Source organism: Phoenix dactylifera, chromosome 11 (assembly GCF_009389715.1).
Source record: "Phoenix dactylifera cultivar Barhee BC4 chromosome 11, palm_55x_up_171113_PBpolish2nd_filt_p, whole genome shotgun sequence".
In the NCBI taxonomy this organism is placed as follows: Eukaryota; Viridiplantae; Streptophyta; class Magnoliopsida; order Arecales; family Arecaceae; genus Phoenix; species Phoenix dactylifera.
This window is the reverse complement of record NC_052402.1, coordinates 14084444-14156053: the sequence shown is the minus strand read 5'-3', so window position 1 is coordinate 14156053 and position 71610 is coordinate 14084444. Positions and strand designations below refer to the sequence as shown.

Here is a 71610-nt window from a genome sequence, read left to right as displayed (position 1 = left end):
ATAACAACAGATGACAGCAATAAGCCAATAACAGCAAAATAATAACGTGATTTTATCTGGACATAACAAATAACAAACTCCAAAAATCAACAAAAAGAAGTGAATTAATTAATTAACTTTTGAGACTCTGACAATGCCATATAAGCTTTTATGGCCATTAAAGGTAGGGTCACTATATATCTTTGCGGCTAGGTTCTTCATTATTATTAGATCGTACTTTGTGAGCGTCATATATGTGCTTCCCGTTACCGAGAGAGGTCACTATCTTTTTATTTGATTCTTCTTCATCCCATCCTTAATTTTTCTGCTATCTTTTCATCTTCTTCGATATATTTCATTCCTTCCTCTCTTCAATCCATCGCGAACCCATTCACTTCTTCATCATAAAGCATGGCTTCAGATTCCTCTACATTTCTCTCATCTTTTTCCATGGCAAACATTACCAATCACATTTGTGTAGAACTCGATTCAAAAAACTATTTGCTGTGGTATATGTAATCGATTTAAACCTCTTCTCTTCAGCAATATGCATTATTTTATCTTTGGCTGCCTCTTTCCATTGGCCAATTAAATAACTAGATGTAAAGAACTCTTTCCTGCATGACACTTCCATAAAAGAGGTACATATGTCACAACCACCTAGTTTTAAAGATCACTCTGATGCTAATTAAATAGAGCAAGTGATTATATAATACATTAAATTACTTATGGAAACTCCTGGCGTTTTCAATATTATATGTAATATAGCAACCCTAGTTAGGATTTGCATCGACCATTCTAACATAGCCTCCGTTGTTTCAAAACTGATTTTGTACTTCAACTTTAGTAGTAGAATGTTATTAAAATTTCAGCTTGAACCATGGTTCAGCATCATCGATAAATAAAAAATTTTGCTGCTCAACCACGTCCTAGGTTATAGGCATAGCTAGGCTGAAGCCTCGTACGAAAAAACTTCATGATTTCAGCAAGGATTCTCCTTGCGTCCAACTACCTTTTATCATTTTGGCGTCAAACTTTTGGAAGCGCCCCTGACGTTAAAAAGTTCCGCAGGCTAAAAGGCTACTTCTAGGAGGGACTCTGGACCAAGCTCCAAAGCCTCCAATGGAAACGGAAAGAAGAGTGGGGTCGCCAAAATAATAAAAAGTTCTGCAAGATATAAAATTTTTTTTCCGAAAAAGATTAACTCCATCTCATCAAATATCCAACTCAATCTGATTGAATGGTAAGAATTTTAGCCACAAGGGATGATAAAATGCATCCTGAATTCGATTCAAATATATATAATTTTATATTTTTTTCAAAACTAAAAAATAATAATTTATATATATATAATTTTTTTTTATAATTTTATCCGATCTGATTTCTCCAATAAATTTTATTTAACTTTATTTATCCCATCCATTTCCGTCGTGTATTCCTTGAAGTATGGAACTAATACAGATGATAGCCTATTCCATCCATATCTGAATAGTTACCATCGGTACCTAGCATACAGATGATAGCCTATCCCATCCATACCTGAATAGTTACTATCCGTGCCTAGCAGTCGGCTTTCTTGCATTGACCCGTTGTTACTTGGTTTGGGAGCTACGCGTTTTGCATGGTTTCTTTGTTCTCTGCCGTTGCCCTGCCATGTCCCTGGAGGAAATAAATGTGGCTGGTGTATGATTCCGGTCTCATGGTGAATAGTGGAACCAATTGATGATTTGAGGGCTTTCTATCAATACTTTAAGTCACTTCACAGAACCTCTCATGATAGAATGATGGGCATGAAAGGAAACAAAGGGTTGCAAGCAATAAATTCAGAATATATTTAGCTGGTGCCAGGAATGAATTGAAATGAAAGTTATTCATTTTTATTTTTATTTTAGAGTCCAACTCTTTCTGGTCAAATGTGTCTTTAATGCATTTATATCCAATATCTGCTGGCTTACCTAGGAAGAATGCCATTTCATATTAAATGGAGCAAGTAATAACTCCCCTCTCTTCCCGTTGGAAAAGTTACCCCTCCACACTTCGGAGCTTCAACAGTCATATGGAGGTAGAGGTAAATAATGATTCAACTGTTTGTTTTGGTTGTTACTTCTTATTGGAGGATATGGCTGTGTGGCGGTCGAAGCCGCACGGTGAATCAAGCACACCGTATCAGGCAACGTCGTCCACGGTAAAGTAGACTGTCCAATGGGCGAGCATCAACGCTCGTAGAGCAACCCGCATATAAGCCGTCAAAATATTCACCCGTCCGTATATAAAATTCTATACGAACAGGACCCCTTTAGGCTCCCTATTATCCACTATTAGGGCTTTAGGGGGCATTTGGTATGAGATAATCATCTTAAGATCAAAAATAATATAGATGCAAGCGATGAAACCATCATTTTTAGTTACATCATAGTGATGATACATGATAGTGATTCCAAATTACTTCTACTCTTCAAATTACCGCTTAACCTAGTGATAGAAAATCCATCTTTAAAGTCGAGTATCCATGATAATCCTACGGTGGTGATTTGGGGATGAAATTTAGGAGCAAAAATGCCCCTCAATCCAATAAAAAAATAGTATATCAATATACTAATATATTATATCTACATTATATTATATTGATATCATATATATTATATATATATATGATATATTATTATAATGTTGTCATATTACTCGATTATAATTTTAAATTATAATAGAAAAATATTATTGTACTTTATATAATTTTATAATAATTATTATATAATAACATATTATTATACTGCATATAATTATTGTACATATTTATATTATGAAATTATTTAATATATTACTTATATTTCTCTTATTTTCTTAAATAAAATAAATATTAGTATTAAAATAATATCATATTATTATAAAATAAAAATATTAATTATATGATAATAACTAATGTAATTTTATACAATTAATAATTTATAAGATTAATAAATATATTTTTATGGAACATATTAATAACTATTTAATAATTTATTATAATATATTTTATATGATGAATAAATATATTTTTGTAAAATATATTATGGATAGTTTTGGTATTATATAGTCAGTGATTTTGGATTTTCATGAAATACTAAAAAGTTAACACATGAATACTCAAGAATCTTTAATCATTGAAAAATAGCATACTAAATACGGTGATCTTGGATCATCGAGAATCAGATTACCCCAAAATAAGGATCACCAGTGATCTAAGATCACTATGCTAATCACATTTAGGTTATCAAACGCCATCTTAAAGATCTTCCAAACATTCCTCGGCAATAAAAAGGATATCATCGTTCGCATGTATATTTTCTTATAAGTGGGTTTCGATTATGGCTCCTTAGGGATAGCGAAGTAAAGCATCTGCTAAATAGCAGCGAGTAGCGGATTCCATCTCCACTCGTCAGCACTGCCTAATCAGCTCACAGACCACCATGTAAAAAGAGCAATAGAGATCCATGAGGAAGACATGTGGACCTATTTGGACAATTCCACCTTAAAATGAGTAAACATCCATGCTAGAAAATTATCCTCTACCCTTAAAATCTATTTTTTGTTTTGGTAATAATCCTTAAAATCCATTTTGTTAATAATTACCCTCCCTTGAAACATTGACCGGCTTTGTACCTTTTTTTTAATATGAATATCCTCTTAAATATTCAAATTTGTGTTAATACCTTCCTAAAATTGATATTTATATTCATACACTCATAAAACAGTATTCTTACATGAATGCCCTTAACATAATGATTCTACGAATATCGTTAGCCAAAATCATATTTATTAAGTAAAAATTAATTAAAATTATGAAATTACTATCGTATCTCTAAAGCCCACAGAGTGTGTGGGCTGATGAGGAATAAGGATATGTTCTCTTGAACAACTATATCGACATGCTACATTCAGAATAGTTATGGGGAAGAAGCCCTTCTGTTGTTTAGGAAAATGCTTGACGCCACGCATCTTCAGCATCATGCAAGGTCCATGCTTGCACAGTTTGCAATAAAAAAGGTGTTGCAGGTGATATCAGAAAACACTTCCCCTTATATCATATTATTTGGTATTCGTGTTGAATTGGGACACAGCAAAACCATCATGACGTTGAAGGGGAACAAAAGTTTTTCATTTTCTAACAAAGTGAAAGGATGTTGGTAGGAGATTGCGGAAACAGCAATAGGAAGCAGAAGAGGAGGCCCAGCGATCAAAAGGTAATTTCATAATTCTAACGGTGTCCACGATCCATTATGCCCGGATGGTCATGCAAAAATATTTTCTTATAAGAATATGGCTATAAATATTAATTTTAGAAGAATATTCATGAACTTTGAACATTTAGAAAAATATCCGCACAAAAAACCAAAAAAAAAACATAGACTCACTAATACTATATTAACATAATCATATTCCAAACAAATTACTCCAAATCACAACCAAACATCATAATCATAACTGAAAAGTCTTAATAATATATTCAAACCGAGATTAAACGGACTAAAACGCACCAAAGCACAAGGATCGAAGAGGCCGCTCTATTCCGCGAATCTATTAATTCTCCCCGCCTCTACTCATTTCGCAACACACCACCAATAGCGCTCACCGAACGCATTCCATCCTTCACTCTCCAATGGCCACTCCTCCCCGCTTCCTCTTCCTCTTCCTCTTCCTCGTCCTCTTCCTCCTTACATTCTCCCTCGTGGCGAAGGCAGACAACTCCACGTCCGCCAAAACCGCCACCCCGAATCCGTTCACCGCCAAAGCCGCGCTCATCCGGTACTGGAACCGCAAAGTCCCCAACGGTCGCCCCCTCCCGGCCTTCCTCGTTTCCAAACTCTCCCCCCTCTCCGCCCTTGACACCGCCTCCTTCTCCTCCCTCGCCGCCTCCGGCGGCGGAGCCGCTCTCTCCCCCCGCCTCCCTGACCTCTGCGCCGCCGCCCGCCTCCTCTGCTCCCCCTCCCTCTCCTCGTCCAACGCTTCCCACCCCTCCGATTCCGCCTTCGCCGGTTACTCCAACTCCAACTTCTCCAACTACGGCGCCGACCGCGCCGGCGGCGCCGACTCCTTCAAGAACTATTCGGCCTCCGAGAACTCCCCCATCGACACCTTCCGCCGCTACAGCCGCGACTCCGTCGGCCACGACGACTCCTTCGCCCTCTACCAGCCCGACGGAAACATCGACACCGCGAATTTCACCAGCTACGCCACCGCCGCCACTGGTGGCGCAGGCGACTTCTCCTCCTACGCCCACGAAGGCAATGTCCCTGACTTAAAGTTCACCAACTACGAGGCCGACGCCAACGGCCGCGTCCAGAAGTTCTCTAGCTACTCCGACGACACGAACTCCGGCGGCCAGTCCTTCGCCGGCTACGGCAAGCACGGCAACGGCATCCCCCTCTCCTTCACCAGCTACGGCAGCAACTCCAATGTCATGAACTCCGATTTCAACAACTACGGCGAGGACGGCAATGGCGCCAACGATACCTTCACCAACTACGGCCAAAATGGCAACGTGCCGGAGAACAATTTCCGGTCGTACGGCGCCGCCGGCAACGCTGCATCGGAGAAATTCTCCAACTACCGCGACCAAGCCAATGTCGGCGACGACAGCTTCACCTCCTACGCCAAAGAGGACAACGCCGGCGCCGCCGATTTTAAGAACTACGGCAACTCCTTCAACCAAGGCACCGACTCCTTCAAAGGCTACGGCCAGGGGTCCATCAACTTCACGATCACGTTCGGATCCTACTACGGCGATAACACCACCTTCAAGGCCTACGCCAAGACCGGGATCATCGGCTTCAACGGCTACCGCAACTCCTCCACGTTCCCATCCTCCGCCGCAGCGGCGTTGAAGGCTCGGCGGAGGCCGACGAGCCGGTGGGTGGTGGAGCCGGGGAAGTTCTTCCGTGAAAGCGAACTCAAAAAGGGTACGGTGATGCCGATGCCGGACATCAGTGACAGGATGCCGGCGAGGTCGTTCCTCCCTCGGTCGATCGCCGGGCGAATCCCGTTCTCCGCCGCCGAGGTCCAACGGGTGTTCAATATGCCGGCGGACACGGCGCTGGGGAAGGCGGCGGCGGACACGGTGGCGGAGTGCGAGCGGCCGCCGAGCCGCGGCGAGACGAAGCGGTGCGCGACGTCGGCGGAGGACGTGATCGACTTCGCGGTGAGCGTTCTCGGGAACAACGTTGTGGTGCGGAGCACCGAGAACACCAATGGGTCCAAAGGAAGCATTCTCATAGGAGAGGTGAAGGGGGTGAACGGCGGCAGCGTTACCAAATCGGTGTCGTGCCACCAGAGCCTGTTCCCGTATCTAGTGTACTACTGCCACTCGGTGCCGAAGGTGAGGGTATACCAGGCGGAGATCCTGGCCGTCAAAACCAAGGAGAAGATCAATCACGGCGTTGCCATCTGTCACGTGGACACGTCTGATTGGAGTCCTGCACATGGGGCGTTTGTGGCACTGGGCCCCGGGCCAGGGAAGATAGAGGTGTGCCACTGGATCTTCCAGGGGGACATGACATGGACGGTCGCTGATTGATCCCACGCTGTCCGGGTGGGTCCCCGATTAGGTAGCGAAAGAGAATAAGGGGGACTTCGATTCTTTGGATGTTGAGTCGAGCGGAGTGAGTTGGAAATTGGGGCGCTGTTGGTTTTAAATGTAAATCCCGCCCAAAATAGTAGTTTCTTAGCCGTTGGTTATGAAAAGGTTTGTGACTTCTTATTCGTTATTATCCTTGACGTGCTCTAATACCGGACAGGAGTCTTGTAAGACCTTAATCTATTTATGATACAGTAATATTTCAACGCTTAGGTGAAGCATTAAACGACATTTAGTCACGTCTCACTAAACATGTGTCCCGGTCTTGAAGGCTGTGGTTTGTTTAGTGAGATCATATCTTTCGCATGTTGTGTCATACAAAGGTTGTCGGATTTATTACTTGCACGTATAATTAAGTTGAGGGCTTCGAGCTTGCATAATTTAGGGTGAAAGGGCAGGAGAGAAGTTTTTCTTTTGGTAAGAATTCAGAATTATTTTTATCAACGATCGTGACTTTTAATTGAGTTGGAAGGAGACAGGGGATGGGGATTGCCGGCGGTGGAGATCTCTCTGCACGCAGAATTGAATTGTAATATGAAGTACTTTCTTTTCTTTTCTCTCTCAATTGAAGAATTTTGGCCTAGTGTTTGGTCACACATTTGATTCCTAGTCAAAAATTTTACGTTGGAAATGCTATTATGACAACATGCAAATTCCAAGATCGCCATCATGCATGGCTCTCCACTCTTCTAACGAAACTTTCAGCTTATGGAATTAATGGCCCGTCATGCGAGGTTATGACTTTACGTCCTTTCATGGATCTGTCAACCTGTTTGAAGTCACTTTACCATTTTCTCGTGGATCTCTCACATTGTTCAGTGAGTAAATGTTGTTGTCCGCTGAGAGCTGGCTCAGTGGTTGGTAGAATGTCATTGTTCTGGGAAAGGATTTTAATTAAGGTGAAGGTGAGCCCATCCCAAAGATCATTATCTGAATCTAATGACAAAGTATGGGTCCATGATGATATGAGAGATGAGAAAACATCTTGAGGATGGGGACACGCCTTGTCCTCGAAACAGGGGGCTGGTGGTCCGTGGAGGAATAGTGTTAATTTAGCAGGGGTCTAAGTCTAGCAATTGAAACAACTAATCGTGCACCATTGCATGCGATTAGCTCCAAGCCATGCTCGGCCCAAATTAAACCAAGTTGGTACCTGATGCCAAGAACTTCGTTGGAATGGGTCTAGTGTAGTATTTCAAGCAAATAAGACCCACTTAGGGCTTAAATGCAACTTAAAAAGTGACCTGACCTGGTAGCCACCCCGACGGGCGAGTTTAGGGGTCAGTTGGGTGGATGAATTAGATATTGCTAGGAAAGCACCGCAATATTGAATGCAACTTTCAAAGAGAGGCCCACAAATGATGTTGCGAATAGTATCTGTAGGAAGGGAGACCTATAAACTCCTGGTTTGAAGGGCGAGCACTGAATTGGACAGTACAAAGGTGGATACGAAAAAGAAAATAGTTTGGTGGGCACCGAATTCATGACAGGCCTTTCAGACAGACCAGGTGCTCCCACCTTTTCAGGCAATCCAGGTGCATATAGCTGGCTCCCTCCTTCTCTGAATCTGAACACAGAGACTGGGGAGATCAAACTAACTCCTCATTCCAATATTTCATTCAAATCCGAGTCTATCGGAAAGAACTTACTTTGCATCTGTTTTTTTCACACACACACACACACGCAAAAATGGAAATGCAACCGAATGGCTCCCCTGGGATATGATCCCCGTCCATTCTAATGTAATGAAAGCCTCCACCATCGCTGCCGACCTCAAAGCAAAAGTAGTTTTGCCTCGTCATTGATGTTTTTTCAAAACATTCATGCATGGGAATAGCATGCATGTTCTTGATTGATTATAGGCTCTTTTGATGTATATAAACTCTTGCTGACAATATCACAGGCTTTGCTAGTCTAGTCTCATTCATCATATTTAAACCAGCTATCTTTAACTCAGCTTTAGCACTTTGTCTTTGAACTAAGCACTTTTTTCTCTGTTTCTTTTGCTTTCCATACCTTTCTTTTATGTCTTGGATTCCAGCAAGCGAATAAAATGTAGTCATGGATCTATACACTAGGCAAAAGTCATGACATACTAACCCTTTATCCCCATGCAAGAGCTTTATCCAAACATGCCCGATTGAAAGTTAAAGCATGTGGGATAATTCCTGCAGCGATGTGGGCAATCTTAAGATTCTCAAACTATCCTGACATTAACCAACCATGGGTAAGTTATGAGTATCTTGCATTCTTTTAGCAACTTATTTAGGAATTGGATTGCGAAACTTTACCCAGCTGCTACGTTCAGACAAGAATATTTACCTGCTTTGACGCAAAAAAGGCTGATATTCTACAATATTAAGTGTCATGCATTAAGAGAATAGGGCAGTAGGACCAATTCCACATGCTGCATGCGTTGTCTTGGAACAGTTGGTGAAACATCGAGTACTCCTCATGGCTCGGTGGACACACTGTGACAGCATGCGTACCGACCCACGCTAACAGGTGATCATTATGAACGTTAAAAAGGAAACAGTCTCTAATGCCCGAAAAGGTCATCGTCATCCTAATAATTTCATCGGAGAACATAGAGCGAGAAGCATGCAAAGGAAAAAAAAAAGGCCAGAGTGGAAGGCAGGATAAGTATGGAATGTACATGGGGTATCATCTCTCTCTCTCTCTCTCTCTAATTATTGGGAGAACATGTGCTAACTCGGACATTGAAAGATATACCCATAGGTAGCACGCAAGTTCATCACTCATTCAAGTATTTAACTGCACTGGTTGGTATTAGTTGAAGAGCATATTAGCTCCTTCCCTTTGGCTCATATAAAGCTGATCTTTGTGAGGAGTCAAGAGGGTAAAGAAAGAGATAAGGAAGTTCTTTCAAGATGCCATGCCTGATGGGAAAGAAAGACATTCCTTAGATGTCGAAACTTGCTTTCTTGAAGGGTATTTGAATGCAAGGTGGGTCATATACTAGGCTCACCACAAAGGACAAGAGTACAGAGGCTCCCCATGCTTTTTTCCGGACTTTAGTTGAAGACTGGAGTGGAGAGAAATCACTCTGGTGGTCATGATTGCTAAATTGTCGAATAATGAGTACACAAATGGATATTTGAAGTAATAGCAGATAATGGAGTACTTGATCGCAAGAAACCAGCATAACTATGGGTAAAGTAAGAACAGTTCGATAGAGATAATTATGGTCTGCTGCTGGAAGAAGCGTGGATGCAGCTTCTAGTTTTTATCCGTATCTTCGCAGAAGTTGAGGTGGCCAAGACTTGATCAAGTATTGATGTTGCATAGGAGAATGACAGCCCATGTTACCTCAAAGCAATTTGACATGACTATGACTTATCACCTCTACTCATAAAGTAATGGTACGTACCTTAAAATTCACGCTAACCAGCAAGCCTTGTCTCATATTATATAGAGTATGCTTCATGGATTCAAGCACCATACAAGAACATCCTCAGGTAGCCCGCGAGGGCCATATAAAACGATAAAGGGCATGTCAAAATTCGTGAGGAGGACGAAGGAAGGGGGTAGCAACAACTCAAACAGCGTAGCTCCATTAAGGAGTCCTAGTGAACTTATAAAGAGTTGACATACACAGAATAATGGTTCGCCTTGATGAATATATAAATGATATACAAAGAACAAACTTACAAGCTGCAGGGATGATAATATTAAATGACCAAGATGATCCAGGATATATTAATTTATGCTTCCGAGTCTAATGTTAAATAAGTGTGAGAGAGTGTCTTCTGGTAATAATAGCGTTTTGAGTTCTGTTTACTCAACTTATTAATATTTAGGTAATTTAGCTCTTTATGATTTGAAAAACAAGTTGCTAATTTTGATAGATGACCTTCAAGATGGATGGAAGGATTATAAGGAATTTTCCTGTGTCAATTGATTCATGAATTGTAGAATTTGGATTTGATTCGAAGTGTTGACTAATGTTTAAACCTAACACTTTTTAGGTTATTCAAGTTCAATTAAGGTTGGTCTTGGGTTTATTTACAATTTTACCCATTTAAACTAAAGAAACCCATGTTCACCATTAACTGATGGTCAATTGCGTTTGAGGTTCATAATGAGCCTTGATAGTTTATTGATTTCAGTCAATTTGGCTCAGCTAATACTTAATCGAATTAATCAGGCCATTTACGTATCAGTTTTACTTTTGTTATTTTTTGTCAACTTGTATTTGTTTGTAGTCTAATTCATTCATGTTAATCTCAGCTTAATTCATGAATGTTGGTAAGATATCCACCTATATTTCATTGTGTGCAATATGTTACACATACTGGAGCATGATAGGATTTCAATTCATTCATCTTACGTGCGACTATGAGTAGAAGTTACAAGAACAAAAACACATAAGCATGATCATATAGAGATAATGAAGATAAAGGCTTTCACAAGTTCAAAATTTACTGCAAGCAAATTAGAGATCTAGAAATGCCCCATGACAAAGTTAAAGAATGAAGACAATCAAAATTCAATAGATAGCATGTGTTTGAGATACAGTAATCATCTTCTAAACCGTTACAAGTATATGTTGAATATGTCAATTATGTTGAAAGTCCTACTCATGGCGGCATGGTCAATTTGGCAAAGCCTTGACTATTATTGTTGCGGGTCATTCAACTAGTGGATAACCAGGGACTCAACTAGCATTAAGAACTTTTGATACCAGTAGAGTATTTGCAGCTAGCTGGTATTGCCAAACCTGTACGCGCTGCCTCATGCATTGCTGACTTGATCACCTCCTGCCAGTAAATTTTCCTTGATCATACATACAATCTCGCCTTCCGTCCTAATCTAAAAGTTTGTCTAAGCATACCTAGTTATGGTTATGCAGATGCAAGTTCATGGGCAATAGAGATCCAAACACCACCATGATACAATCAAGAATACTCATGATTTGAAGGAACGAAGCAAACATGAAGCTGGCGGTTCTCCATGTGTTCTAGAAACTTAGCAAATTCATAAATCCAAGATTGCCATGTCATTTAGAACGTAGTTTAATTTATCCAATTTTGAAGTCAGCATGTATGGTTTATGGTTTAGCTAGCACAAAGGTTTCTCAGAACATGCATGAGAGAGAGAGAGAGAGAGAGATTTCTTGGGTATTGACATGGGCATTGGAATTAGAGGCTCCCTGGCCGGATCTCGTTCAAACCCGATTTTTTTTTTTTTTTAAAAAAAAAAAACGCTTGAACCGTTCAACCACACGGTTCGACCACGGTCCAACCGTCCAACCGGCCGAGTCGCTGCTTTTTTCAACCTCTGGTTTTCTGGACTGGTGAAAAGCGCTTATCCAGATGGCGGACGGTTCCTTTCTTGGTTCCATGTATAAACCCGCGCGGTCCCGAGCAAGAAAGAAAGCGAAGGAAAAACAGAAGGAAAAGCTAAGCAAAGCAAAGAAGCGCGCTTGCCACTAGAGTCCGTAGCAACGGAGTCCTCCCCTTCCTTCTCTCGGTCCTCTTCTTCTGCTTCTCCCATTATCAATCTCGACCAGCAACCGAGGCTCACCTTCACGCAGCCGGAGCAGCTCGAGGTGGAGGAGAAGGTAGCCGAGATCTACCGCGTTCTCAATGGCGTCTCCCCCCCACGCTCAATCGCTCATGCAAGTTCTCCTTATCATCGTAATAATCATAATTTTTGCTCCTTCTTAGCGCCTTCAAATCGTTTGTTGTTTTGCCAAGCTAAACAACACTGCCTCTGTGGTGGCCGATTACCATGGCCATCTCCTTCGGGAACCGGAATCATTTTTATGGTCTCTTTAACCAACCCTAAAGTCCATGAGAGTAGAAGACAATTTTTTTTTTGAAATTCTAAACAACCAAGAAAGTTGAGTTTTTTAGTATTTAAAAGCCCGGTTATGTTAGTAATCCTGCTCCTTATAGCAACAAAACAATCTTGTTGAACTCAAGGCAGTCGAATGTTATAGAGAGGTTCAGACTTTAACCCAAATGAGTAAAACGAGGACAACATATCCTCCATCTACTAGAAGATAGATTATGCTGGATTGCTGGTTGCATCGTTCTAGATGATAACATCCTAAATCAGAAGTAAACCCTATTTTTTTCTCTTTTTTTTTTGTATTGGTTTTTAATATTAGATGAAGATTGAAGGGTGAAATGGTGAATCCTTGACTTAAAAATGTTTGAGTACACATACTTCAAATTGGTTCTTTTATTTCTTTCATAATATTATTTCTTTTATCTCAATATGCTAAATTGTAAATCAAACTCTTAACAAGCCAAAATTTTGATCTTGGCATTTTAAAATAAATCAGATTAGGGGTTTGTTTTGAAGGTCAGAGCTATGACGTGATAAGCATGTTGAATTTCTCACAAGAGGACTCGAGCAACTTGGACCGAGCTTTCACGTGCTAGATGCTGAGTAAGATCGGATTTCATTGGTACTCTCTTTCCTAAACAAATCCTTTTTGATATCCATGTTCTCATTTAAATTCCATTTATAGCTGGAGTTTTTTTATTGTCCAATGTGGGTTGATTTCTTGAGTGCAGCCGACCTTGGCTATGCTACTGGATTCTTTTTCCTTTTTTTTGCTGAAGTGCTACTGGATTCTTCACTCATTTGTTTTGTTAGGAGAACCACTCGACCCTGAACTGGAGAACAATGTGGTCGATTTTTTATCCCATTGTGAGGTCTATAGTTTTACTCAAAACTTTCCTTATTGGTACATATAATTGGATTAGGTTGATATTTATTTTCTTGACTAATTTATATGTTATGTTGGCTTTGATCATAATGTTCTCGAAAATGTTATTAGCAAAATGGATACTTTGATTCCTTTAGTTAAATTTAGGATAAAGTATAAGTTTATCGCTATTCTATATAGAGATTACAAGAAAATCTTTTAAAAAAATCATGTTTTTAAAGGAGGAAAGGCCAATTTTATGCTAATTATTTGTGATAAGTGATGACAACATATACTTTTCAAATTGCTCCCTGTTGGGAAGATTACATTTTTCACCTCAAGCATTGGTGATATATTCTTTTGAGATAATTTATATAAATCATTTCTATACAAGATGTAGAATAAGTGGATTTTGATTTGATTATTAGGACCAAGGTGCTAGCAAGAGTTTATTAACTTTAGTAAAAGATTTTGTTTTATCTTCATAATATTGTTATTGGAAAAGGACAGGATTCATTGAAGATTCTCTTCATCCACTGAAAATAATTTTATGGAGAATAAAAATGTTTTAATGCACATTACTATCTTTAATGAGCGAAGTAATCCTTGACTCGAGTATTTCTTCTTGAATGGTCTAGAAGAAGGATTAGAGATTCATGAAGCTGATGGATGCGAGACTTTGAAAAGAACAAAATCTTAAAGCAAGCTCTGTTCTCTGTTCTCTGGAACACTGGCTTGCTTATTCATATGCAGAATTGCACCCTTTTTTTTTCCATTTGTTTTTCCTATGTTTCCTGCACCTGCTTGATTTAAGGAAAGTTTTTTTTTTTTTTTTTGTCTTTGTTCTCCTACTCCATGTCATCTAATTCTTGCTACCATGCTGATAAGAGGATGCCAATTTTATTATTTAATATCTATTGGATGTGGATTGATGATAATGAATTTTATGTAGGAGCTGAGTCAATTTATATTGGCTATTGATATAATGTATAATGCTTCCAGTTTAAAAATCATATTTGCAAATAGCTAAAGTCATCTTTCAGATGATTTCTTTCTATTTTTTCTTATGACTCTTTTTTCATGCTTTTCTTATGTATGATTTACTGGTATTAATGAACAGAAATTGCTGCATTTGAAATCTTACAGGACAAAGATGGTGGATATGGTGGTGGCAGATATGTAATCACTATTAAGTCAACCACAAAGGCTTCCTGATACTTTCACCGCCCCATCCTTCCCAACTCTCAATTCAATCTAGCTGCTGGAAATGCATAAAACTGAGCCCAGACACGTGAATCATTGTTTACTGCCGCATACGATCTCAGTGAGATTTTATAGTTAATTTTCATCCTTTCCAACCATAACTTAATTTTTACGTAGAGCTTCCCAGGATGGTACCGAAACCTTTTACCTATCAATCTTAGATGGTACCACCTCTTTTGAGCTTCGCATCCTTACCATCAATTTTGCCCGTATCATCCATGAGCTTTCTGGCGAACCTCTCTAATGTTCTCTGGATGGAGCACAACACTATTTACTGGATTAATAGCAAGCCCTAAATGCAGTCCGAACACAATTCAGGGTGCGTAGACCAGAACACAATCATGCTATATACTAAGGCTTCCATAAACCATATGATTTCAACTTGATTGCTGGCTGATACATACCTGCCAGAAACCACAATGTTTCATCCGGTCAGAAGAGCACTGCTAAAACCAAGACGCTTGATCAATTAAAACTCAATCGATGGCAGTCCTTAAATCATTTTTTATTTTTCATTCTGCGCAAGGTCAGGTCAAAACTTAAAACGAGGAACACCATGTTGATATGCTACCCATTAACATCTTAACATATTCCTTCTGGGTCTACAATATATGAGGTGGTAAACCATCTGCGGTGAACAAACCATACATGAACCGTCATCGGTTCTCAGATTACAAAACGTGCACCAAGGACAGAATAAAACTAGTCCTGGTAGTCTTCAAGGAGTGAAAAATGACCTAAGAAAACAAAATTTGTCAACAAAATGGCACCTGACCTAATAGTCCGTCCATTCCCTGATAAAACTTGCTGACAAGAGAACGAGCATGCACACCCAGGTATTCAAACACTCCAGCAAGCAAATAAACAAACACCTTTCAAAATTCTAATCTGGAAGCATCTGCTCATTGTCCGCATCTCCTTCTTCCTCCACCTTTGGTCTCGATGGGGTTGGGCCAGCTCCAGGAGCCTGCTTTTTCTTTATCCCACTCACAATATCATCAATCCTCAGAAGCATGCAAGCAGCCTCAATAGCTGTCTTAAATGTTTGTGCCTTAACATTGTAAGAGTCCCATATCTGAAAAAGAAAAAATAGGTTTGAGAGGGAGGTGAAAAGCTGGGGAAGAGTCGGAGGGGAAGTTTTGAAGCCCGTACCTTTCTCTCTCTCATATCAACAATGGCACCTGTGTTTCCATCAATGCCAACCCATGCATTTTCCTCGTTAGCATGCTGCAGCATAGAAACATAAAAGTAGTAATTAGGAGCACCACCTATCAAAAACTAGCATAATCATCCCATAGTAGCATCTCTCCTTGCAGGAGAGTGGGTGATGCATTCAAGTAACAGCAGTCTGCTGAGGTTTTGTGATATAGAACCACCTACAACTATGCCTGCCCGCTTACCTGCAGGCCTCACATACTTCTGTACACTGAGTGAGCATCGCACGATGGAGTCACAATGCATCCAATCTTAAATAGGATTTTTGCTTGTAGTAGTGTCTTGCTCGATGAAAAAAAAAATCAGGAAGTGTGGTGTGCCGCACATGGGATAGAATCAGACGGATAGACTAGTGATTAGATTGGAAAGCTGATCCTATTGGCACAGCTTAGTGCAGTTCCTGCACATTATGGTGTGGTTCAGACATCTTGTGTGTGGCACTGTTTGAGCGTGGTCTTTTACAGTTTGACTAATTATGTCCAATCTACAACTCGTAACTACTTTTACTAAGGGCCTATTTGGTTGGGGGTAATCCAGCATGAAAAAATAAATACCATGTTGGATTACCATGTATGGTACGAAAAGTGGACGAGAGAGAGTAAAATAAACGACGAGCCGCATATCTATTTTCTTAAGAGAGAAGGTAAAACAAATACCACCAAAAGGGTTGTATTTGTTTTTTCATGTTGGATTACCAAGTAGAAATAATCTAAAAATATCATTTTTTAACAAAAATGCCCTCACTTATATTATATTAATATTGTAATAATTATATTATATAATTATTATTAATTATATTAATATATTATAAATATATTCATAATAAATATTAATTATTAATAAATAATTAATAAATATTTATTAATTATCAATAAATCTAATATAGGATTTATTGATAATTAATATATTTATTTATATATCAAAACATACTAATATAATAAGAAATATATTTTTTAATATATGTATAATTAATTTAATATTTATTAACTCATGTAAATATATTTCAATATTCGAAATAGTTAATATTGACAACGTTTATGTAAGTAGGCCATAAATGGCTAACAAATGGACTGAGAAAAAAAATTGTTATTACTTAAATTGTTTATTCAATGGTATTATTGGAAATTTGGCAATATTCCCATGTAACATTACCTTTAACCAAACATATATAATTATTATTAATTATATTAATATATTATAAATATATTCATATATTGATTAATAATATTTAGAAATAATAATATATTTAGTATATTGATATATTTATTAATAAATATTAATTATTAATAAATAATTAATAAATATTTATTAATTATCAATAAATCTAATATAGGATTTATTGATAATTAATATATTTATTTATATATCAAAACATACTAATATAATAAGAAATATATTTTTTAATATATGTATAATTAATTTAAAAATATTTATTAACTCATGTAAATATATTTCAATATTCGAAATAGTTAATATTGACAACGTTTATGTAAGTAGGCCATAAATGGACTGAGAAAAAAAATGTTATTACTTGAATTGTTTATTCAATGGTATTATTGGAAATTTGGCAATATTCCCATGTAACATTACCTTTAACCAAACATATATAATTATTATTAATTATATTAATATATTGATAATCTTTCTTCGATACTATTTTTAATAGTAATTTTTCTACCGACCAAATATAGTAAAATTTATTTTCCCTCGCGATCATTTTTCTAGATAAATGATTCCCAGGGTAATCTAACATATCCCAATCAAACGAACCCTAAGCAAATGCAATATAAAATAAAAAAACGATTAGGTTTCGCCTTTACCTTTCCATGGAGAGCAGTCATTGTCCGAATAACGTTCACCCCACAATTTTGAGCCAAGGTTCGTGGGATAGCCTCAAAAGCTACAGCAGCAGCTTCATAGGGCCACTGTTACACAATTAGACAAATGTGAAGCACATTGTTGCACTAAGGACCACAAGTACATACACATAACCACACTCATTGAAGCTCAACCTAGGATAATGTATCAACTAATAAGCAAGAAAGCTTACCTTTTCAATACCTTCAACCGATGAACTCTTCTGTTTCAATGCTGCAGATACCGTTAACTCTGTGGCACCACCTCCAGGAAGAAGCTTGGGGTTTTTCAATATGTTCCGTGCTACTGACATGGCATCCTATAAGAGAAAAGTCAGCCATAGGCACATCAAGTCCATAGTTTAGATGAACATGTGCTAGCACAAAATCATACCTGCAAGTTTCTTTCGACCTCATTTAAAAGATCCTTACTCGCACCTCTTAAAAGAACAGTACATGCTTTTGGATCTCTGCAGTCCACAATAAATGCAAAAAACTCATCGCCAAATTTCTTGACCTCAAATAGCCCAGCTCCCGTTCCAACATCAGATTCTTGAAGTTCCTCTGGCCTATTTACAATTACTGCTCCACAAGCCTTAGCAATCCTATTGCTGTCTGTCTTTCTCAATCTCCGGATAGCACTGACTCCAGCCTTGCTTAAATAATGGCATGCGAGATCGCTAAGCCCTTTTTCCGTTATAACCAAGTCAGGTTTGAACTTCAGTATCTGCATACAGAGATTCTCTATATATTCCTCCTCCATCTTCAGCAAAACTTCCCTGACAAAAAGACACTTGTTAGTACCAAATATTAAGCAGAGAACTACAGATTAGTTCTGGAAACCAATTTCTTATAAGATGCTCAGATATCAATAAAGGATGTTTTTGATAATATGACAGCTTATTCAATGTCTTTGGCTTCATAAGAAATGTTAAACTATTAGTGGACAAGACTCAAATGCGTACTGATTAAGAACCTTTTACATAGATTACCTACAAAATATAAAAAAGTGAACCCATCAAGGTGGCAAGTAGAAAGTCCAGATTCTTTTTAAAAAAGATACTGATAAATTATTGAATAATTTACACCAAGTTATCTTTACAATTTATTCAAACATTTTGCGAACAACTCGGACATTAAAGTATCAGCTGATTTAGCCTTTAATTATCTCAAAGAGAGCAAAAATTATAGTTCTAGCAAAAGGTTTAGCTGATCATGACTGAACAAATACATTTGACACTTCTATAGATATAGTTTTAGTTGAACAGTTTCAATCAAATCCAACTACACCTACTCAAGTCTACGTGAGTCCCTAAGTGAACCTACAGATTAGTGTTACTAGAATGGACTTGACTACTTTGATTGAGTTAATAACTTGAAAGCAAAATTGTTTAGATACATCTCCAGAAAGCTTAAATGCACTTTATTCCAAATAATATTGGGTAAGTTAGTTAAAATTATGAAGCTATCAGTTGATGTTAACACATCACTGTAACAGCAATTACATGTTAATATAACATAATTTTTTATCCATACATAATTTTTTATCCAGATCTAGAAAAAGTTCAACTGGAACTTCTTATGCTACTTATTGTGTTCCAGAAAGGAGTGTTGTCTTGAAATTCCTTCATCTTCCAGACACTTCCTTGAGTTTGTGCCAAGCATATTGCCGCAGAAATGTCTATTATTGCTCCAATTAATTAATTATCTATGCCTTTTGAGTTCAAGAAACTACATTTCTGCTGTTTGAAAAGATTGAAGCTCACCAAAGAGCTTCTTAGACCTTCAGAACCCATTCAAGCAACTTATTGGAGCATTTTTATTCACCAAATAGTGTCAGTGACAACATTACTATTGGTTCTTCCAATATTTATAACATTTCCCTTCCAAAATAAATAGTGTAATGATAAACTTGTCTTCATAATTAGAGTTTGTGACAGCTGGATTCCCAAGATAAATCATTTGTAGACTCAGTTTATTTCCCAATTAAGTAAATAAGTAGCAAAAAGGAAAAAAATATTTGTACCAAAGACAGTCAAAAAATGCTCCTTGCCGTTTGCAACTTCTACAAAAGTATGCATATGGATGCACTAGCTTGTTTGTTATAAATAGATAACAGAAAAAAAACATAAAAGTTCGTACCAATCTTCTTCTTTTACCAACTCAGCATTAGTTTGATTTTCTCCTTTCTTATACTCAAGGGGGCAGTCAAGGAGAATGATACGCGGGTTCAATATCTTTCTTCTCATTTTTCCAGGGGCAACAACATCTTTGTTAATCATAACTCCTTTAAGAACCTTAGAGTCCTCCAACTGGCCGCCAGGAACCTTCTCAACTTTTATATACTTCTTGATGTCCACCTCACGCAAACCTTGGCCAAGGTCCACACCAACTGTTGTGGTAGCATCAATGGCAAGATCCTAGATATGAAAAGATGCAAGACTATTACACATCAATCTCAAAAGGGTTTAAAAAAATCATATATCACTCAGGGAAAATAATAATGGAGAAATCAAAGAGAAAGCAATAAGAATCACATTCAACAGTTTTTCAGAAACTCAAATCATCCAGTTGTTAATGCAATATAGCCAACATCAAATTTTATAAAGTACAATTTGTGCACTTATAAAAATATGAAAAATTCTGCATTATCTTTGCTACCTATAAACACCAGTTGGTGTCCCTGGATGGATAAATACCTGTAGAAAGAGACCAGCTCTTCATACAAAGTCCTTTATGCCACACAATGCAAATAGAGAAGCAAGCAGATATATATATCCTATATACGCACTGTTATCATAGAAACTTTCTTTTGACTGATACTAGTGCAAGGACCAACAACAAATTGTTTTGAGATTAAAACTTATAAGTAGGGTAATAGCTATGAATCAAAGAAGACCATTATCCATCTTCAGTGTGAAAACATACAGGTATCGATTGTTTACAGGCTTAAGAAACAGCTGGGTGAAAAGAAGACAAAATTTGTGGTCCATGGGAGCAATTTTTTCTGGAACTTAGTGCCTTTTACATGTTACAGAAGGGTTTTTTGAATCCACTAAGGACTGTAAACAAACAAGTCAGCTTGAATATGACTCATGAATTATCTTAAAGAGTCCTTATAATTGGAGTATGTTTGTAAATACTTTTATGTATGTGCATCCATATGTTATTCAAAAATGCGAAATAATCTGAACAAAAAACTAACACAACTGAAACCTTCACCAAAGAAAGAAAGAAAGAGAAGAGGTAATGGGCAATATAGAGGTCCAAAGTTAGGGTGTGAAACAGATGACAAAGACAACAAAAGCATTAAATATTTTTTGAGAACTGCAGCATTTAGTATTTTGTATTGCAAGTTTAAATCATTAGGTCTAATGAAGATATAACATACTCAAATTACAGAAATTACTAGAAACTTATTAGTAAGATAGAAAATGAATGCTTCCCCACAAAGCCTACACAGATGCATCATGAAACAGCAAAGAAGATGGATTAGAAGTGTTGATTGCCCATGCTTGTTGTCCATATAAAGCATGTGAAGACATCTTTAGAAGGAAAAGTGAAAACTTGTACTTATGAAGAAAATACTTACAGCAATTAGGTCCCCAAATTGTCCTGTAAATTTTGTACCTATACAACTTTTGACCAGACCCAGCATCGTGGCACCTACCATTGGAAATGAAATGGACAGAAGATAAAGAAACAAAGTTAGAAGAAGAAGAAGAAGAAGCTCGCATAGGTCATCATATTGTCATGAGCTCCAAGGTATCAAAACACCAACTGCACACTACTGAGATATAATACTTGTGTAGAACTTACGGTCATTCACGTCAATAGGCATCGCAATTTTGTCCAGAACAGCAATTGCATCCTCTAGAGCTTTATTATATGCTGTGAGGGGATATTAAACAGTGTTACAAGCAAGAATTTGAAGGTACAGATTATGAAAAAGGTCCGATCGGATGTACAGAAATTACCTCGACAGATAACTGTGGGATGATACTTTTTTTCAATGAAAGCTTCCGCAACATGAAGCATCTCACCAGCTTCAAAAAATTCACTCTCAAACAATCAGTAACATATTTTCTCTAGATTTAAAAAATGCATTCTTATCATCACAGATCAAAAAATAAGAGATAAATTTACACACACAAAAAAAAGAAGATATATATGTAAATGCCAAGCATATACTTCCTATCCAATCCTGTAAAGCAGAAAGCATCAGATAATCCAGATAGCAATTTTTCCTATATTGACTAAAAAATCTATGAAACATTGACTATAATAGTTCTCCACTAAATCCAAATAATCTAGTAATTAAGCTAGTGCACTGCTAGTGCAAGGTAAATGTCATCTCAGCACTTCACTGAGGAGATATAAACGATATGCACGGAACATACCAAGAACAATGACAGATGTTGTGCCATCTCCCACTTCTTCATCTTGCGTGCGGCTTAGTTCGATCATTGACTGTCAACTTGCAAAGAACACAGTAAGAACAACTGGGTATTCTTTAAGTAAAACAAAAGAACCTAGAGTAAAAGATCTTGCACAGATAAAAAAGCATGAGTTGTGAGAAGCAATGTATGACAGTAGACCCATGGCACACTAGCTATCAACGGAAGGCCAATAAGCATATGCAAATGACAAACTAGAATGGTAACGGACAAGGATAAGAGGCATAAGTTACCTTAGCAGCTGGATGGGCAAGATCCAACTCGCGTAGGATAGCATTTCCATCATTAGTAACAACAATTCCTGGTACCAACCAAAACAAGTTGAAGAAAAAAGAGAGTGAGGTTAGAAATGTAAAGAACATCAAAAGAAAGAATAAAAAAATTCTAAAGCATGAAAAAGTGTGACAACTCTTGGAATGTTGATCTGACCTAGTGCATAACCCATGCTAGTCAAGGTATCTTAGTGCACCAAAGAATGACATTTGCAAGAAAAGAAACAAAAAACCAACAAGATCTTCGAATACACAAGTACATTCATCATAGATACTTTCACTTGAAAGACAATTCTATATCACAAATATACAAAATCAAAATGTCAAGCATCCGTAATGCACCTCCTCCAGCATCAAGCAGCATCTTCAACATTGATCGAGGACCCAACGTAGTACGGATTATGTCAGCAACAGCCTGTGTAGTAAAATGCACCAAGTTAATCGAACGATACATCTTGAGAAAGAGATCACAAGAAAGACAATTCAAATTTAAATTTAGAAAAATAGTTCTCCAATCAAATATCATAAAACGATTACAAGCAAAAGACAAATTGTTACAAGTTTGATGCACCAAATTCCAAAAACAGTAACATTAAAAAGGTGATGATGATGTCTTCAAATAGTGAAATATCATTTTAATTGCTTATTAGCCAACTAATATAGGTTCACACATAAACTATATAGCACCCACTGTATAATTATACACCACTTCCATTACCAAAAGATCTTATCCAAACGCCAGCTTTGTCTAATTACCAATCTCTTAAAAAAACCATAATATCTGGATAGCAAGCAGTCCAAATCATGCTCATCGACTTTATTAAAATATTCATGTATTTCTTTCAACCTAGCTGACTTCTCACAAAGTTACACTGGGCCTTACTAAATGAACTCTACTCATATGCTTTGCTCAGTTCACATTTCAAATTAGTGTTGGAACCACGTGTCTGGTTGTGAAGCCTCTGACCAGCCATATCATATGATCCCTCCTTGCATGCATCAATTTAAATTTCTAAAGGTATTGTGTTCACTTTAGAATTATGTCCATACATATGAACATACATTCACGCATACATACATATATAAGTAGGATTTTTTCATCGTTCTACCCATTTGTATAGTAATAAAGCTAATGTACCGAGAATAGCTGAATCAAAATGCTTCAGGGGATAAAGAGGCTACAGGAAAGAAAGAATGATGAGACCCTTCTTGGTATTTTATGCTTCTAATTAGGCATTTCTATTTATTGCTTTCATTTTATTAGTGGTGCTAGTTAGCTTTCTTGAAGGTTTTTTTGACAAATCCCTACTAGAGAATGTGGCTGAACCTAACAAAGGATCAAAAGAGAAACAGAAACACAAAGGATTAATGAGTGAGAGTAAACGAAAGGAGAAAATGAAGAGAAAAGAAGGGGAAGAAAAAGAAAAAAACAAGAGTGGCATTATCTTTCAAAAAATTGGATATAGGGTCATATCCATATTATATTAGATATTTCTATGTGCAGGTGTGTATACATAATGAATAATTTATTGGACCAATTTCCTTGCTATTTGTTGAGTTCATAAAACATTTTCTTCATATTATGTCAGGCCTGAAAATATAAGTGTCAACAGTTAATAATTGTAATGATATCACGATTTGCTGATCTGAAGTGTCTGGGTAATGTTGGAGAAGAGGAAAAACTAGAGAAAAAAAAGGGAACAATAAACAAAGAAGAGGCAGAAAACAAGAGCAATAGAAAGAGGATACTTTTCAAAATCCCAAGAACACTTTCATCATAAAATTTATAAGGAACACAAATTTAATTCATGTACCTGTTTCTAAGACAACCCAAAAGCCTCAGAGATTGTTGTTGTAACACCCTTAAGAAGTGATATTTTAGAAATACCTACATATGATATTATTAAGCAAAAATGACCCCAAGAAACCTAATTCTATATAACTCATGAAATCACCAACATAGTTGTCATGGCAGCCAGGCAGTTCTCGAGCAGTAGGGACACCCCAATGCATAGTGTTTCCTAGATGACTGGCCAAACCACCTAAAAGCCTAGGTGATAGGTTTTTGAAAATGGAGAAAGAAGATCAGAAAATGGAAGAAAGGGTAGAACTTAAAGAAAGCACGCACAGTACTGATGGGTGGTTATGACAATGGAAAGATGATAATAGGTCTTATAAATGGAGCAAAAGGATGGTTAGTTGTGTGCATACAGAAGTCTCCTTCACCTCCATATATACACCCTTGTTCAGGGAAAGAAAGATGGCATATAGGTTTAACTATGATAAGAAACTGAAATCTTCTTTTCACAAATGCTACAATAAGACAGAAATAAGAGAGCAGTGCTATAATAAGAGAGAGGTGAATAATAACAAATTTTACTTGGTCATTAGTTAGTAGACAACCCAAGATGACATTATATTTATATGTAAAATTTAAATAAGTACATTAACTTAATTTATAGATGTCTTAAATTAAAACCCAGCTGCTTATGTTTGTCCCGGTCTATATTTTGCTTTAGAAAAATTTAAAAAAAAAATCAACTAAAGAGTAGAAAAAAACGATATCATCATATGAAAAGCATTTATAGAAACATCATAATGAAAACAAAATGATTTATTGTTTCTGAAAGTTAAAAATAAAAGTCATACAACATTGTAGAGAAGGCATGAAGCACATATTAGTCAATGGAATAAAGGCCAACTTTGTTCACCATCTATGGAAAGGAAAAATGTAACAAGTAATCAGAAAAACCAATCGATCTTGGACTGCAAACTAAAAAATCAACATTGGAATACACAAATCATTAATTGCACACTTCTCCATGCCCAGATGCAATGCCAAAGTCAAGCATCTAAGCATCCTACAATAAGGTAATGAAAAATATTGACCTCTCCCCTGACAACAAAAAACAGAAGGAGCAAAACATGCTCACCTTAGAAGCTTGGATGTTGGCATGGTGCACCTTACTTCCAGATTCCCGTTTTAAAGAATCTTCTGCTCAACAGAGTTAGCAGTAATTATCAGAGACACAATACAATAAAGGAAACTAGAGGCTTTCAAACAACTTGACAAGAACAGCACCCAACAATTTTAGAAACAAAAAGAATGGGTTAAAACCGTAACTTGGTGGCAGCTTAAGCTAACACTAAGACATTTACAAAATAGACACCCATTAAGTAGCAACAGAACATTACACCCAATATGACAACACAGATGTCATGCATGGCTAGCAAAGAAATCCAAGTTCAGTATTTTTCATATTATTTCTTTGTGCAACTTATTCAAGTAATAAGATTTATTTGCAATTAGAAAGGGAAAGAAACCAAACATAAGCATACTACATGGAAATTTCGTTGGATTGCTCTATCATCGCTAAGCCATGTGAGATGATTCTCTCATTTCTACCCTGCAAACCTTGCAGGCTTAGCTTTTTGTTTAGATTTTATGGTTGTTGAATACAATTGGTGATTAATTCTTCCTGGTAATTAGAATTCATGAGGGTTGTTAGTCAGCATCTATCATCAACCACTTACACAAATCTTTCAGAAAAATATGACCATAAAATATAACAAAAAAATCTTGTTTTTCTCATTTCCAACGAAGAGAAGAAATTTTTTGCGTGGCCAATCAGAGTTTTGCACGCGCAAACTCCTATCATCATCGGTGCATCCAAATCTTTCCCAGGAAATCAAGACAAAGAATATAGAATCAAGTTCAAAAACCTTATTATACTCATTCTAAACCCAAAGAAGAAAGTCATTTTTATGCAGCAGATCGGAGAGGTTCGAACACCCTGGTGCACGAAAACCTAGACACCAGTCTTCCTGATCATCCAAACCTAAACACCACTACTCGATCTCTCAAGAAGCATAATATCAAAAACCCTAGCTTTAGCAGGCCAAACTCGAAGCAGATAAGCGAGAAAGGATCCATCGAGAGAGAGAGGTTTGAGGATTGAGAGAGGCTTACTGAGAACGAGGACCGGGGCGTGCATGGCTGGAGAAAAAGAGAGAGATTCCGAGAATGGCGTTCGTTCTTCGAGCGGAGATGCCCAAAATTGTCCTTTTGTTCTCGGGTCGGCGAAGCCCGCGTGGTCTCGACGGTTCTTGGCGTTTCTCTGAGCAAAAACCCTTGCTCCCAACACTTCTCGGTTCTCCGCTTTGGAAAAACTAACGCGCCGGGCCAAACATCACGCACGAAGCGCGTGAGAAGATGGACCGCTTCTGGTTGTTTCGGGAAATTGGACGAATTGGACCGGAGACGGATGGATGGGCCGTTCTTGCGACGGATCAATTTCCGTTCATTTTAACCCAGCCAAGTCTCAGCCCTTGATATTTGTACCAGCAACAATCTAGTGCAATATATGTCGACGGATGATCCATGGAAGCCGAATCCAGAATTAAAATAAACAAATCGAAAATAAAACTAGAAAAAATATATTGAAAATTTTCATTTGGCATCACTTTTTATTTTCATATTAATAAAAATATAATTTTGAATATTTTATTTTTATTTCTAAAAAATTAAAAATATTTATACATCAGGTATAATAAATTATTTTTAAAATATAAATATAATGATAATAGTCGAGCCAGTAGTGATGGTGGCGAAAATAAAGAAGACGGAGATGGTAGTGGTGGCATTTGTAGTAAAGCAAGAAGTATTAGTAATATAGTGGCTGCATAAGAGTAATGACAACTACAATAACTATAGTGGAACTACCAACAACATAATAGTAGCGATAATAATGATGATGATGTTGTCGCAGAGGCTATAGTAGAGACGGCAATGTGGTAGATATAGTGATGATGGAGATGATGGTGTTGATATTGCTGTGTATAGTGGTGGTAGAAATGATGGTGACAGCAGCAGTAGTAGTATAGAAGTGGTGTTGATGATAGTTGTAGTGGTACAAAAATGAGTTTCTTATTTAAAAAAAATAGTGAAAGCAAGAATTTTTTATTTTAATTTTTTTTAAACACAATGAAAATAACTTAAAAAAAAAAAACAATAGCATCAAATGTAATTCTATTTTTAAAAAATAAAAATAAAAAAGTGGTGCCAAACAGGCTCTGCATAAAATATATTACAAAATAAAACGCACACTGATACTCATTTTTTAGAGAGAAGAGATACGACTGCAGGACTCATAAAGGCGAATTGATTTAATTTTGGTCTTCCCCGGCAAAACATCTAAAATGCCCGCCCTTTATATAAAGAATTCTTAATACCTTTGGTATTGAATCGATAAATAACTTTCATATTTTCACTAATAATTAATTCATTATAAAAACTTTGGATAGCTTTATAATCCTAGAAATGTATTTCCTGGCTCGATCCCTCTGCCTTTGAGATGCCTTTCCGGGCTGCTATTACAATCTATTGGGCCTTAGCCTCTTCCATTGTTTGCTTTATTATGATTCATGGGTTGGGCAGCATAAGGGTTAAAGAAGTGCAAAGGATTCTTATGGTGATGGAAACAAAGGCTGATGTCTAGCCAAATGTTGTCTTATAGCACCTTTATTGATGGCTGGTGCTGTGCTAGGGAGTCTCAAAAGGCAATGAAGATGTCTGAGAAATGGATATGAAGGGTTTAAGCCAAATTCTTTTAATTCCTTGTAACAGTATAACTATTCTTTTGTTCAAGGATGGAAAGGTCATGGAGGTAGAGAGTAGTGATGAAAATGGTGCACGCTTCTTCTTTTTGTCTTTTAGTAATGCATATACTTGTTTGATTTAATGGCTTTTACCAACTTGGTAATTTGTATGCAATGTGTCGGTTGGTTGGCGAAATGAAATCATGGCCAGGTGGGCAGCTCAAAGGCTTACGCATGATATGCTTCCTAATTACAAGGTATACTAAGGCAGTCAAAGGCAAGGAGGTGTTGGGTTGCAGAAAGTTCTTAGTGTCAATAACCCAGTTTATATTATTATTAAAGAGGATAAGTTTTTGTTATTAATCAGTAAGCTTATGTTTGGGACCAGTGCTTATATATATATATATATATATATATATATATATATATATATATATATATATATATATATATATATTAATGGCAGTCATACTTTATCTGTTATATTATCAAATATTTTGAGATTATCATGAGCTCATAAACCTATGATGGAAATTAAAATTTATTTTTATTTTTGCCCTTTAGGCTGTAACAATTGCATGGCCCCAGGGGCCGAGGATTCAAAGTTGGAACTGGAGGCGGACTGCCCCAGAATTCTTCAAAACTAAACTCTCCACGGAAAACAGGGTCTTCGATAGTGAGTTTGACCTTGTATCCTCCTTGTAGCTGGGTTCTCGTACCTCTTCTCCATCCCACATCTATAAAGTTGGTGTGTCCCTTCATAAATAGTTTTGTTCTCGGATGTGGTGGTTGTGAGAGGAGTGGCGAAGATGGCTGGGGAAGTACTGTCTGGGTTCCAGCTTCCCTTTCAATCGATGAAATCACTAACCATCTGGTTCTACTCAAGAAGCTCACTAACCAAGAGCGTTGTTAGAGCTCATTGAAGGATGTGCAGCCCAAGGAATGTGCTCGTGAAAGGAGGCGGCAATCTTGGCCAAAAAGGAGGCATGGGACTGTCTAGCTTCCATGAATGCTGCCTCGTTCCACCTCTCTCTGCAATGCCCAAGTTTGCATTCGCAGCATACAATATAAAAAGATAACGAGAGAAGAGACAACCTTGCTTCAAGCTAACAGTGCAGCCGATTGAATGGTCTCGTATGTTGCAAATCATATGCAGGTGCAATAATTTGAGAGTTCGTTGTATGTTCTCCCATGCTGATGTACTATTCAGGCAGCTCAGTAAAATTTATTAACTGTTTGTCTTAGCTAGTGGTATTTATGCAACATTCCGCATCACCAAATTCCATGTTATATACTGCTATTGCCAGATAAACAACCAGCTTGAAACTCTTTCATGGTTTCAGTTCCATAAAGACAAGCAGAAGTTCAAAATTTTTGCAATTTTTTTTTTTTTTTGTGCCAATGACTGATATCAAAACTATAATGAGGACGCACACATTGAAGAGATTGATGTTCTATAGTTAGGAAACAATAATATGTAGATATTACAATGTTTAATTAAAAAATCATATTACAAAGTTGAGGAATTATTGAATACATCAAAATAATTACTTAAAAGAAAGCTCATATCTGGGAACTGAAACAACTATTATGATAGCCTTATTAACGAAACGAATAGATTTCCTGATAACGGTCCTAAATTTTGAGTCCCTTTGCCTATGATGGTAATGCACAGCAATGTTAAACCTTTACAACACATATAAAAGCAGCACCTTTTCGATTTTCCTTTAAGTTGTGATATATACACAACATTGCAAAGATATTGTAAACTTTCACAAAAGTTTCTGAATCCAGAAAGATTTTCCCTTCACTGACAAGCTGATAGTTATGATGATCATAATGTTTACAGGGAACATTTTTTTGGAACATTTATTCTGGACAAGACACTGGAAGGGATTCAAGTTGGACTTGGTTTTATGAGTGCCCATCTGAGGATGATAGTGTTATTTTGATGATTAACAAGCAATAATCAAGAGTATGTTACAAGTTAATTCGATACTTCATTTATAAGTCTGTTACTCTCATTATATTCGTATAATAAGATAAAGATGCATTTCATTGTTTATATGGATGAATCTAACCTTGAGTTGCAGCAAAGTGTGGATTGAGTCGACCCCAAGGTTGATTGGGTCGACCCCGGCACATAAAGAAAGCATCTGGCACACTTCTGCAGAAATGGCACGGATGAACAATAGTTGGGTCGACCCAAGGAAAGCATGAGTCGACCCAAACCTCAAGCCTCTCAAGCCTCAAGAAACAGTTCTCTGGAAACACTGAGAGGGTCGACCCAAGAGGAAGTTGAGTCGACCCAAGCTTGAGTCGACCCAAACACTGAGAGGGTCGACCCAAAGGCAGTGACAGAATACATTGACAGAATAGGTTCTCTGGAAACCCTGAGAGGGTCGACCCAAGTGAAAGTTGAGTCGACCCAACTGAACCTTGAGTCGACCCAAAGAAATGTTGAGTCGACCCAAGTGAAGGAAGGCTGAATTACAAGTTTCTGTGGTTCTGAGAGGGTCGACCCAAGGAAAGGTTGAGTCGACCCAAGTGAAAGTTGGGTCGACCCAAGGAAAAGTTGAGTCGACCCAAGCACGGGCAGATGCATAACGGCTAGTTCTGCAGAAGTACTTTTTGTCCTTCCAACAGTGAGTAACGGCTAGTTTTTGAATTCTAACCATTGGGGCTTGTCCAATGGATGAAGGAAACTATTTAAAGTGGCACTATTCATCAGAGAGAACATCCTTTTGCAAAATATCAAAGAGTACACAAGAAAGACAAAGTGCCCTAATCTTCTTCATCCAAGTGCTTCATTCAAGAGTCAAAAGAAAGTGGTTGAGCAGATTTCAAGAGTCATTAAGAGCTCCATCCACCCTTGAAGAGTGAAGCATCCTTGACAAAGAAGAGAGAAGTCACATCAAGCGATAACTATTCTCTAAACTCTTTTTTGTAGATTATATTGTTATATTTGCTCATCTAGGAGCTTAATCTTCTTACTTTGTTTATTAAACTCATTGTAAAGGTTAGTTGGTAAGCCCGCAAAACCAACGGTATAGGTTGATTGGTGAACCCGTAAAACCAATTGTAAAGGTTCGTTGGTGAGCCCGGAAAACCAACATAGGTTCGTTGGTGAGCCCGTAAAACCAACATAGGTTTTTGGTGAACCCGGAAAACCAAAGTGTAAAGGTTTTTGGATTGTGAGCTCGGAAAACAATCCAACTGTAATCCGCGAGATTATAGTGAATTCCCAAGGGGTCGCTTGGGAAGTGGACGTAGGTGCTTAGGAGAGCATCGAACCTCTATACTTCTTGTTGTTTGTATTGTGATTTGTTTTAATTCCACTAACTCATCAATTAACATAAGTAAGATAGTTAAAATTAAGAGAAACCAATTCACCCCCCCCCCCCCCCCTCTTGGCTTGTCACCTTGGGCAACACCATCCGTGCTTTGAAGTGTTGGCCGAGGATGGTTTGATTTGAGAAAAATGAATGGGAGGTATTGGGTGAGCCCATGAAGTAAGGTATTAAAATTCTGCCTGAGCTTAATTTGATTTAACCAACTGAAGCAGCATGCAAGTTTCAGTCTTTGAGATCTAAAATTGCAGCAGCATTGCAATTAAATTCCCTCTTTTTTAACATCATGTCAGCTACATTTTGTAACTAATATATGAAACACGGAAGTGCAGGGAAGTTCAGAATGAGAGTTGAAGCTCAAGGGTATGATTATTTGTTCAGATATTAATAAGAAGTCTCTAGATTACATTCAAATTTATCTTTGGATTCCAGCTTTTATAATAATAAAGACGACCTTTTTCCTATTCAAAACAGAAAGAAAATTTAGAAAACTATATCCAGAGTGCTTCTGTATCTTATGTAGATACATAATTACAACATATGTTCCACTGGGCATGAAAAACTTCTTCTAACTGCTAAAAGAATAGGCATCTCTTCATCCTTCTCCGTTTCTTGACTGCCTTTATGGAGCGCTGTTCCTGTTTCTTGACTGCCTGCAGTAAGTTTGGGGTGTGCAAATATTAATTCAGTGATCTGTCTATGATACTGCAGAGTTCGATAATAAAAAGTTGCAAAACTTGTGGCAGTAGTAATATTTAATACCATAAACTTGTTCTTCAATGTCCATTCAATTTTAACTACACTGGGACAAGGAATTGGTAGAGACTATGAATTTCAGTGCATAAAAGAAAAAATATTTCAAATTTAGTTGGAAATGCATGTGTAGGTGAAAGGACCTAGACGACTCTTAGAGGGATGGTGGAACCACACATGTAGGGGAAAGGGCAGCTATGCATGCTGTGCTCTGTACAGCTTGTTGGTTGGTTCTAGGCCCCACGCCAGAAGTCACCAGGGCCTATGCACATCCGAGATTGGTGCAGAACACAGCGCAAATAAATGGTGTTCGTCTGCATGCCCATTTTGATTTGCACCATCTCAGGCAGAAAAGCATAAGACATGAGATCTAGGGGTGCTAGATATACCGGTTATAAAAGCCTAGCTCAGCAATAAAAAATGGTAGACATTTTCCATCACAAATTAATGTAAAATTCTTGAGAAATGAGTCTCACATGCATCAACTTTGCAAGAACACATTTAAAAAAATAATCTCAAATTGTTTAAGTTGAATTCTGTCAGGTAAGTTGCAGTGTTATTACATTATTACTTAGAGGCAATTAACAATAGATCAGGAAATAGCTCACATAAATTTTAACAATTATAGAATACAAAGAAGGTGTCATTATTAAAGGAAAACTGTGGCATCTAAAATAAGCATGGGAAAGAATACGAGCAAGCCGAAAGAAATTCGCAGAGCACAGGAAAAATATATGCAGTCATAATGGGGTACAGAAAATCGAATGCACTTAAGCTTTGTGAAATAGGAACTTGCTTAAACAAATATAGCTCAAGTACAAGTCTTAGTTTTCAGGAAAACCTTATGAGATAATTATCATACCCTCACAGTAAACAATCTCATGGTGAGCACAATAACATCGCGCAACCTGCAGAACCAGGAAAAGGATGAATATAAGAACTGAACTACAATCAAAATTTTGGGACAACTTTCTCTCATTAAAAAAGAAATTTGGCACAACCACTCACAAGATAGACAATATGAACAATAAAAGCTCATGCATATCTGTAATTGTTGTCTGAGGAGTAATATGCATAGCAACTAAATAAATGAAACATGGAATACCCAACAGATATACTAAAAAGATGAGATGGTGCTTACAAGCTACTTTCTGTCGCCAGAAAGAGAGATTCACTCCCTTCAGTACAATGTATTAAAAATCCACTAGAGTGCCCATTGGAAATTGTGATCTGCAACAACAGAAGATTATTTGCGACAAAGGTTACCTTGTTCAATGAAAAATGTACCATCTCATTATGTTTACCTAGATCATGCAAGCATACAGCCAAGCATCAGAAATGACAAATTGATTGATTAACAGACACAAAACTACTGGCAGAGACCTTAAATCAGTTTTCCTGGTCATGCTATAATGGAAATATATCAGTGTCAAACAAAAGTCCAAGAGCTAAGTTGGACGAGCACAAAAATAATGTGCTATATGATAGTGACTCATCTTCCGAGAAATATCTGTCAGCTAATCATGAAGGTTGTCAACATAAGCTCTCAACAGTATAATGAAAGCAGTGTAGCTATGCATTTCAGTGTTCATGAGCGAGTTTTATAAAATGAGAAGCATAATTTCACATAGATGTACAGAATGCTATTTGCAATAGTTATTGTTAGAGAAAGTAAGATAGCCGAAAGTTTCCCGTATGCATCATATGATAGATACGTATTTACTTTTCAGTTTATATGCATTTCTTTATTTAAGCTAGAATCTGTACATAAGTTCATACACTACATGCTGTACAGACTGGCCAGTCTAGCACCTGCTCCTCAAGGTCATGGTATGAAATAATGGTAACAAAATCATGCGCTATTTCTGAAAGCTTTAGTTGAATCTGGACCTTTTACATGACATTGCAGCATATGTGCAACAATACATTGGGTAAGAAAACCAAAATAACAAACTTATCATTTCAAATTAATGGACTATACAACAAGTTTGAGTAGCTTCCAATATTTGCTAGTAGCATATTGGAGATAGGTTTCCGATGGCAACTGTTATAACAAGAGTCCAACATGAATACCAATATTTATTATACAAAAAGCTCATTTCTGCAATTTTGCTTAAAAAATAGGAAATTAAGCTAGAAAAGTTTTGAAACCATACAGCTATGCTTGGTGAAAATTTCTCCTCGACAGAAATACGAGGCGACCTGTTATTCTTGATGGAAAAACCCTCCCTCTCAATCACTAACTTAACCGTAACCCAAGTATTGTTACATCCAACCTGTGGATTTCACAGATATTCCAGTTAGCTGATACATGATTAGTTCAACGAGTCTGTCATGGTCAAAAAGCTTAATACAAAAAAGCTATGCAAAAGATATACCGATAAGAAAACATCAAATGACGAATGCCCAATAAAAAAATTCCTCTCAATTTGCTCTTGCATTTCAGGATCTGCATCAGAACATAATTATAGTAAGCATGCATGCATTATCCACACACCACTAGGATAATTATAGTCAACAAGCTTTATTAGTGCACTAAAGATTATCCAGTGGTAAGTTAATGAAAAAAATACACACGTTCCTTATTTTTTAATTTCCAAGCACTCAATGATGGGGAAAAGTCATAATTGCAATGTACTAATATTATGGAGAATCTATTCCATGATACAGCATATATGACCCAGAATTATTGGATTGATCATCTCAATTCAATCTTCAATATGAATTGTATCCTTAGCTATGAAGGCTCAAATAAGTATCATGAAAACTGACTAAACTATCAACTATAACGCAAGAAACCATTATTGCTCTTAACATGCATTGTAAGGTTTCGAATACAATACTTAGTTTACTGGAAAGCATCACGAGGCTCTGAAGATGCTTGGCACAAGTTAAAAACACACACACAAAAAATAAAATAAAATAAAATAGAAGCATAAGCAAATATAACACGATCTAAGGATAAGCTTGAGGACAAATTCTTCTACAGGTGACATACATGATGAAACAAAATTTTCCATCTTATTGTTTGGAAATTCATCCAATTGAATAGAACGAAACTATAAACAATCCAACCTATTTATCCATTATTATAGCCAATTTATTATCCAATCAACATATCGGTGCAGCCCATCTAGCTTGAGCCACTAATTTCTCATCTCCACTATAGCTCAACATGTTATTCTATCTTTTTTCATAAAGTGTCCGAGTGCACGAGACTCCTGCCACTCTGGGTTCTAAGGAGAGTCAGATATATATAACTTTACCCCCGCCTGCAGAGAAGTTGTTTCTGTTTTTCGAATCCGTGACTGATCCAATTGGGGAGAAAAAAGAATTTTCACAACCCACTCAACTCGAATCCCTCAAATATTTAGCAACAGGTAGAAAGATGGCAAAGTCGGGTTTAGGTCCCCTTTTTTTCATTGATGATCCAAAAATCTAATATACATAGCCTCTATTTATAATAGTAAGGTCCGCTCTTGCATAAATTGAGTTGGATTCCTCTCCTAGTTTGAACTCGACGAGCTTTCCCAAAATAGACATTGCTAGTAGAAATAAACATGAAAAAACTAAAATCCTACAAAAACTAAATCTCAACTCCCGCATCGACTTCACCTTATGTCGCTCTACCGGGCTTATACCACTCAGTTCCAACCTCTTTGGGGCTGAAACCATTTTCCACACTTGAACCAGACTGGGCCGGTTCGGCATACCATGGATCAAAGTTTTTCTCAAAAAAAAAAAAAAAGGTTTGACAAGCTTGTTTCAGAGCCCAAACATTGGAATTTGGGCCTCATTGCTAGCTGCACAACCCTCCTTAGAGAGCAAAATCACGTCGTAGATTTCGAAAAGTTATCCAACTTGGAATAAAATAATTTTAATCGAATGTTGTATGATCAAGTTATGGCTTTTAAAAGTTCGGTATGTGATTCAGCTTCTTGATGTGATGGATCTCACTCTTGGACCCTATCCATCACTACCTATAGTGGCCAAAGTGGTCTACATCAAGTCTGGTGATTCTCCTGGATCAGTGACACCTAGGTCACAATGAAACAACTTTACTGTTGTGCCAAGACTCACCCGCCATTCTATCTTCTTTGAGGTTAACTTAAACATTTGTAGACATATGTACATCTTAGCTTTTTTCTAGCATAATACCATTTTAATTGCCTAAAACTTGAGAGATATAGCTAACTATGGAATGTCATTTAATATATCTATGTAAGCATATCATTTTATGTGCATCATAACTTTCACTATTTATTTATGGTAATTTGGGTCTCCTATGCATTGGACCTCTATATATCTAGTTATGTGAGAAGGTATTTCTTAATTCAATAGTTATACTTGCTCTCAGCCTTACATAAATAGAGTAAAAGAATTCTTCTAGTTTGATGGTGACTGAGTCCCTTGGGCTGCTGTGAATGTTTCTACATCATTTCACTTTAGCAATTCCTGGATTATTTTCTACACTAACCAGTTTCATTGAAGTATCAACAAGTTCGAACTACACTAATTTCTATCTGTTTGTCTTAATCACAAATCAAAACAATGACTTTTTGCAAACCAACTTCTTTCTCATTTTGACTTTATGAATGTTGATTTTATGAAATAGGAAACTACACATATAGAAAAAAAGACACATCTTAAAAAATAATAAAATAGGCAGCTTACCACATGATATTTTTCTATGTTCATTGGCAAAGATCCTAACAGGTTCACCCTGTGTTTGCAAAGAAAAAAATTAGAATGAAAAAGAGGAGGAAAATGGATCAACAAATCTTACAATAAATATAAACAATTAAGTAAACTTGGGATTAGATTTGTCACTTGTGCTACTGTAGTTATAGAAAGTTACTTCTAAGTCTTATGTCTGGCCAACTAGGCTAGTGTTCATAGTGGTTTCACTGTAACATGATGCTCAAAGACAATAACTATAAAAATAGAAGAATCATTCAGAATAGAAGAGCTCACTAGATTTGCCAACATTTTAACAATGGAAACATCTTTGGCATCAAATATAGCTGAAATTTGTGGCAAGAATGATCATTGTTTTGTTCTTTCGTTGTAGTGGATTTCTTATTGTACACATAAAGAATGTCTTTCTTCATACCTGATCTCCATAAGAAGAAATTATATAAGCCATACTCTTACAGACGCATCAGGAAAAGGAAGAAGGAGCAATTTGATCGACGAGGTTATGCTTCGAAGATCAACGCACAAATAGACGAAAACTAGGTTAAAGAATCCTTCACTTGGTGAAAGAAATTCTCTCTCAAAAAAATATTAATATCTCCAAGACTGTCCCTTACAATATATTACATGCTTATTTATTGGACATGATACCCTACCCTAATTCGGGCATTAAACCCAATGTAGAATTATATTCGAAATAAGACTCGATAATAAGAAAACATACTAGAATTATTCTATTACAAATATATAAACATGACCAAAATTTGACATTATCTCTAAATTTTTGCTTACTGCAGTCTTTGCCCATGAATCCGCTGGCTCCCTCGATGCTTGGCATGGTCTAGTTGGTCATAGTACCTATTGGCTACACCTTGTGCTGCATCACTTGCCTTTCAATCATATTTGCAATCCTCATCAAGCAACTTGTCAACTTAAAAAGTTTGCTTTATGTCAACAATATCATAATTGCTGATGATGATAATACGATTCTGCCCATTCAAGCAGCTTCTCCATTGGCAGTATAAAATGTAGCTTGGCCTCCTTCACAACTTTTTGAGATTCGAGATTTCTCTCTCAATGAAGGTTACTTAGTATTTCACTGATGGTGTTTGCCTTAGTAGTATTTTCAATTTTTATATATAGCTTCATATGAAGCTGCATCCCGTACCCAGAGGCAACAAGTATGACTTAACCTCACTAGCTTGTGTCTAGCCATTACGCATGCAGTTTCTAAGGTCGCCTAGCATCTCAGAGCTTCTCCTTCAGTTTTATTTATAGTTGTGCTCATATTCTTTGATAACTTTGAGGGGTTGTTGCTCGGAACCATTTTTCTGTTATGTCTCTACATTAAAGCTCTAAGCTCTCAATAATGTTAATTGGCCAGTGATCCTAATGATCAGAGGTCAGCATCTATTTTCGTTGTTTTCCTAGACCTCCCCTCATTTTATAAAAGTATGAAAAGCAACCCTTTCGCCATCTTTCCGTGCCTTATACTATCATAGAGGTTGTTTCACTCTCACCTTCACTTTGACAAGCGATATTACTTCTACACCTCTCTTATGATAATTGGCATAATGCAAATTGCAAACTCTTAGACTCTTAACAGGGGAATTAAGCATATTAAGGTCAAGTTCCAACACATTGAAAATATTTGACCTGCTATGTTTTCACTTCCTTGAATCCGAACCGTTAAAAGCAGCTTATAGACTATGAGAACTACTATCATATGCTTTAGTATATCAAGGGAAAACTCTATATGCCTAACTCACAGAGAATTTTATGAGTATTGATGATACTTGTACTTCATATAGATGTCTCTAAAAATTCCCAGATATGTATAGTACTCATACAATAAACAAGAAGGCAAATGCTTATTATAAATGTACATCTAGGATAATTTTCTCCATCATAGATTCTATGGCATAGTCGCAGTCCACCGAACTTCCTCAAGTTTCAAAAGCACCAAGTTCTGGGTTATTTTTCTGAAGTTCAAAATGGATCTGACATGATTTCATTAAACTTATAAATCTTGGGCAAGCTGAAATTTTGATAAACATATGCAGTGGTGAATTTATGCCAAATTATGTCATATTTGTTTGTTTGGAAGTATATGGAAGCATGAAACTGAGCATACATTGTATTTGACGACCAGTATAAATGTTGACATTGACATAACTACCACAGCACACTCCAACTCATTTTGGGACTATTTCAGGTTTACTCTTTCGCTTATAATTTTTGCCTTAAAGATGAACACAATTACCTAAAACGAACCCCGTTATCTTACCTCTATACGTTTAGAGGAGTTCCAGGGGTTGCTTCATAGTAGAATAAGCTAAAATTGCGATTGGTAAGGTAGGTCATCTGCCTAGTCATTAGGTTTCATAAATTCATAAAAATATGATTTCTACCTCAGAAATTACTTCTGAATTATATAATACGTACTATTAAATTTTTATAATTTTTGGTATTATTTAAATATTTTTAATTATTTTTGAATTTAAAAATATTGTTTAAATATTATTATTTCAAAAAATTAATTTCAGCTCAGATCTATATGGAAACCAATAATAGATGCTACATATATTTTTCTAGGTTCTCGTACATGCATCAAAGGCTATTTATTTTTTATTTTTTTTCAAATTTAAGCCTAGACCACTGCAGACATGATCGCATCAAAACTTGAATGAATGGACACCAAATTTTTATGGAGAGTAGCTTGCATGCCCCTAAATACGTTTCTAACTTTACAGTATTTTTATTTTTAATTTATTTTATTTATTTTATCTTTTACATAAAAATATATTTTAATTTTTAAAAATTATATATAATTCAAAAATTAAAATTTTTTATGTCAGCGCGTAGATCGTTCAAAGATCTACAATATATAAAAAAATCAAGCTTAAATCAAAAATTTTAGCATGAACTTTTCTCATTTTGTAATTTTTGAGCTATTTTTTAAAGCCTCTTAAAAAAGAAGAAAATGGGGTAGGGAGAGGACGCACACCTTATTTAGCTTTAAATTTTTTTTTTGATAGCCTGAATCAGTGTTGTTTGTGGAGTTTTTGGAAAGGGAGAAGGCGGTAGAGCCGCTTTTGAAAATTTTGTTAGGAAGGCCGCCTTCTCAACAAGTGCCCTGATACATTTTATGCAAAGTGCTACAAGTGCTGCAGTACTGCAGTGCCAGAATGTTTGGCACCGGGTTGACTCAGTGCGAATCGGCCGGTTCGCACCGCGTCTGCACCGAACCAACTGGTTCCAGCAGGTTCGGGCACTTACCAACCGATTCTGGTCGGTAAGTGACTGGTTTTGGCCGGTTCGCATCGAGTTTGCACCGAACCGACCGATTCCAGCCGGTTCGGGCACTTACCAGCCGATTCCGGTCGATTAGTGACCGGTTCCAGCCGGTTCGCATCGAGTTTGCACCGAACCGACCGGTTCCAGCCGGTTCGGGCACTTACTGGTTAGTTCCGGCCGGTACGGGGCCGGAACCGAATGTAACAGGCGAACCGACCTGGTTTCGTACCGGGTCGGTTCGGCACTATCCGAACCGGGTGGTTCGGCCCGGTTTGGCAGAATAGAACACTAATCCATTGGTGAGATCATATAAGGAAGCAAACTATTTTATATTTGTTTGCACCTGCCAACATGTTTAGATATGTTAAATAGATAAATAGCTCCATAAGAACATATATTTCATTAGTTAACAATAGTTCTATATTTTCATCATTTTTAATTAGATAAGTAGTGTTAACAATACATAACTATCATGTACTCGCAAGATTATTTGCATAAGAATCAAAGAGGAGAACTAAGGAAGAAAATATACCATCTGTTCACCATTCCCAACAGGTATGACTTCAATAGCTAGATATGAATCAACATCATCAGCAGTAACCAGATAAGTAGCTTTGTTTTCACCTATTGCAATAGAGAATTGTTAAAAAACTAAATCAAAATTTTAAATTGATCCTACCCAGTTTGATCTATTGTATCAACATGATCAGATGAGTATAGCAAAAATAGAAGAATAAAAATGATGCTTCTCGAAGAAATAAAGTATAATCCCATTGATGAGATGTAGGCTTCCAAATCCGCGTCCACAGTTGACTCCTAGCTGGAACTTTCAGGTGCTCAAATGTTAATAAATTAGGAATGACCTAACCTAGATGACCTTGATGAACAGTCTACCATTGGCTTCACAAAATTCAAGATTTTCTAAATTATAATGTACATTGATGCCTTCAGCTTCTTTCAAGTTCAATATATTGAAGCTTTAATTTTAGTAACTCCCCAATTTAAGTTTGTTTTTAAGTGGAAACTTTGTGGTGTGTAAACTTGTTCCTCTTCAAATATAAGATTATTTTGTCTCCTCTCTAGCATCACTTAAACCACTACAACAGTATGAAGCCAATTTATATTTCTTAAAAAAATATCATGGTGTACTTCACAAAATCTTGGAACTATGAAGTTCTTGCCTTTGTCTTTGGGGAAAAAATGGCATGACAAAATTGTCTGTATGGGACCCTGGATATAGGTCTTCGAAATCAGCCATCATAGATTACAATCTTACTATGATAGCAGCTAATCCAATTAAGATAATGAAAGTGTCTCAAAACACACATTGAACCAAGTACATTTAACATCTAACTCCAATCCTGGAGTTATTAAGTATCCTTGGGCCTGTTTGGATAATCCAGCAAGACTAGGCTCGATTTCTTGCTGGATTCCGGGATTGGGAAGTCCATTTGGGCATAACCCATATCAACCCACACCCCCAGCCCAATTCTTATGGGAGGAAGAAAACCTCCATGCATGGGTCTTTTTTCCTTCGACCAACAAGCCTACAGACCCTTAAAACCCACGGGTTGGGTGGGCCAACTAGCTCAATTCCTGTAGGAACACCCAAAGAAGCCCTTAGATTATATTATTCGCTGGCTGCTAAGACTTGTCCAGATCCATTTATTTTACATTTGTCTGCTGCCTAAGTGATTCCAGCTAAAATTGGTCGAGCATGTTTGACATAGGAAACCTCATCAAGCAACAGCTACATTCAAATAATCTGCTATTTTACCGTAAATGGCTAAAGGTGCAGGCAAAGGCTTCACAATCTTAAGTAAATCTTGAAGGGAAAAGACTAAAAAACATAAAACAGATCAATATATACAATATAGGAGCTTCAGACAGAAATTGTAAATGAGTTTTCTATCATGAATTCACAATATAAGCTTGTCTCCTTTCTCCTTCATACAGTCCTTTTCCTAGTGTGCAGGATATTATACAGTTACTATCCAAGTAAATAGGCATAGAAGTATATAACCAAAAAAATTCAGTTGTTTATCTTTTCTCAAATGGGACAGATATGTACTGAGGCAAGAGTCTCCCTTGAAAAATATCGCCTTGGCCATTGTATTTAGAACTAAGATAAAGAAGGATGAAGTTGGTTATGGTAATATCGTCAATTTATCCTTCGCATCCAAAAAAAAAAAAAAACCCATGAAAAGTAAAGTGCGAGGGGATTACCTTCTATGTAGCTGAAATTTCCACTTTCCGAGCAGCGTGCCCACTGAAAGGAAAATAAATGAAGATTGGAAAGAGATCAAGAATCAAATTTACCCCTAAATTCTATAAAGAAACACAAGAAATCGCACCCACCGCGAAATCACAACGAGTTGTTCCATTAATGGCCCAGCCGCAGACTTGGAGGAACCGCCCCGGGCGTGCCTCGCCGGAGATGCTGAGCCCCTCCACCGCCGGCACGGGATCCCCTTCCACCTCCGCCGCCGTGAGCTGCCGGTCGTCGAACGAATCCGACAACTCCGAGCCCTCCGCATCGCTGTCGCACGGATCCAGCTCGTCCATCTCTCCTCAGCCTCAGAGGGGAAACAGGAGACCCGGGAAAGAGTTATCTTGGGAAGTCGGTCGTCGGAAGTCCACCTGAACAAGCTTGTGGAAACCGAACTGCTTTCTGCGAATCAACAGGCGACAACTGGAGGTTCGTGTTGACGGGAATGTTGGTACAAGAAATGACTTCACGGCGAAAAGGGGCAAGAGGAGATTTTTCCTGGGCTCAGTGTTGAGATTCTTTGGTTTTCGCAAAAAAGAAAGGAAAATGGAGTGGACGGGAAGATGAAAAACTATTTTCTTAAAGTTTTAAGAGAAAAAATAAAATATTCTTTTTAATGAAAATAAAAAATTTATATTTTATAAGAAAAAATTATATAGAATACAGAAAAATCTAATTTTTTATTGGCTAAAAATTAGGATAATTTTTTTCTAAAAATATTTTCAAGGGATATAGAACTAAACAAAAGGGATATTGAGGATGAAAAAACAACCGCAGGTTTATTCTGGACGGATGTCTGCTTTTCGTGAAAAAAGACCAATTGAAGGGGAGGTTTTCTTTAAAGGATTTGGTGTCCCGCCCAAGAGAGAGACCCAAGTCCTAGTAACCCCGCTAAGTGGTGATTCAACATAGATTCTACATCTTGGAACCAAGCCAATAGAATGGAATACAATTATTTTTTATTAAGAGTATAATATGTATTTTATATAATTTTTAATAAATATATATACTTAATTAAATATAAGTCAAACTAAATGTACTATTTTTTTTTTGTCCAATCGAATATTCAAAAAAAAAAATTGAGACATCAATTTTTCAGAAAGAATGTTTGAGTGAGAATTTTTTTTTCCCACAAACTAAATGTGTCCTTCATATACCTTGTTTGATGGCGCAAGGAAGCTTCGGTGTGGTTTCAGTGGGTATATAATGACGAGGAGAACAAAAGCCTCGATAATCAAAGAACTTCTTTCGATATTTAATGCAAAGGTGTCCGGCTGTGGGATCTATGGTTAAATGTTTCTTTTTTACTTTATCTAAGTGACTAAAAGCTTTAAAAAGTACATTAATTGCTGGTTTTTGATCTACAGATTTTGATTGCGCTACCCAGTTACTGAATAAAATAAACTTTATCCAATGGTAATTCCATGGAGAAATATGTACTGCTAAAGGTGCTTTACAAGCCACATCATTATATCCAATGGTAATTCCATGGAGAAATATGGGGGATGAAGAGGTTGAATGTTATCAAAGCTGGAGCCGCAGAAGTTGCCACCCCCTTCAAATTGCTACCAATGGAATATACGTCGGCACTAGTTGTTGATGTATATACCTTTCACAGAAATATTATTAACTTATTCCATTAACTTCTTTCACAGAGAACAGAGATGTTATGCATTTAGAGAATCATAGCCATCCATAGATATAATATAGCCACCCATAGATATAATGAAAATATGACAATGGACAACTTTGTAGGAGTGTTAGTTCACAATCATGCTGAGAGGTGAAGGACTGTGCTCAAAAATTTAGTGGGTCGAAGTTTTCATGTAAGCGTTGTTCATTAGAATTGTATGAGATTGTTACATTTGTCATAATTTGCAACGATGAGAGAAGTTGGGACTCAAAAAAAATAATTTAGGATAATTGAACATAATTTTCTCAAGATCTCTCACCCTACAACTTTTGCATATCATCGTGCTTCGGAGCATTCACAATCAACTCTCAATAGAAGCTGGTTTTTCTGATGTTTGTTGATTTTAGAGACATCTCAAAGCCAACAAAGCATTACCAGCCATTGGCACGTCACCACCTGCAAGAAGTCGCTCTCCCTTGGAAACCCTCCAATGTATCCGTGAGTTGGAGTTACGTTAATTTGGCTAGGGCTATTAGGGTGTTCAGGTCTTTAGAGCAGATCATGACCTTTTGATAAAGACAATTTAGCGGGGGTTAGAGGTGAATTTGAGGTTATGCATAGCTTGGAGCAATTCTTGCTCAATTTAAACACAAATTGGAATTCCCTGTGTAATTAATTGGTCTATAACATGATTTAGCAGTATGTTATAACATCATAATGGTTTGAGTTTCCATCTCTCTGTTACATTATATATAACATATCATAGAAAAAAAAGATAATGGCTGTTATGATAGATTGTTTAGCACTATAATGGATCGTTGTAACACAATTAAAGACAGTTTATTAGGAATTTGCATTGTCTTGTTAATCAAATAATATTTTCAAAATTTATTTTTTTATAAAAAATGTCCTCCATAAAATGTCTGTACTACCATCACCTGTATTTTTTTATTAAATAAATAATTATCGGGATAACAATGTTGTTGCTTTTCCACTATCATCCATTATTTTTTGTTATAACACTATTTTAGTATTACATCACACAGAATGAGGCAAATAATAGCTTTTATAATTTGTATAACAGTTGATAAAGTTCCAATGCGTTGAAAAATTGTTTTATGAACTAAACTATAAAAATAAAGAGAAGACTTTCATATAATAGAGCATAATTAAACTATACTTTGACACTCTTTTCCGAAAAATTATAGCCATGCACCAGCATGGTAAGATGCATGCTTGATGAATAAATTTTATAAAAATCAACGGCCAATATTGGCTGCATGCACGGCTACATGGTGCATGCATTGCACACAACAATTTTTTGTTTTTTTGATGAAGACTGTACACAACAATTTCTTCTTTCTTAGACTGATGTTTCCTCCGAGACTAGGCTTCTCTATGCTGCTGTCATAAATATCTTCATGAATCAAGATATGATCCATCAAAGTTTTGATAAATTTCACATCAAGTATGAATCTCACGTTAATTCGATACAATTTAGTTCCAACTTTCTGGCCATGTAAACTTCAGTAGCATAGAAGAGGCTATCATGAATTATGGAGGACTTGTTGACAGGACGAGAAATCCACCTTATTTTTTCATGACTCAAGTTACTAGACAACATTAGGATCTTCCTAGACTTTAGTGGTAGGCTAAAAAATAGTCAAAATAAAATGAAATTGTAAAATGAACTACCAAAAGACTAAATTAATTGGACATCAGGCATAGAAAACCAAAAAGATAAAAAATAAATTAAAATAAACAGAAAAACTTTATCACACAAAAAAAGATACCAAGAGGAAGACAGACTAAAATAAGAAAATAGAAAATTGAAGTTACAAAGACAAAAAGTTTAAAATACAAAAAAAAAAAACTGAATTTGCAACACAAAATAAGCAAAAATTTCAAAGAAATACAAAAATATATTACAAGACAAATATTAAAGTCAATTGAAATAAACTTAAAATCTGAAAATAGATAATAAAAAGAGAGAACATAACCCTATTAGAATTACAAAACTGGATTTGCAAAGGGAAAATAAAGATGGAAAAGAAAAAAAAAATATAGAATACCAAAGAAAACAAGGAAATTCAAAACACATATAACAAAACAGATAGCTAAACTATATTACAAAACAGATATCAAAAAAAAAAAAAAAAAAACTGAGAAGTGATTAACATACCAAAGGATGATGAAACAGTTAAAAATTATGAAAAATTAAAAAACCGAATGGACGAAAGTAAATTCGCAAACGAGCAGCGATAACCTGACAAAATGAATAGGAAATAAATGAAAACTTGAAACACAAATCAAGATGAAATGAAAATACAAATAGTAATCAGAGAACAAAGAACGGATAAACAAAATAATAAACAAATAAAATATAAAAAGGAAGCAGATGTTGACAATGAAAATGAAAATGTGCCTTTTTTTGGTTGGGGGGAATTCTTTTTCTGGGTGGGCAGGCGGGGTTCTTGATTCTGCTTGGTCAGTTAGATGGTAGAAGAGAGCCTATTCCATAGGCCATGATTAGCATTGCCCTCAAAGAGCAGAGAACTAATAAAAGTAAAATTAAATTGATCAACAACCCAACAAATTACTCACACAAATTATGTGCACTATATAATCTGAATAATATGTCAACAGATTATAAGATCACATCCTTTGATGATATCATTTCTTCTTATTCAATCACATGGATCACAAGCTGAGTTCAAGTTTACAAAGCTAAACTTTCTGGAATAGTTATTTGTAAACTTTCCTTATTAAATGCTAAATTTTCCATTAAAAAAAGGTTTCTTTTCTGAAGTTTTAATATGTCTCCTTTTCCACAGAATATATTTAAAAAGCACAGTGCACAAGACTGTCTAATGAATATATTGAATATCCAGATAGCATTTGCAATAACATAAAGCAGGTAGGTACCCATATTTACAAAAAGAAAGATGACGCAACCTTATAATCAACCAATATATTAATAAAAATACTTCAAATATATACTAAAAAAGAGTCATGACATATTGGAAGTCCGCTTACAACATGCCACAAAGATATATAGATTCTGCAACATCAAGCACTGCTGGAGAAAATAAAACAAACAGCATACATCCTTCAGTTTCATTAAATAAAACTGTCACTGGTTCAAAAGCAAGACAGAAAGAGATTCCTATAGCAGCAAATTATCTATTTAAGTCCCCGTTTGCCATCTGCAGGCAGATATGCACATGAAAGACAGCCATTGAAAAAGAATGGATAAATCTTCTGATACCTATTTAGACACAGAACATACCAGCTTCTTAGACGAAAATAAACAGAATATAATGAAGCAACAAGCCCAATAAGAAAACCCCACTCATCCACTGTCTAGCGATTTAACAATACCACAAAACCACACCCAACAGCTCCAGTAAGCTATCCTAGTGACAGACCCCAATGCAAATAACAGATCTTTGCCTTAGACATCAACTAGAGATACCACATCAAACTATCCTACAAAACTTAACATGCATATCAAGCGAAAAAATAGACAATAGAAATTGCAATAAACAGCTGCATTCACATGCAAACTGGTTACAGCTGTGGAGGAATCATTGTGCAGCATAACTAGACAAGGATAAAGACATTTAAACATGAATCACAAATCTTTATTTCAATCAACACCAGAAATATGAAATCAAATTCTCATAAAAGATTTCAAAGAAGTATCAGCAAAAAAAGTAAAGCAGATAATGAACATTTCAAAAAACCCTTACAACAATAACAAAAAGAAATTCCCCTGTCAACAACATAACTTGGAACTCTGGCATGAATTGAATGATTGTAGGATTAATAATCCAATTCAGAAACATATTTTTGAACTCCAAATGCAACTCCAACTGAAATAACCAACAGAAGCTATATTAAGAACTCATCCCCATCATCAATCAATAGGGAAGAAAAGATTATCAAAACCCAAGTATCATAAGCTCAAAAATAAGTACCCTTTCAAGAGCATTAAAATTGTAACTCGAGCAGAAATCCAGATTCCTATATCACTAAGAATACAAAAGAAGATCAAAAAGAAAACAAAACTACTTCAGTCGCCAGAAGAATATCTGAAAGAGACTAGAATGTTTCCAATTCTAGTCCCTGCAGAACAGTTCTCCACCATTAAGTTAAAGAGGAACTCGATCTCTCCAAGAATTCAAAAACAATTTGACATGGAAACCATTCAATTAAAATAACCAAAAAATTGATAATAAAAACATATTATATCTCTGTCAACCTTAGACATTAAAGTCACCCTGTAATCAAAGTCCAACCCTGGTCCCTAGCCATATCTAATATACTGAACTTAGAATAAAAATGAAACTCTAAAACGCCAATAAATCACCAACACCTCCCAAACCTTTTGAATAAAACGCATTTAGAAAGAACCGGAGATCACAAAACTAGACCCCGACAAATCACAGCGAGGACACAGCATTACACGGAGATCACCATATATAATCAAGAACCAACCAAAACCAGACACCATCTCTCGAATCCATCTCCAAAGAAAAGGCAAGAAAACAAGAAACCAACAATCAACTAACCAAGAACCGTATGAAGTATCCGAAGGAAACCAAAACTGAATCAGAAATCAAGAATCATATATAAAATCCAAAGAACGCAGAAACCAGCCAAGAAATCGAGAACCGTCTCAAGAATCCGAAGAGAAAGCAAGAAAACAAGAAACAAGTAATCACGAAGCATATCAAGAATCCAAAGAAAAGGAAAAAAGATGAGAAATAGGAAAGGGGCACGGATCTCGCTTCCTCGCCGTCACTCACGTCTTCCGGCGGCGGTGGAGGTTGATAGCAGGATTACCGGCTTCGGGGACTCGAAGAAGAAGGCCGACGCCAGGCTCGTCCCCGCTCGTCTCGCCATCCACTCCAGCCTCTCGCACGAAAAAGGCCTCGACTCCGCTCGCCGGATTCGGATGCATCGTCGGGAGAGAAGGGGAAGAGAGAGTGGCGGGCGGCCTCCATGGCTCTATATATAGGCAGCACCGTCGGTCCGCTTCACCCTCACGCAAATGACAAATAAATTACTATTAAAATAATAGAGATACCAGGTAACAGCTGAACGTGGTTGTATCCTTCGCTCGAAAGAAGGATACGCCTTCCTTCGCGCCAGGTGACCGTTGGATCGTTCACTGCACAGATCACAAAGCCTCCGAACTCTGTATTGATCTCAAAGCGAGCACTCGACGATCCAACGGTCTCCGAAGGATACAACCACAATCCGGTAAAAGCTTGTGTAACGTTAGCAAGACCGTTGCGTAGATTTTTATGATGTATGGAGAGACCGCAACCTATTCGTTGTTTCTATTATAAAAACTTATGTACAGGTCTCCGAGTTTACCTTTAATTATTCATAGCTAGAATGTTCGCAATAAAAGTTATCACCAGGTTCTTTTTGATTAGAAAAATTATATACAGGTTCTTAACTGAGCTTTTAATGAATTACAGGTTCCTTGCTTTAAAGTTCCATATAGGATGCTGATCATTTGCAGCTTTTATATAAAGATAGTTAAAACAAAAACTCCATCCAAGTTTTAAGCTGGTCCCAAGCATATGATTCCCAATTTTCCATGAAGACTGCACCAAAATCTATATAGAAGTGGAAACAAAGAAAATGTATAGGTCTACGAAATCTGGTTTTTAATTATTTAAGATCCCCACAAAGGTACGAGTTCCAGACAAGTGTGCAAGACTGTTTGCAGTCCCTATGGAAAGAATGTAGAATCAAGTTATGTATACAAGTTTTTAATTTTTTTATAGAAAAAAAGAGGATCTGATGCACAAGATGCTTATCATTATAAGTTTTAGAAGAATTGGATGTAATCAACGCATTTAAAGAGACTATTTTTATATTTTGAACTCATGACATTGAAGTCATATTGGAGCAATCTAATCATTGCACCAAGGCTTGCGCTTTATCAAGCTCTACTTAAAAAATGATTGAATGATTCGCAAGCAACTTTCTCTCAAAATACAAGTCGGAATTATGTCAGATACTATATTCAATCACAGAATAACAATAGAATCTGGAGTATTCACTGATATTACATAGACCAAGTGAGAATGGTGCGAGTTTAGTTGCATCTGCAGCTATTAAACAATACTCAGTTTCACTTGACCTGCCAACCCTAGTTTGATTTTCCTTGTTCTGTTGCTCATAATTTATGATCAGATTCTTTTTTAAAAAAACAAAACTTTCTTCTAGATTATTTTTGGACAATTTGCCAGGTTTGCTTCTGAATTGCACAAAGGTCACTTCATTTGTTATTAAGAAGTTGGTTTATGTAGCCAAGTTCATAATATTGATAACTAACTTAAAATTGACATGCAAACAAATATTGAAGCATGCATATGAAATGCAGAGAGTCCACAATTTGGACCTTCTCACAGCAAGATTTTGTAGTATCCAGGAGTCCGGAATTATGTGCTGCTACCATCAATTTGGAGGCTGCTTAATTTTAAGATTTTTGACTGATACAGGTGTAAAATTAGCTTCTTGAAATTATCGGTATACATGTACCAAAAAAACAAAATTGTCGGTATATGCTCTAGTTTAGGCATCTGTGCATTTTATCCAAGTTGGCACATGGTCTTATTGATCTCTACATATGTAACATCTCTTGGGAGCCTGTTAAATTTAGATATTTTCACTGCTTTATTGATCTGTGCATATGTTATTAACCTCTATGCTCCTTTTTTTTAGACCGCTCAGTAAGGCTGCATTTGGAGGATTTTAATTTCTAAGTCACGAACTTATCTTTTTCTTATATTTAAATTTTTAAACATCAAAAATTAAGATTTTATACAAGGCATTTGGCTGTTAAAAAAAGAAGGTTCAAAAATGAGGGGAAAAAAGAGAAGATGATGAAGGAAGAAAATTCTGATCGCTTTGAGATCTGTGTAGTGGATGATCTAATGATGGATTTGCATGAAAGAAGGTGAATCTTTTCTCGCGCGAAGGATACAAACCGGATCCCATTGAGGTACCATGGCAGAGAGTAGTTCTAAGTAGTTCTTAAGTAATCATATCCAAGAATTCTGGATTATTGAGTGGAGCCCCCATAAAAGGCACAGATGAATCCTATTTTAATATTTAAACTACAAAATTAATGCCAAACAAGATTGGTATGGATTTAATCAATTTTCACATAATGTAGAGCTCTCAAACTTCCCTTTTGTCCTAACGAGCAATGCCAACATTTACTATAACTAGTCTTATTAATCTTGATACCAAAAATAATAATTTGGTCATTTTGGCACTACATACTCAATGTATGAAGTGCCAATCACAAGCAACAAAAATAAATAAATAAATAAATAAATTTAGTCACTAAAAAAATCAAGGCTGACTAAACTACGGTATACAATGACGATATCAAAGCAAATTGAAAATTCTCAACTAGGGTCAATATTGGTATTATTGCGTCAATAACATCATAGACCTTCTCTTCTCAAAATAACATTATAGGCTTAACAAGAAATTTTTACACGAGCTACAACATAGACTATTATGCAACATGTTCAATGATGATACCGTCATAGATATTGCCAAAAAAGGAATTCACTCAGGAAGTTACAAAAGAATCACGCGCTATCTTTTATGTGTAACATACAATGGGAATTATTCTTGAAAGAATTCTTGAATAGGGTAGGAGTACCAACTTTACAATCTCTCTTCTTATTCCACAAGTGTTGAAGAATTACTTGAGTTGTGGATCATTTCTTGGTGCTCTTCCATTCTGCTGTTTACAAAAAATTCTACAAAATAATAGACCTGCAAAAGATCCTCTCAATGAAGTCAGATGGGATCCCTCCCTTGCCCTCAAAATACGGAAAAAGAACCTGCAAACAAAGCACCAAAATTTGGAATAAAATTGTTACTGTTGGGCATGTCATTTTTTATTTACCAGGAATCTGATGGTGGCAAATATGAACAAAGAAAGAGTTAATTCCCCTTGCCAACCAACCTTGTTTGAGCTGGTTGGCACCCCTCTGCAGTTATGAGAGGCCCATGGTTCGAACTTTGGATGTGGAGATCCACTGTATTTCTCGATTTTTATCTAATTGGGTACCAAAGACCCTCATGCCTGATGGCCATTATTATTTTGAATAAATAGAGAATGATTGACCTCAATCAACATAAAAACCAAAACAAGATAAAACAACATATGCTTTCATACCTGAAGTGAACTTCCCTATTCCGACTGCCTGTTCTCATTGGAGAAACATTTGTGTTCAAACCTCTGGATCTTCAACTATGAAAACCAGCCAGTCTGCCAGGTGGAAAAAGACTCGAAACATATACAAATCAGATTTTTGTATCAAGGACAGGCTTTAACTCAAATCATCTTCTCCAATGGGCATACCAAATAGTAATCAGTCTCCTCATGGTTCAAGATGACAAAGAAGCTCTCATGTTTAAACAATGATATTCTAACTTGATAAGCTTGCATGAATTATTGCAGCAAACATTGTTACTGCTGAAGTTGAATCTGGTTCAATCTGTTAAGCCAAATTGAATGCAGAATCATGTGAAAAATGTCATACTTCAGTGGCTTGGCATGCCACAAGAAGTGCTTCTGCAACATCTTCACACCAGCAAGCATAGACATATATCTCCTGAGAGGAATTCCTAAAAGAATATTTTTCAAGTTAGGTATATCCTGCTCTGCTACAACAACTGAAAAAGCACTCCAATCTAACACTTCATCAAAAGGAAGCACAAAATTATCTGCTATGATCACTGGAACACACTCGTAATATATAGCCTCCACAATCCTTGGGCTGTTTACCTCATAGCCCATAGGACAGATGCAGAATTTGCTCGACTTCATGTGTTGGACATATGACATATTTTTGGATACCCTGTTTGGCAGGCGACGGTAGATTCTCATATCTTCATCATCACCCCAATACTTGTTCAGGATGGGTCTGACCCTCCCATGCATGTTCCCAGCATAGAATGCAAGAAAAGAACGCTTGGAAACAGGTTTTCCACCACCTACATTTCTGAGGGGGTTTTTTGGTGATCTGATGGTTGTTTCAGGGAGTGACACATCTTTCTCACGAACAAAAATTCCCTCCGAAACGTCTGCGTTGCATAAAGCTTTGATGGTGTTCTCACGCAGCTCTTCATGGGCTGTTGTTGTGTAAGGCCCCTGAAGAAAATCCAAGAAGAAGGATGCAACCAGAGTTGCCAGAGCACAAAACACAAAAGTGAACTAGAGCAAAAGAACCATACTTAAATAAAACACATACATTCTTTATAAAATTTATGGTATGCAGATCAAAACAACAAATTTTATGACACGGATTCTGACATATGAAATTTGAAAACTTTCCATATATTTATGCTCCAATAAAAAGAAAATTTACATACACACATATATTTACATGTCCCAAGAATATCTGTGTATACTTGGTCAATAAAATGATAAGGGAAAAATAGTTGCAGGCACATTTGCAAGCTAGTTGATGAGTTAAAATACTCATCAAAATAAGTTCTCTTAAAACACTTTTCAAGAAATCCCTTTAACAAGATTTTGTTAGGAATTTTAATTTCAAGATGTCTCATTTTAGCAATGTATTTTTCCTTCAAAAATTCTAAGAATTTCCAAATTTTTCAAACTTAAAAAGATGCGCAGATGGTTATAGAATCAAATTTTCTTTGAAAATGTATATGAGCCTCTATTAGATGCTAGCCAGTAACTGAGCATTCCAATCTATAAACAGGCAAGTCACTGCATGAATCTGGAAATGATAAAGAATTAAAAGATAGGGTCGAATGATATTACAACAATGATGAAATGCTAATTTCATAACACATTCCACAGACAAAAGAAACAAGATGAGTAATTGATATCATTCATCCTAGTCATATAGATTTGTTTTTTTAATGGAGAAAAATTGTGATGTCAAAGCAATCATCCCCAACTTTTAGATAAACAGGGACCTGCTATAAATGTGTTGTTTTGGACCACCCTCTGGTGTCAAAGAGGCAACTTTTTTTTGCATGAATGTCCAATACTGACAAAGAAACTCACTTGCTTTCATGCGTAACAAATGTAAGGTTGCTCAACTATCTGTACCTTTTTCTATTTTTGTTTTTTCAAGATAAAAATATAGCTTGTATTTACTTTGGAATAGTGTTTCATTTATTACACTCTTAAGCTCCACTGTAATGGCTATAGATCCATCATTGGTTTGCCAGAGCATGTTAAAACCAAAAGATGAACTTCTTCATCAGACTGATGTATATGAAGGCAAGAACTGCCGACCAGCTACAAGTAACATTATACTCACTTAAGGTGTGGAACTCAAGTGTGTTAGATGGCCCTCATCAAGAAGGGGACGATTTGTCATTTGCACGACATGTAGCAGCCGTGGCCTACCCAAGTATGTAGAGCATTTATGCCTCAAATAAAAATCTTGCTAAAAGCAAGGTTTGAAAACTCAGTTTAAGTTTTGACCAGGCCTCTGGAGTTCTGATTTCAGCAATTTCAGTTGTTTTGGAAGTGCTGCCCCAAGTTTTAAAGTTTCACAAACAAATAAAAAAAATAAAAATAGAAGAAAAACAAAGAATAATAATAACACAATATTTTAGAGTATTTTGTGTTATCTAGGTTCTTTATGTGTGTAGTCTCGCCTCTCAACACATTTAGACAGAAGTAAATATTGAATATAAGTGAGATTAAACATACTGGTAATTTGTAATACGAACATACACATATATTATTACTTCTTGAACTTCACTTCTCTAAAAAGTTGTTATATTTTACTTTTGGTGGAACTCACAAGTATATTGAAATTAGATATTTTTTCTTATATTTTTGAGATAAAGCTGCTATTTAATTAAACTCATGTAATTATAGAATGCTATTTCTACCTTATATGAAAGAATATGTTATTATATGAAATATCTTGTATCTAGTTGCTCATGTTAGTCTTTATAAAGTACTGTAATAACAGTTTTTTGGAGACCTTCGCCTAAGAAGGGTTAAATTTATCATCTATCACGTCTTTTAACTCAAGACAAGAAGGAAAAACTTTTGAAAATCGATAGTATATAGCTTAAGTACTTAAATAAATAAATATTTGTAAACCCCATCAAAAAGACATAATCTATTGCTTGTTCCAGTCAGTTTGACTGAAAGTGGCCGAAACCACCGAAATTGGATGAAATCAGTCAGTTTTACTAGAAACCGGCTGAAACTAATGAAAATGATTGAAACTCGAAACTAGGTGTCCGTTTTAGTTTGGTGTCAGCAAAAATTAATCTGTTTCTACCAAAACTTAAAACGTTGGTTATCAGCAATTATTGTGTATACAAGCATGATTAAAACTGTTGTTAGAATTTTTCAATATATTTAATAATTTTAATATGGTTATTTAGTAGAACAGTTACTTTTGATCTATTCTCTAAATTAAGCAATATTTACAATATCCAGAAAAAGTATATCGGATGTAGAATGCCAGATAGAGTATCTCACTTCTGATTATTGCCTTTCTGAGCAGCTCGATCTTCTTAAGAAAATTTATGTGCTCCAACCAATTACAATCTATCTCACTGTCATGTGGCTTAACATAATCAGATATTCGCTCCACAAAATGGGAAAAATCAGAATAGCTGAATATCTTTTTCTAGCAAATTCTGAGTTATCAGATATGCATTGACACTTGGAAAAGAAGAAAGATGAAAATAAAGGCAGGTGATAACACCAGCAGCAAAGACTATACATGAAGCCTATGATAATTGCAAGAATAGGAAGATATGTTCACATAATTTAGAAAACTAATATAATCTATATGGACAGTCAGGTAAACTTACCCAATCATGGCAAGCAACTAGAAAATGATCTGCTCCTCTAGTTCGATTCCAGAAAGGATATTTGGCAGCAATCATGTTCACATAGTCCCTCAAGAAGAGTGATAAGGGCCTCAAATTATGTGAATTACGCACGTAGAGAGTAAGTCCTAGCTGACGCGAACTATAGGGAAGGTAGAATAAGTGAGCTTTGCTTGGATTTGTCACCACAAATCGCCAGTTCTCTTCCATCAATTTCATGAACCATCCTTCAGATGCATAGATGCCTTGAAGCTCTGGAGTGTGGAAAATGGGTGCTGGCCCATCCTCATAGATATAAACTTTCAGAATTCTTTCCATCAGTTCATAGCTCCTGAACAAATAACAGCTTTAAGTAATTGCTTTAATTGTTCCTTAAGAAGATATCTGATCAGTGTAAGAATGTTAAGAGTTTGTCTAATACATAATGCACTTCAACTGTAATGGCTTACAAAAGAAAATGCTAATTGAATATTGTAGTTCTGAGTATCAAAACAAGTAAACTGGCACAAGATGCTGAAATATTGTTTTCAAGTAGGTACAACAGTGATGTGCTGATAAAAAATAAAATAATACTATTAAAAATAAAAGATAAAACATTGCCCAACTACTATATCAAAATCAATCCAGAACAAACAAATTAGACTGATACTTTCAGATTCTGATAGAAAGCTCAATTTTCAGAAATGAAATTGACCAAGTGTAAGACAACATTAGGGACGTGTCATATCTAACTCCGATGAAACCAAAACAAATGCAAAGAACTCTTACAAGTAGGGCTGTTAAGATTTTTTTCTGAAATTACTGCACCACTCATCTGCAAGGGAGAAAATAGCACAGACAGGCACAAGGCAAGCTCAATATTGAAAACCAAGCTGGTTAAGAATATAAGGGTGGACTCCAGGGACATAGGCTCCTTAGTCCTTAACCTTGGCATTTTTACATGGACTTTATTGCTGTCGGGTGGAGTCATACTACTAATTCTGACTTTGATCCATAGGTGAAAAACACAGGTCGAGCTTGAGTCTACAGGAATATTGTAAACCCATTTTGAGGTCAGTTAACCTATTAAAAGGAAGAAGCCTATCTAAAAGATAATCAAATAAAATATGTCATGTTGATTACTTTGGAAAACTAAAAGTATAAGATTAACTTAGATTCAAAAAGGATGACTTGTTGCCTCCACATTTTTTTAACCATGAAGTATGGACAACAATTAATAAGAAATAGGATTTCTGTCAGATTTCTTAAAAATTTCTCACTTGGATCTTTTTCTTTTTTCCACTTTTTCTTGCAGAGATGTCCGCTTTATTGTTCTTCCCTTTCTCCCACCTTAATTCTTTCTTGACAGCATGTTGTTTTATACACCATAGATAAGTGGATAGACAGACCAATAGGTTTCTTTTTATGCTATGCTTCTTACCGGATTCTTTGGATTTCTTATGTCTTCTTTTTTACATATGTATGACTATTGCTGATGAATCAAATTTATCTTGTTATATCTCAGATTTTCTTCTTTAAACTTTTGAGGGTATCCACAATTTATTTGGGAGTGCGAATATTTTTCTATTAATTTGGAGTGAGAAATCCTAAAAGGACCAGAAGAAGAAATTATAACTGATAAAGGAAATGAAGGAAAAAATATGAAATAAACAACTTGTAAAAATAGATAATTTAAATGTCCTCCAAAAGAAAAGTTATACTTAAATATGGATGTCAAAAGGATCCAGTTATAATTACACCATTTGTAAAAGATAGCAGAGAAAGATAACTTAAAAAGTGCTCTAATTACGTGGAAAAAAGGTAGGCTACATTAAATTATTTATTCATAACTGGATCCACATCTTGATTCAGGTACAAAATATTATAATATCATATCTTATTCCCCCCCACCAGCCTAAATTTTAGCATAGCTACCAGGACAATTATGTCCCTGCAAAATGAGCCTATATAGCTAGAGAATCACCCATTTCATTGATCAATGAAATGAGTGGCGATATCTCTCAAAAATATATATTGAGGGAAGCATCTGCGAATTTATATAAGTAGGCTAGTTTTCTAAGATAGTCCTCATGCAAACACTGATTTGCTTCCATAAACTAACCCCGGGTTGATAAGGTTTGTAGTAGTTTCACAAGGAATATTAACCACAACTGGCGAACAACTTCCCAAGATATTTGTATTATCCTTTTGCAGTAGTCATTGCCTGGCCACAACAGTATTAACCAGACTCGTTAATACATTATAAGTAACAAACAGGCAGCTTACTGTTTTATTACTCAATGAATCAAGTTTTCTCGTTTTTCTCTCTCTCTTCTTAGAGTTAGCTTACCTTGATGGTACTTAACAACCTAACATATATATTGGTAAAGTAAACAAGAAACAACTACAATCCAATTAATTAATCCCTACAAAGAAAACCATATCACCAAATTGAACAGACAAAAGTGAAATATTAAACAGCCTGATAGAAGGTAGCTGTAATGATTCCCACCTCTTGAAAACTGATACATTTCGAAACAAGGGGGCAAATAACTCAGGATCATCCACAACTAAAGGGGCATTCTCAATCTCCATCTTGGCATACCTGAGTTGCTCATCTGGTGACATCGACAAAAAAGATTCCTAAATATAAATTGAAGAAGCAATTAGTTTCTTCCCACGAAATTGAGTACAAAAATAAAATCTTTCCCAATTAAGAGAGGAAAAGGTGGGACCTTTGCATCACCCGCACCAGAATTTACGCCTGCGGAACCACGATTCCGGATTGGAGAAGGACGAGAGGCTGCTCGTTTAGGAATTGGGTGGCGACTAAGAGGAGGCGGAGGAGGGTTGACGGAGAGAAGGGATACCGAGGAATTGGCGTAGGCGGAGGAGGACGTAGGAAAGGTGGAGGGAGGGAAGAGGAAACTGATGGTGGGGGACAAGGGAACGACGCCGGTGAGGACGGCGGTGATGGCGGTAGCGAGCAGAGCGACGGCCAGGATCCGGCTCTTCCAGGTAGCCACGGGGGGTCGGCCGCGGCGGAGGCGGCGGGCGGCAGCCGCCTTTAGGTCGACGGCGGCGGTCTTGAGGGAGGCAGCCATGGCCGGTGGCGCAACCGCGGAATCAAGAATGCAAGGAAGAAGAAGAAAAAAAGAACAAAGGGAAGAGAGAGAGAGAGAGAGGTGGGGGAAGGGAAGAGAGAGAGAGAGGTCAAGGTCTCCATTTCCACCTGAAGCGCGAGGTTGAATGGAGGAAAAAAGAGCGGGGTGGCGACACGAACGGTTGCAATTTGGTTATTTCCTTTCTCTTCTGGAAAAATAAGGTCACTTACACGTTAATGGAGGCAAATAACTAATTATTTAGTTCCGAAATCAACCTCAAACAGTCAAACGTAAAATTTAAATAGGAAAAATAAATTTAATAAATTATTAAATTATATTCGGATATCAAAATTAATCTTAAAATATTATTAGATTGGATTTGGGTTGATTAATCTTAAATTATTATTAGATTGGATTTAGGTTGCTACAGATTCACACATAAAATCCAAAACCCGATCCAATGATCTGTATGCATACAAGCAGAAAAGTAAGAATATGTAATTAAGCTTGCCACGAATAAACTAGTACTCCATATAACCTCATGGGCCCTAAGTCTCACTAGTGATATGGTGAGTTGGATCTTTGATGTATTGAAAGTAATAGATCAGGTCAGATGTCTTATTCCTATTAGATATTCTATTTGAGATGCTAAAGTAGTAGAGAATGTGGGCACTTAAGGATTTGAACTTTGACCAATGATTTTGTAATGGGATGGTGTTTTATTGAGGAATACGTAGCAATCGTGGGGAGTACGTAAAAGGTAAGGAAGAGAGTGAGAAAAGATAAGCCACGATCTTCTTAGGATTTCCATCACTTTCTTTTATGACTTAAGTACTTTCACCTAATTGAAACTAGCTACATCGGACATAAACTCTTGATTAAATGTAAATCCGAAGGATGATGCATATAAAAGCCAACAAACTATAACTTGTTGGTATCCCTTTTCACGTTGGAGAGGTTTAAAGTTTGCACATATACTTATTTATAGATATAATTTATTATTGGATTATTATTTGATTTTGGTTTGGATGTGGGGCATGTATAAGCTTGATCAAATAAGCTTTCGATTATTGTATTATTAAGTTATCCAAAGTGAATTATTTTTTTTTTTTTAATTGTCAAAATATTATTATGGCTCTAATCTTAACTCCTTATTTTATGTTTTAGTAGAAATTTCCAAATCGATCTTCAGGGGTGAACTCAGCTTTCATCTATTGAACAACTAAAATATTGTTGCACGGTGGTGCGATAGTTTCGCCGGCCAGATTCAGGCTTTGGTCCGAAAGGTTGGGGGTTCAAATCCTACAGCTGTCAGGTTTAGTTTTTATTTTTCAAACAATATAAAATTTTTAAAAATAACTAAAAAAAAAGAAATTTTAACGTTTAAACAATTATATTATTTTTCTAAACAATTAATGATACATGGAACTTTACAATTTTAGGCTCTGGTCCGAAAGGGCGTGGGTTCAAATCTTACAGCTGTCAAGTTTAGTTTTAATGTTTCAAACAATATAAAATTTTTAAAAATAACTTAAAAAAAGAAATTTTAACTTTTAAACGATTATATTATTCTTCTAAACAAGTAATGATACATGGAACTTTATGCTTTTCTAATGAAGATTTTGAGACAGTGTGGTTCTTGTTAGTTGTTGTTACAGTGGTTTTATAAAAATCAAAAATTCAAAAATATTCTTAAAATATTTAACAAAAGAAATTAATTTTTATTTTTATAATATATGAATGGATTAAAGCTAGTCCAAAAAACCAATTTAAATTCTCACAATATATTATATTTTTTAAACAACTCACAATACAAAGTACGTATAAATCTTTGCTACGCGCTTTGTGAAATTTAGATGAGAGCAAGGGAACTCTCATTTTGCCTCCTGAATATCTTCTACAAGTTATTACTTATAATGTCAAACAAAGTGGGCAGCTCTTGTATTCATAAGCATCCTTCGCGTCCAAAGTGGATCGATTTTTTCAAAGCAGGTGTATGGCATGTAGCCAACGCTGGTTATAGTACAATAAAATAATTGATCCTAGTTAGATGGCGAGCTACAGCACATGAACACATGATTGTGAGGCTAGACCTACCCAACCTCAAATTGGAAGTAATTCAAACTAATAATTATGTATGGATAAAATCTTAAGATATAGGAAATATGAGATTGTTGGAGATATTTGAAGAATACCTAGGAGGTGTAAGCTTGTGGGAAATAGAGCCTGGAGTCATTGTTTTTGTCTCTTTTATATATCCTTAATTGGAGCATGCCTAGTATACAGGACGTAAGACTGTTTGAGTGGAGTATCATACACTACTTACAAGTTTGCATTTAAGAGTAGACATAAACACGTAGATGCACACACGTGAGAAAACATGGCACAACAGACTGATGTGATAAGAGTCAAACAGATTTGAGAGCACAAAAGACTAAGAAGAAGAAGTGCATTAAAGTAATATTTAAAGGAATTTTGAAAAATTAATAAAGTGAAGTTCAAGGAACCGGTACTGGGAAGAGTTTTGCTTCGGTATATTTTTTTTTTTTTTCCAAAAAGAAACTTTGAACTCAGCCTTCAAAATTGTTAAGCATAAAATGTATTTATGGGATTAACCGTTAAGCCGATTAGTGCTTTCAAAGATGTTGAAAGACTTGGTATGAGTGAGTCCAGCGATATCTCTCTACTTTATCTCATGCTTGCGCTCTCTAACAACCAGATCGCACAATCTCTTTTGAGAAGGAGAGAAATCATCCCTGAAGAACAACCGACTACAATTATATATTGAATTTAGTGTTGCAACTAGGTTGGACTTCCAGAGAACCTGAGCTTGGTCCGGATATTTTTTCAGGCTTCAGACTAGGACCAAGCTCAAAAGTTTTTAGATCAACTCAAGGGCTTCCAAAGAACCTGAGCTTGGCCCGGATATTTTTTCAGGCTTCAGACTAGGACCAAGCTCAAAAGTTTTTAGATCAACTCAATGGCAAACTCATGCTTGGCTTGGAGCCCAAATAGGCTCAACCCAAGTCAGCCCTAGCATGCCCAACAAGATGTGGTGCACGAGGGATGACGATGGGCAATTGAGAGAGGAGGATGGGTGGGAGCGAGGAGGAGGAAGAGGAGGGCTATGGTGGAGAAGGAAGGAAGGGGGAAGGGGCCGAGAGAGAGCAAGCATATGTGTGTGTGTGTGTGTGTGTGTGTGTGTGAGAGAGAGAGAGAGAGAGAGAGAGAGAGAGAGAGAGAGAGAAAGAGAGAAGAAGAAAAAGAAGAAGAGGGGTGGAGTTATGGAGCGAGGGAGATGGATGAGAGGATAAGGGACGAAAGGGCTAGGGAGGGATGGGGGGAGAGAGAGAGAGAAAGAGAAAAGGAGGGAGGGTGGAGTGGAGGGGGGGGAGGGGAGGGGAGGGGAGGGGATAGGCAGGAGGAGAGAAGGGAAGGCTAAGGCAGGCTAGATTAGAAAGAGAGAGAGGGAGGGAGGCAAGGAAGGGGACAGAGGATTAGAAATAGGGCGTTGGTTAGGGTGGGGCTAAGCAGAGTGGGCCTAGCTGAATAGGTCCTCAATTTGCTGGTGCTTGGATCAAGCCTGATCTGTATTTGGGTTCTACAACAGGAATTTAAGCCCAAGCCACTTTCTTGGGCCGACCATAGCCTACTTCAAAACTACCCCAGACTGACAGAACTTAGGTTGGACTGTGCCCAAATTTCAACTCAAGCTAGATTTGAGAAAGTTCAAGCCTAAAGTTTGATAGAGGTTGGGAATCATGGTTAGGGGTTTGGCATATGTGGATAATTCTAAAGATCTGGATTAGGCATAAAAACAGTCCTTAATCTAGAAGAAACTTTAAATATCTTGCCATTCGTAACCAATTCATAAGAGCTACATCCTGCAACTCAAAGAATACATGGCAAGATCTCAACCATACATTTTAAAAATGGATGGTTATGGAAAAGAAAATGTACCAAACAAAACTAAAAATACATACATAGATAGATAAATTGTTATAATTATTTAAAAAGAAAAATCTAGCTTCCATATGTGGCTAAGACTTACAAACATTCATTGCCCATCAAAGAGAAAATTTTACATGCGAAAAATCTTAGGGCAATACACAAACTATTCTTCAGACATCTATTAGCCACGCATGTTGAGTTACAATTTTTGCTCACCTAGAGCATCGGTAATAGAAAAATGATAGCCAGTATTATTGGAAACAGTGCAGAAAATATTTTTTCAAACTGCCGCCATGCAGGACAAAGATGTTTCTCTTCACGCGGGTGTATCATTGGCCAAATACATTGTCTATACCCTTGCCTGATTCTTACTGTTATCAGCAAAATAAGTAAGTTCCGATTTGCCACCGTATAACCTAAAAGAATGGCTCCGAGAGCAGTGACGCATAAAAGAATGCTGATACGCTTGCAGCTGGGAGGCAACACTACATATACCGCCATCGCACCTGCAATGGACATGCCCGCAAATGCCACCCATAGACAATTCATAACCCCCCTAAGGACTCGTCTGAAAGCATTTGTTGTTGGAAGTCTCCTTCCTTTAATAATTTGTAATGTTGAGAGGGGTTTTAGTCCCACATTGCTTGTGTAGAGTTTTTTAGATAGCTTAATAAGCATTCATATCCTACACATGCTAAATTTACTTTTTGGTGGGAAGTTGTGGAGGGAAAGCCAATTTATATTGCCAGTTTATATCCGTTTTGCACAAAATAACTGCACTAGCAGTTATGTTTTGAACAGGCACTATTCCAAAGGTTGTGTTGGTTCAGAGTTTATTTCAGAGTTATAAATTGCCAATATCCTTCACAAATTGATATAACTTCTTCTTCATAAATCTTTCATATTCGTTGTTCTGGGGAATCCTAGTTTTGCTGGCTAGAATTCTATTTGATTTTGTTGTATCCTGGAGCGAATTTGCTGGATAACCAACAGCAACATAGTGGGGCAAAATTCGCTTAAGGACGGTGTTAATTCACGCTTCAAGACCTGTTTCATATACTAGAGTTCCTTCTGCTTCAACATTTGTATCAATTATCGACGTTTGTGCATACATGAGCCAGATTGTGGCTACGATGGAACAGACCAACGCGGAGGCATCTGAGACTAGGAATACCTTGAAAGCATACTCTTCTGCTAGAACTGCTGTGCCACGACCTGGATGATCATCAGCTACGTACCCCCCGGGGATGGTGAAACCAGCAGCAAATGTGACCGTAGCAATCAACACCGAAGCAATCCCAAAATTATTGGCTAAAGTCAGCTCTCTCTTCATTTCTTCCACCATGACGTCGGACAAGTTTTTTTTGATCATATCATCGCCGGATGGTTTTTCCTTGGCCTCATAGCTGGATTAATCTTTTGGACCGAGCAGACTCTTTGTTAAAACCAAACAGCTTGCAACATAAACATCTGCATTAATCTAGAGCACAAGAAAAATGTTAGAACAAAAAAAGAGAGATGAGTTGAAAGATTGAGAACTATACATGTTGAGAACTATAAAGCTGTTTAGAGTTTACCGTCGAGGAGTGCAGGTCTTCATCCAGCATTCTGTAAGCCAAGTCGAGAGGGGTGAAGCCGCGCGTCGTGGTTGAAAACGTTGACGCGTACGGTTTTGTCCCGGAGAAGAAAATGCACGCTCCCTTGGTCACTGTTTGTAACGGCCGTGTGTAACGGCGTATTTCCCTCGTTATCCTGGTCATTTAACAGCTTCCTGAGATCCGGTCTCTTGGAGATAATTTTTTTGACCACATCTAAATTTCCACATTTGAAAGCGACGTGAAGAAAATTCTTTCCCTCCTCGTCTAATAATTCATCTGTAGCCGGGCACTGTTTTAAAATATGATCAAGTATACGAACGTTTCCCGTACCAGCTGCAATGTGCATGGGAAATGAGCCATTGGCATCTGGTTGGTAGGCTGTGGGGGGATCGCTCTCTAATGATAGCCTCACCGTAACTTGGTGACCATCCGAAGCTGCATAATGAAGAGGAATTCTCCTAGAGGAATCGACAACTTTGGCGAGCATTGGCTTCCGATCCAATAAGTCTTGTGTAATTCCTATCACGTAAGTACAATGAAAGGTATCGTGAGTACTTGTGTTATACAATATTGCTTGTGGTGCTTTACAATATTGCTCGTGGTGCTTTCACAAATTAAAAGACGGGGCATCATCTTCCATGCATATACTTGCTTTATACTTTGCTTATGCATCTATTAAGATATTTAGTCAAATGGTGAATCATCACAAGTTACCTTGACCCAGGAGGATTGCTGCATGCAATGCCGTTTTCTTATTAGGGCCTATGTAAGATGCCAGAGAAGTCTTCTCCCAGGAGGAAGACCGTAGCAAAGCTTTGGCTACATCAAGGGATCCTGTCATAATGGCCAGATAGAGCGGAGACATGCCGACACTATTCGACATTGATGCCAGTCCAGCATCCTCCTCCATCAGTACTTTGGCCACGCTCGCATGGTTATATTTGGCAGCCTCGTGCAAAACATTCGCCTCATCTCTGTTCTTCGCCCTCAGTACTCTCCTTTCTTCAATCTCGCCCTCCTTCGCAAACTGGATGATGAAGGAGACCATCTTGTCATCCCCGGCCCTTGCAGCACAATGTAGTGGAGTGTCGAGCCTCGTGTTTGGCGCTACCAAAAGAGAGATCTCTCTACGACAGATCTCCTTGGCAATCTCGAGATATCCTCGGCTAGCAACTATATGGAGGACCGTGTTCCCCTCCAGTGTAACTCCAAGGAGGCAGTTAGTATCTTCTTGTGTTTGAGCATCCTCTGGTACTGTTATTGCGATCTCCCCCACCGAAGCCTCAGAAAAAAAATCTTTTTGTTGTAGTAATTCATCCAGAATTCTTTTGTCTCCTGATCTTGCTGCTTTGAGCAATTTAGGATTTATGGATATGCGAAAGGGTTGGACTTCACCTGGAGAAACTTCAAGATCGGAATATGTTTGTGCTGTTTTGCTAGTCATGCTCTCCCCGGCCATAGTGTCAGCAGCTTTATGTGCTCCAAGGATTGCTATCTCTCTCTCTCTTAATTGAAGGGGCTCGGCCATAGTTCCAGTAGCTTTGTATGCTCTAAGGATTGCCCTCTCTCTCTCTCTCGATTGAGGGGTGGCGATAAACCTGTTAGAAGTATGCCCTAGAAGCCAATGTAGCTGACGCATATTCGTAATCCGGGGCATAAATTTATAATTTGACACTTATTAATAAATAAAATTGGATAATTTATTTTTTTTCATTCATGTTTGTATAAGGCTGCAAATGGGTCGGGTCGACCCGTGACCCGATCCGACCCGACCCGCGTAGACCCGACCCGACCCGAATTTTAGGACCCGCGGGTCCGGGTCGGGTCCTAAAATTGGACCCGAATCATTTTCTGGGTCGGGTCTGGGTTTACCAAACGGACCCGACCCGACCCGAATGGATCCGAAGAGAGAGAGAAGAAAAGCAAAAGAAAGTCTTTTCTTTTTCTTTTTCTTTTTCTTTTTTTTTTTGGCGTGGGTTGTGGTACTGTTGGTCAGTGTGGGAGAATAGCAAGTTAGCAACAAGCATAGGTTCACAGAATCCAAAGGAACGTCGGCCCGTCAGGATTCTCTCTCGATCTATTACACTGTTGAGACCTCTGGTGTCTCGGTAGCTGCCTTTTTTTTTTTTTTTTTCCCTTCTGTTTTTTGGTTTTTGTTTCTTTTAACTTTTGAAGGGAGAAAGTGAGGGAACACTGCAACTGAATATGGGTCATGTGCCAGTTTTCTGTAATGGAATTGGATTTTGGAAGAAGGTATGGGATTTTTTTTGTCCTCGTGAGAGGGGAGCTGGGAGACACCGAGTTCCATCCAATCAGTCATACAGATAAAAAATAGTGTGATATGAAATTTGGCTTGTAGACCGACTTAGTTAGTAAGTCATGGGTCATCTGTCCTGACTGGAGCTCAATTGCAAGTCTTTCAAGTCATGGGTCACCCAGCACCTCATAATTATGATATGACCAAATTAGATTTGCCCAAATTTTTTCCCAAAAGCACAAAAAAATTAGACCCGATCGAACCCGAACCCGACCCGAACCCGACCCGAACCCGACTTGGACCCGACCCGACCCAACCCGATCTTCAACCGGGTCGGGTCCGGGTCCAAAATTGAGACCCGAACAAAAAACCGGGTCGGATCGGGGTCACCTAGGACCCGACCCGACCCGACCCATTTGCACCCCTATGTTTGTATGTGTCTATGATCGTCTAAGAAATTAATAGATGATGACACATATTCTCAAGAAGTTGAGAATTTGAGGCATGTATCATTAGGGATTAATTTCTAAATGCTCCTGATCGATGGATCCATCACGAGGGACGGTGATCGATCCGCTGAGATTAGTGCACAGATCACTTAGTCAGATAGACGAGTCTCGAGTCCACGGTGTAGAGACATTGGAGTGATTATGCAAATACTTGTTAGAGAACAAGGTACTGAGCGTGATTAAAGATAATAGTCACATGGATGTCTATCCACTCGTCAGTGACTACTTATGCTGCAGTTGTATGACTGGTCCTTTGACCTGCGATGCCTCAGCTATTCACTGTGAGGTTTGCTGTAGTTTGACGAGCATGTGAACTTGGGCCCTAGCCATTCGGATCCTTGTAGTGCAGATTGGCTACAGTAGGTTCATTTTGGAATAGGATTGCATCTAGATGAGATCATCGACCTTGATAGATTATGAGTGATCCTATGTGATTTATGAGACTGAGTTCGATAAATTTCTGGCCAGATATTTTGGAAAAAGAGTTTTTCATATCTCGAACTGGAAGTCGTATAACTTTGATATATGACGGATGATGAGGTTTGACGAGATATTCCTAACCTCCGTCACGTCGGGATCCATGATAGAGGGACTATATCATATGCTAACTGCACCTAGAGGTTCAAACATTCCATTCTGTTGGGTTGCCACCACATACTGTTAGGTGTCACTAGGGGATTGTGAGACTCGAAGGCATTCACTTGGTGATCACTGAACCCTGAGAGTAGAACTGAAATCGTTTCAGTCCACTAAAAGGAGTTTCAGTGATATTGAGATGAAGATCTCAATATGTCTTACTACCAGTCAGAATAGAACCTACGGGGTCACACACATAGAGGATTTAATTAGTCAGACTATCATAATTGTGATTTAGAATCTCAATTGAAGTCAATTATCAATATGATTGGTGATTAAATTAACTCACTAAGTGTTAGTGAGTTAATGGAAGAGGAATTAAGTGGAATTGATTGCAATTGGGCTGATTTAATGAACCAAATCAAATTGGGTTCGACCCAAATTTATTTGGGTTCATGATTGGGTCAATTTGATTAAACAAAGGTTTGTACGGATTTTAAAGACCACATGTCGTCGTAGGATGAATATGACTTAAGTCATGTTCACACTATGCAGACTTTAAAGTCCACATGGCGTCGTAGGATGCATGCTCCCAAATCAATTAATTCTCCTAATGAGATTAGGAGTCCTAGTATGATTAGAAAAATAATCAATTGATTAAGTGGACACATGTCATGCATCTATGAGCACAAGGATTGGACACTTGACATCAATCCAAGGGTGGGTTATAGTTCCATACTCCTAATAAGATTAGGAGAAGCCCTAAACCCAATCTATAAAAGGGGAGGCATGTGCATTGAATTCTCAATCCTAGACCCCCATGCCTCCTCTCTCCCTCTCTTCTTCCTTCCTTCTCCATGGCAGCAAGGGGACCTCATCTTCCTCTTCATCCATGGGAGCAAGACAAGAAAGATTTAAGCTTAAAGCTTCATCCCTCATCTTCCTCCATTGCGAGCAAGGTTGAAGAAGAAAGCGTTCTTCTTCAAAGAGGTATGCTGCAAATTTTTATCTTCCAACATTATGATAGTCATGAGAGATCTTTGCAAGGAGCTAGCACTCCGGTAAGACCCTTTCTCAGATGATTAGATCCTCGTGTGGATACCTGTAGAGGCCGGACATATGTGCGGCTTAACCAGGAACCTAGAAAGATCATCAGGCTGCGGTGTTCTACACCTGCAGAATTTTTGAAGATGAGATCTTCAAATTAATAACTTCTGATTTTTGTTTCATTTTTATGAATCTTGATCAACCCTCCTCAGATCCTAATCTCCCCTCCCTAATGAGTTCAAATATCTTCTGAATTTGGATACAGAAAATTTTTTAAATTCTACGATCCGAGGCGTGTTCACGGATGAACGACGTCCCGTTCGAATTCCGCTGCGAACGTTGCATCGAACGGGGCGTAACTCAGCAGTGGTATCAGAGCCAGGTTCTAGGGAGCATGATTAGGACTTAAGGATTGATTATCACGTTATTAATCTAATTTTTAAAGAAATTATGCTTGCTGGATTTTCTGCGAGCTGAAATTTCAGGTTGCTGAAATTTTCAGCATGCAGATTTTTATTTGCTATGATCTTGCAAATTGTTTTAGAATTGCAATTAGATTACAATGTTTTAAATCAAGTAATGCATGATCTAAAATTCAGAGAATAGCATAATAGATTTAAAGTTTCAGGTCTGAAAATATACATGAGATGCATGTGGTAATCATAATGTTCATACTTGTTTGAGGTTATGTTTAAAATAATATATGCATGAGATGTATGTATTAGTTAAACAAAATTTATTTGCATGAGATGTATGGTGGAGCCGTAAAAATCGGTAGCCAGGAAAGAAAAAGAGAAGGAGAGAGCGAGTAGGAGAGGGAGGGAAAACGAGAGGCCTCCGCTGCCTGCGGAGGACCGCGGGGGGGAGCTATGGAGGCCGAGGGGGGGCGGCAGAGCCCGCGGGGGTGCGGCGGAGGCCGAGGCCGCGTCCGCATCTCCTGTTTCCGTTTCTTTCGAAACAGGAGATACAACCGTGGTTTTTTAATTTGAAAATTTTTAAGTGAAGTCGGCAAATCGCTTGCCGACTTCACTTAAAAATCCGCTGCTCCCCATGGCCTCCGCACCCCTCCCTGCAACCCTCCACAGGCGGCGGAGGTCTCTCCTCCCTCCCTCCCTCTTTCGCTCGCTCTCTTCTTCTTTTCTTCTTTTCCAGCTTTGGTTGGACGCACCCGCTTCCGTAGAGAAGAGCTGGCCGGTTCGGTACTCATTTAAACGGATTTGAACCGAAACCGTACCAGTCTGGTAGGCGACCGGTATGCCTACCTGGATCTAAAATAATGCCAGTGCAAGGAACTTTCTCATTGCATGCAAACTTGATGGCCATATCTGTTGATGAAGTCCCATGTACATCAACAAATCGAGCATCGGTCACTTCCACAGTTGATGTCTGTCATTCGAAGATAACAGCAGAAAAAGAACAAATAAGAGAATGGAATACACTTGCGCACCAATATTTTTCACAATAGCCAATATTAAAAATTATTAGTTTAATCACCAATTTATAAAGCTACTCATGTCTTAAATAGATTGGTTAACATCATAGCTGCCCTAAAGGGGCATTCTCAATCTCCATCTTGGCATACCTGAGTTGCTCATCTGGTGACATCGGCAAAAAAGATTCCTAAATATAAAATTAAAGAAGCAATTAGTTTCTTCCCACGAAATTGAGTACAAAAATAAAATCTTTCCCAATTAAGAAAGGAAAAGGTGGGACCTTTGCATCACCCGCACCAGAATTTACGCCTGCGGAACCACGATTCCGGATTGGAGAAGGACGAGAGGCTGCTCGTTTAGGAATTGGCTGGCGAATAAGAGGAGGCGGAGGAGGGGTGACAGAAAGAAGGGATACCGAGGAATTGCGTAGGCGGAGGAGGACGTAGGGAAGGTGGAGGGAGGGAAGAGAAAACTGATGGTGGGGGACAAGGGGACGACGCCGGTGAGGGCGGCGGTGATGGCGGTGGCGAGCAGAGCAACGGCCAGGATCCGGCTCTTCCAGCTAGCCGCAGGGGGTCGGCCGCGGTGGAGGCGGCGGGCGGCAGCCGCCTTCAGGTCGACGGCGGCGGTCTTGAGGGAGGCAGCCATGGCCGGTGGCGCGACCGCGGAATCAAGAATGCAAGGAAGAAGAAGAAAAAAAGAACAAAGGGAGAAGAGAGAGAGAGGGAGAGAGAGAGAGAGAGGTGGGGGAAGGGAAGAGGGAGAAAGAGGTCAAGGTCTCCATTTCCACCTGAAGCGCGAGGTTGAATGGAGGAAAAAAGAGCGGGGTGGCGACACGAACGGTTGCAATTTGGTAATTTCCTTTCTCTTCTCGAAAAATAAGGTCACTTACACGTTGATGGAGGCAAATAACTAATTATTTAGTTCCGAAATCAACCTCAAACGTAAAATTTAAATAAGAAAAATAAATTTAATAAATTATTAAATTATATTCCGATATCAAAATTAATTTTAAAATATTATTGGATTGGATTTAGGTTGCTATACACCCACACATAAAATCCGAAATAGTACTCCAGGCATGCATGGACCCTAACTCTCACTGGCATTCTGGTGAGTTGGATCTTTCAGGTATTGAAAGTAATAAATAAGGTTAAGTGAGGGCAGATGTCTTGTCCCTATTAGATATTTTATTTGGGATGCTAAAGTGGGAGAGAATATGGGCACTCAAGGATTTGACCTTTGACCAATGATTTTGTAATGGGATAGTGTTTTATTGAGGAATACATAGCAATGGTAGGGAGTACGTAAAAGGAAAGGAAGATAGTGAGAAAAGAT

At 37.4% G+C, this 71610-nt stretch overlaps 5 protein-coding genes and 2 long non-coding RNA genes across 11 annotated transcripts; 2 read left to right on the top strand and 5 right to left on the bottom strand.

Moving 5' to 3' along the window:
• The first annotated feature begins 4532 nt into the window (after window positions 1-4532).
• LOC103715124 (BURP domain-containing protein 12-like) lies at window positions 4533-6801 on the top strand. The gene has a single exon (XM_008802655.3). It carries the CDS (start codon window positions 4616-4618, stop codon window positions 6527-6529), a length of 1914 nt encoding a protein of 637 aa, XP_008800877.1. The 5' UTR covers window positions 4533-4615; the 3' UTR covers window positions 6530-6801.
• Window positions 6802-11851: 5050 nt separating this feature from the next.
• LOC120112405 lies at window positions 11852-15213 on the top strand. 3 transcript variants are annotated; one of them, XR_005513999.1, is made up of 2 exons: window positions 11852-12249; window positions 12908-15213. It is a non-coding gene; the product is annotated as an uncharacterized LOC120112405 (long non-coding RNA). The 3 variants fall into 3 exon arrangements; XR_005513998.1 differs by having other exon boundaries at window positions 12903-15213; XR_005514000.1 differs by having other exon boundaries at window positions 11853-12249; window positions 12923-15213.
• On the bottom strand, window positions 15069-26475 carry LOC103715123 (T-complex protein 1 subunit gamma-like). Its single transcript, XM_008802654.4, has 14 exons — window positions 26305-26475; window positions 25268-25329; window positions 22677-22749; window positions 22296-22363; window positions 22006-22075; window positions 21583-21651; window positions 21425-21496; window positions 21198-21271; window positions 19748-20025; window positions 18000-18384; window positions 17800-17925; window positions 17570-17674; window positions 15687-15761; window positions 15069-15609 (listed from the first exon to the last, which is right to left on the bottom strand). Exons 1-14 carry the CDS (start codon window positions 26327-26329, stop codon window positions 15418-15420), a joined length of 1674 nt encoding a protein of 557 aa, XP_008800876.1. The 5' UTR covers window positions 26330-26475; the 3' UTR covers window positions 15069-15417.
• Window positions 26476-31626: 5151 nt separating this feature from the next.
• On the bottom strand, window positions 31627-42829 carry LOC103696460. 2 transcript variants are annotated; one of them, XM_008778101.4, is made up of 9 exons: window positions 42386-42829; window positions 42254-42296; window positions 40560-40651; window positions 36710-36758; window positions 34414-34484; window positions 34192-34311; window positions 33177-33265; window positions 32877-32943; window positions 31627-31935 (listed from the first exon to the last, which is right to left on the bottom strand). In XM_008778101.4, exons 1-8 carry the CDS (start codon window positions 42590-42592, stop codon window positions 32892-32894), a joined length of 723 nt encoding a protein of 240 aa, XP_008776323.1. In that variant the 5' UTR covers window positions 42593-42829; the 3' UTR covers window positions 31627-31935; window positions 32877-32891. The 2 variants fall into 2 exon arrangements, with proteins under 2 accessions (XP_008776323.1, XP_008776322.1); XM_008778100.4 differs by having other exon boundaries at window positions 32898-32943.
• A 4046-nt stretch (window positions 42830-46875) lies between these two features.
• Window positions 46876-48970, bottom strand: LOC120112404. The gene is made up of 2 exons (XR_005513997.1): window positions 48741-48970; window positions 46876-47197 (listed from the first exon to the last, which is right to left on the bottom strand). It is a non-coding gene; the product is annotated as an uncharacterized LOC120112404 (long non-coding RNA).
• A 2521-nt stretch (window positions 48971-51491) lies between these two features.
• On the bottom strand, window positions 51492-59085 carry LOC120112403 (probable glycosyltransferase At5g03795). 2 transcript variants are annotated; one of them, XR_005513996.1, is made up of 5 exons: window positions 58533-59085; window positions 58310-58440; window positions 55801-56149; window positions 52154-53131; window positions 51492-51815 (listed from the first exon to the last, which is right to left on the bottom strand). XR_005513996.1 is itself a non-coding variant. In XM_039131701.1 (4 exons), exons 1-4 carry the CDS (start codon window positions 58899-58901, stop codon window positions 52448-52450), a joined length of 1533 nt encoding a protein of 510 aa, XP_038987629.1. In that variant the 5' UTR covers window positions 58902-59085; the 3' UTR covers window positions 51492-52447. The 2 variants fall into 2 exon arrangements, 1 of the variants encoding a protein (XP_038987629.1); XM_039131701.1 differs by having other exon boundaries at window positions 51492-53131.
• A 5363-nt stretch (window positions 59086-64448) lies between these two features.
• Window positions 64449-65909, bottom strand: LOC103696465 (protein ACCELERATED CELL DEATH 6-like). The gene is made up of 2 exons (XM_008778103.3): window positions 65165-65909; window positions 64449-64969 (listed from the first exon to the last, which is right to left on the bottom strand). Exons 1-2 carry the CDS (start codon window positions 65907-65909, stop codon window positions 64449-64451), a joined length of 1266 nt encoding a protein of 421 aa, XP_008776325.3.
• Window positions 65910-71610: the final 5701 nt, after the last annotated feature.

Bases quoted from the DNA above. Each gene is read 5' to 3' on its own strand.
- LOC120112403 (XM_039131701.1), bottom strand. From the start codon at position 58,901: ATGGCTGCCTCCCTCAAGACCGCCGCCGTCGACCTAAAGGCGGCTGCC. The intron at 58,441-58,532 runs GTCCCACCTTTT...ATTTATATTTAG, and splicing joins CTGGTGCGGGTGATGCAAAG to GAATCTTTTTTGTCGATGTC. The intron at 56,150-58,309 runs GTGGGAATCATT...TTATTTGTTCAG, and splicing joins AATGTATCAGTTTTCAAGAG to GAGCTATGAACTGATGGAAA.
- LOC103715123 (XM_008802654.4), bottom strand. From the start codon at position 26,329: ATGCACGCCCCGGTCCTCGTTCTCA. The intron at 21,497-21,582 runs GTAATTTCTGTA...ATCCCCTCACAG, and splicing joins TCCCACAGTTATCTGTCGAG to CATATAATAAAGCTCTAGAG. The intron at 15,762-17,569 runs GTAAAGGCGAAA...TCTATGCTGCAG, and splicing joins TGACTGCTCTCCATGGAAAG to CATGCTAACGAGGAAAATGC.
- LOC103696460 (XM_008778100.4), bottom strand. From the start codon at position 42,592: ATGGACGAGCTGGATCCGTGCGACAGCGATGCGGAGGGCTCGGAGTTG. The intron at 33,266-34,191 runs GTATGGTTTCAA...CTGTTGTTGCAG, and splicing joins AATTTTCACCAAGCATAGCT to ATCACAATTTCCAATGGGCA. The intron at 32,944-33,176 runs GTAAGCACCATC...CTGGTTCTGCAG, and splicing joins CTGGCGACAGAAAGTAGCTT to GTTGCGCGATGTTATTGTGC.
- LOC103715124 (XM_008802655.3), top strand. From the start codon at position 4,616: ATGGCCACTCCTCCCCGCTTCCTCTTCCTCTTCCTCTTCCTCGTCCTC.
- LOC103696465 (XM_008778103.3), bottom strand. From the start codon at position 65,909: ATGGCCGGGGAGAGCATGACTAGCAAAACAGCACAAACATATTCCGAT. The intron at 64,970-65,164 runs GTAACTTGTGAT...CTTACGTGATAG, and splicing joins AGCAATCCTCCTGGGTCAAG to GAATTACACAAGACTTATTG.